Source organism: Syngnathus leptorhynchus, chromosome 5 (assembly GCF_054491065.1).
Source record: "Syngnathus leptorhynchus isolate UIUO chromosome 5, UIUO_Slep, whole genome shotgun sequence".
Lineage (NCBI taxonomy): Eukaryota > Metazoa > Chordata > Actinopteri > Syngnathiformes > Syngnathidae > Syngnathus > Syngnathus leptorhynchus.
The window spans coordinates 7028112-7099084 of record NC_141199.1 but is presented as its reverse complement, the minus strand read 5'-3'; the positions used below and the strand labels follow the sequence as shown (position 1 = coordinate 7099084).

Sequence of the window (70973 nt, the reverse complement as noted above, 5' to 3'; positions counted from 1 at the left end):
CCGGGCCTTGAGTCTAACACCTGTGCTGTAAGACATCAAGTTTATAAAACGAAATAAAGGTTGGCATAACAACAGGACAAAGCATATAAGGCAAATGGCAACTGCATAGCAACTGATACATGATGGAATCAGGCTTATGACACAATGAATGTATTACAAAAGGACAAAGCATAAAGGGTCAGCAACTTTATAATGGTTGGTTAGGAGAAGCTCCAAAGATCACGCATTTATTTATTCTACAAAGTGTACAAAGTTAACGGCTGTCATTTACACATTTACTGGCTTTAGAAAACAGAGTGGCACCAAAAGCAATGCATGTCCTTTGGAATCCAATAACATTGCATGTTTAATCCCACATTCAGCATATTTCAATATTTAGCATCAAATTACAGTGACATTCATTTAAATGTTTGCTCGAAATATTTGCAAATTAATTCGAAGTGTGCAGTATAGATTAATTTCATATGCTTTAGTTTTATTCATTGTAATTGTTTTTTTTAGAGATTTTTTTTGTAATATGATTAATGAAAAAGGATATATTCAATCCAATATATGACCGAGCAAGATTGACTTGTTTGACATTTGATGGCGACTCTACTTGATATTTCTCCCCCACAGTAAATTGAGACTTGAAGTATACAACTTGAGACTTACATGTGACTTGCTCCCATCTCTGACCTTTGAGAATGGTTACAATCCGATATAGCTCTTTACAGCTACGGAGTCGCAAAAGAGTCTTATTCAGAGTTGTTAACGGCAGCGCTTTGTGTGTGTGTGTATATATTTGGCCTTGAAAATGTTTCGAGGTCGATAAAAAAAAGCCTCAAACATTCATAGATGCGCACAAACAGCGTACGAGACATATACAAAACAAGATAGGTGACAAGCAACAGATGAGTGTTGTCCTTTCATGCCCACTTGACTGTCCGGGACATCCCTTTCACACACACCTACATTACCAGCTGCACAAGTGTGTGTCAAGTGTTTCTCATGAAAAACATTCCTTCTTTATGTGGAAGAACTTTGTCAAAATGCCACCAGTCTTACAGTGTGCTGTAAGGAACGCACACAGTAGCTTTTGGAGGCGCCAACTCCTCCTGTAAGTGTGTCGTATGCTGCATGGTGTAGGTGTCAGTTCCACACAGAATTGAAATGAAGTTCTATCACATCTACATGATCATCCTAGTTCGTCTGTCTTTTCTTGTCTGTCCATCTGCGGCCCACAGTGTAGCATGCATGCAAGCGCCGCTTTGCTTCGAACTACTGTCACTCGGAGTGAGGAGTGCGTCATAACACCTCACAGCAACAGCTTGTTCTTCCTCTTGCTCCCTGTGGTGCGAAACAGTGACACAAGTAATCACAGTTTCAATCAGCTTTTTTTTTTTTGCCTCCTTCACTTCTGAATGGATCATGGTTGTGTCATCTGACTCGCACCGCTAGCAGGTGGATATCGCTAATGGGATATTGAAGTCGAGGTGTGGTTGCTACCATGGTAACAGCACGCAGCCTTTGATTTCATTCATTCGTTCATCCAAGGAAACACCAACACTTATCTGAAAGAGAAACACACTGGTTACTTGCTCTTTGTTTCTCTATGTGTGCTATATCTTCTTGCTCCAACAATCATCTCAGGAAGTCGCCCCCACTGCCCAAAAACAGCGATGCACATGATGTAGGTACTGTAAGTTCTGCACGTTTCATTCTGGCACGATTTCTCTGTCACACTGCTACATCCACCGTGGCAGCATCTTTTTACCATCTGTCACATCGTCAACAACAAAGACACTCGTGCCAGTCTTCTCCCTCGCCTCCTCTCAACGTTTTCTTTGTTTTCGAAAAGGCCCCCGCCTTATTTCCTTCAATTGTCATCCGCCTTGCATCATCACTTCCGCATGCTGAAAATAAAGACATAGAGTTTGCAGCACAATACTTGCTAGAGTGACGTTCCATTTAAGGATGTATATTTTGAAAGTTGTGCATGCATGTATATGGCCTCCCCAGTGGGACAAGGCACATTCAAAAGAGACATTTTGTTAGGCTCTATGAGGGTTTGGAGGACCGATTTGGAGGGAAGCAGTGAGGAGAGGAAAGTGTTGTCAAAAAAGAATTTAAATACAACTGGGTTAAAAAAATGAAAAAATAAAAGTAATAATAATAATTAAATAAATAAATAATAATAAAAAAATAGTCTATATTTCGTTAAATTAACAACATAACAAGGTCTGTTCAAATGGAATTAGATTAAATGCATTTTGAAAGTAAGATGATGTTTATTTGATTTTTTTAATATGATATAATAATTAATCATTTAAATAGTAGGGACCCCCCCTCCAAAAAAAAAAACAACCAATGGCCCGCAATGCCATTGTCTGATTTTTTATTTTTTTTTGGGCCCACGTCCAAAAGTAATTGCCGACCCCTGGTATATAGTAATATAATAATAATAATAATATGATACTAATCATCACTGGGATGCAAACGTTCCTGCGTTGCGTAATGTCCCAGATGGGGGGGGAGACTTTGGAATCGTTAAGAGTCAAACAGATCAACCCTGTGGAAATACTGCTCAATCATTTATTGCAAGCAGAATATAAAAGCAATGATCAAATAATTCGTGTGGTGGTAGGTAGTGAGGAAGCACCCGGTGATTAGCGCTCGGAGGAAAGGTCTTTAGCTATCCAGCTTTTTTTTTAAGTGCCTCCCTGCAGTCACCACATGTGCTAACAATGTTTGCATGTGTATGTGTGGGCGGTACAAGGAAGCATGAGCAAGAAGAGTAGCAGGTTCAAAAGTAACGACTTGTTTCTTCCTATTAGCAGAGAATTCAAGTTACATGACTTTGCTTTTGTTTTGTTGGCACTACTTTTTATGTTGAGCAGGAAATAAAAAGCGGGGCCTCCCTGCACTTTGTGTGGTGAGCCAGTGCGGGGCAGTGTGAATGGCTGCCCGTGAAAGGACAAAATGTGTTGTGTATACGAAGTAGATTCATCTAAAAAGATGTCCACAGAGGTCTCAAATGCCTTCCGAGCGCTGAACGAAAGAACCGCTGCAGAGCGACTAACAGACTTGACTTGAATCAGACTTAAGTCACCAATTTTAGGACTTGAGACATGCTTGTATCATTAATGGATCCGACATTATCCAAGCTATAATCATGAGCAGTTATGAGTCTTCAAATATTAAGGTCTTACAGTTTTAGGATGTCTGATGTTAATCTAGTGAGTATGCTTAGCTTGATGACGCAATGGCTGTCCATGACACGACACTGCATTCACAAAGATTCCATAAAAGCCTAGGCTGTTTGACGCTGTATGACTGATGCATTCTGATGTTGACAGTTCCGCGCAATATTGTCTGTCACGAAACAAAAGCGTGGTGACGACATTGCAAATTCTGGGAAATCTGAATGAAGTTTTTATTTTTATTTTTTTAAAGCCCACACTGGCCGCGTTATATTTATGTCATGCAGCAGAGGCTTGGCACTCAATATTAAACACAATTAAAAACACTATATACTACAAAATAAAAATCTGGAATTATACAGTAGATAGCATTTACATCCATTGTGTGCCTAGGAATGGATTTAGTAGGGCGCCTCTGCCTATAGCTGGTACTTCCTCCTCTTGCTCTCTCCCTCCCTCCGTCCCTCCCTCCCCTTCCATCCATATTCCCAACCTCCCACCCCCCAATCACCATTTCCTCTGCTTGCAGCCCTCTGTCCCCCATTTATTTTTAACCCACAGCCATGCCTCATGCCTGACGCACATGAATACGTAATGCAAAAACACAGAAAGCAAAGGAACTCAACATCTGAGATTGAGGCAGACAGCGAACTTCGTAAAAACTGAAATATTTTTTATTTTATGAAACAACAAAATACGTACCTGCCAGCCTTTGTTTTTTTTCTTATTTTGGTATGAGTGATTACTTCTTCGTGCTTTATCTCTCAGCTATCTATCATGCTCACACCCACTCGCTAATGTGACCAGAGAGACGAGGCGGTACAAACATCAAGTCTTACATCACTCATCAGTCAGTCTCTGACTTTTCATGGAGCCACTAAGTAAACATAGACACCGATGCATGCCAACGACCAGACGTGAGAATGCCTTGGAAAATAATGCAAAATCTTGCAAAGACATTTGAACATTGATTAATATAGACTGGAGACAAGAATCAGATGAAGACAAAGTAAGGAAATGGTTTTCTCATATGGTCACACTTTTTGTTCAAATTGCGTTTGCACTTCACAGGATTGCTTGGATTTCTGGGTGAAAAGTATCTTCCAGGTCTGGCTCCAAAAGGGGACCACATCTGGGTGAGAGAAATGTGGATTGTTCATAATTGGTGTCTTTGAGCTATTATTTATTTTGTCCCATATCTAAGACCTGTTTCTCATAGGTGCCCCTGCCAGGGACATAAATCCCCAGAAATCTTGGGGCTCACAGAGGGGTGTAAAAATACCTGGCTTCAAAAAATGTTCAAGAAAATACAACCTGAGGTTGCAAGGCTAGTCTACTGCTGGAAGATACTAGACCATCCTAAGACGCCATGGGTTCATATTGATTTGTATTTCAAAACAAGTCTCCTGAAGTATGCATTATTTACTGTAATCTCCCCTGATTTATAAAATATATTATAAACAGTTGTATGCAAATGTTTGGGCACCTCTGATCATTTTTTAGATTTTCCTTTCTAAATCATTGGTTGTTCGGATCAGCAATTTCAGTTAAATATATCATATAGCAGACAAACACGGGAATATTTGAAATGAGGTTTACAGAAAAGTGTGCAATCATTACTTGAACAAAAGTCGGCAGGTGCATAAAATTGGGCACCGCAACAGAAAAATCCTCCTTTTGCAGAAATATATAATCAGGGTTGCCCAAACTTTTACATACTATTGTATATATGTATACATATTACAAATGTTTCACAAGATCTGTCCTTGCAAAACTGCAATTGAAAACACCCTGTGTTTTTATGAATGATGAATCTGATGAATGAATGAATGTTTATCAGCATTTACTGAAAAATTTTTTCGCACATACCATTAAACCATCGCCCCCTCAAAACATACGCACAAAATGCACTTCAATGGGTGTCAATTGCGCACACGGGGTGTCTCGATATCTATTCCATGCAAATAATGGGATTCATCTGTACTTTATTGTCCATATACCTCTCCAAAGTAATTGCATGCAACTGGTAATTACAGTATCAAAGAACTCACTATTTCCTTTATTTCTCTCAGTCCTTCTGTTTTAATTGATATCCTCTTTCCTGTGCTACATTTTTCTGACTTCATACATGCTCCAAGGAAAGCCCAAGTGACCCGATACCTCAGTGGAAATGTAATGAGCCTGAGGAAGGAGATGTTGAAAATTCTTTTCATTTCCTTGAGAAAGCTTTACTTGGGAATGACTGCGAATACACAGCCAAAGCGCAAAGATATGTATCAACAGATGGATGGAACACTGTGGAAGTGAAAGTGACACAGTGGACATTGGCTGTGTCTGTGTGTGCCCACATTAAGGCCTTGATGCGGCTCTCCTCTTCACTCATTTAGCAGCATTACTGCATACGTCAAAGGGCCATTAGCTATCCCAAATTGTTCAACACTTGAGACTTACCCAATTCTCAATGACATCAGAAGGAGGGCTGGAAATAAGAGTAGCCATGTGTGCGGTGTGATGCCTTTGACTGCAGTCCACTCATGTTTCATCCATATGAATGTGAGTGAGCTGTGTTTTGTGCGTGTATGTGTGCTTGGTACTGACGTCAATACTCCTCCATTGCTGATTTAACGGAATAGGGGAGGTCTCATAGCACCTTGTAGGAGTCAGTGAGCTCTATTTATAGATTGAAGTAAACTAGGTGTGAATCCAACAGGTGAAGTTTCACATTATCAATGCCGAGATGAGAGCATGAAGGTGTTTGGTGGTATATTTTTGGGGGTTTTCAAATTACACATATTCTTTTTGAGGTTTTTGTACCACACCAAGAGATAAAGCAAACAGTCACAAAGGGAAAATAATAAAATTGTATGATCCAAAGTCAGGTCGGTTTGGCCTCATGATGTTCAGTTGGACCCAGCGAGGCCTTCTCTGTTAGCCTAAACCCTATCAAGTGCATTGATCAACATTTAAATTAAATCTAAATTTCATAGCGTCTTGGCTAACGAGCTTCCAGTAGCGTGTACAGTATATTAAATATATTGATGCATCATAGCGTCTTGGCTAACGAGCTTCCAGTAGCGTGTACAGTATATTAAATATATTGATGCAGTTATATTTGTCTGATCAGATTTCATGTGCTGCCATGTCAATGTAACCTTCAGAATCAGAAGTGCACACACACATATACACACACACACACACACACACACACACACAGTCACACACAGTCCAATTCAAGGGTCATTGTTTTTTATCCAGGCCTTCCTGTGAGACGTATATTGTCATATTGTCCTCATACCTGTGTGGGTTCTCTGGTACTCCGATATCCTGCCACACTCTCAAATCACATTTGTCCGCCTGAGGATCATTACTTTAGAGGTATTGATTTTCGTCCTAACCATCCTCACATTCGGTTGCGAACAGCTCCAGTGAGAGTTGGAGATTGCCATTGAAACCACATCATGTGCAAAAAAAAAGCAATAATGAAGCCACCAAAGCTGACCCCTTCAATGCCTTGTAGCTGCACCTCGAAGGGTTCCGTACCCCAAACTCTCAGAGCACTCTCACAGAATTCTCCAAGGCACATGGTTCAACACAAGATCTGAGGTGAATTACCTCCTCACAGGTGCCATGGAGATTTCTGACTGACTTTGCCAGAACCCACCTCAGTGAAAGTGTCTTGAATGGATTTTACACAATTTTATTATATCATATCGTGTTAAATGTGTCCACTCAGCATCCATTGCAACTTTGTCGTCTTAGAAGGGGGGATTCCTCCATCTCCCTTCTCAAGGTTTCTTATTTTTCCCCAGTTGTTGTCTTTTTTTTTTTTTTTCCTTGCCCTCCTGGGGGTGAAGATCAGGGCGTGTTATTAATATTTGTTAACTGTGGGCACGTGAAACCCTTTGTGATTGCTTTCATGCTGAAACCACTACAAATAAAAAAAATCCGCCGAGATTCCAAAAGTAAAACCCCCTAAAAAGACCAACATGGTGTTGCCCTACTGGTAAGTGTTGGCAGACACCAAGACCAGATGGTCACCAGCTATCACCAGCTCCTGGCTGGAGCCCTAGTAACATTTTGATTCTGCTCTATGGCTATGGTTCAAATAATTGGGCGGGTGGCCCAGAGACCAACGGCTCAGCTGTTTGAATCTTGGGTGTTTTGTCTGACTCTTGTTCTTTCATTTTGCTTTTGCTATTGGCCTAGCAGTTTCAAAATCACGCTGGTCTATGTTTTTTCAATAGCAGGGAAGTAGCATTGTTTTTTTCAGGGACATCCCTTCTTATTTCAACAGGACAAAGCCAAGCCACATTCTGCACATCACAAATGTGTGGCTTCGTAGTTAGAGTCTGAGTATTAACTGGCCTACCACCAGTCCAGACCTGTCTTCCACTGAAAATTTGAGGTGTATTTGGAAAAAGAAAATTATGACAACGGACACCTCGGGCTGTTGAACAACTGAGATTGTACTGCACATCCAATAAGAATGGGCAATAATTCCACAGACAAAGTGTCAACAGTGGTAAACATGCCCCTGTCCCAATTTTTTTGGGGAATGCGTTGCAGGCATCAAATTAAAAATGAGGAATATTAACTGGCAGCACTGGTCAGCGCTTCCACCTCACGGTGCAGAGGCTGCAGGTTCGATTAAATTGCAGAGGTTTTGGGTTCGATTCCGGCTCCAGCCTTCCTGTGTGGAGTTTGCATGTTCTCCTCGAGCCTGCGTAGATTTCCTCTAGGTACTCTAGTTCCCTCCTACATCCCAAAAAACATGCATGTTAGGCCTATTGAGCGCGACAAATTGCCCGTAGATGTAAGAGTGAGTGCGGATGGTTGTTCATCCGATTCCGCCGATGACTGCTGGGATAGGCTCCAGCACCCCCGCGACCCTCATGAAGAGAAGCGGTTCAGAAAATGGATGGATGGATGGATGGATGGATGGATGGATGGATGGATGGATGGATGGATGGATGGATGGATGGATGGATGGATGGATGGATGGATGGATTTGGGGTGACACTTTACCAGGATAGCAACAACCTTGGGTTCTCATTATTTCTGTCAACAGAACAGCCAACTGAGATGCAGTCTACATCGTAAATGAAACAACCTCACCACAGACCTGCTGCAACTCACAGCAGCGACAGGATGCTGACATTCATTTCACTTCTTACAATCCTAACACTTAATGCAACACGTTGAGAATGACATCATCCATGTGTGAACAGGATCCAATGCGAACAAAGGTGTTTTAACGCAACACTAAAACTACTGCAGTAATATTACACACCCAATGGATTCTTCATAAGTACACCTGTACAGTCTATTGAAATGCAAGACAAGAGTTTTAGCAGAATGTCTGCTTGATAACAGACTTGTTTTGGGTTAATGTGCTTCATGCATTGTCTTTGTCCCAACACCTACATCCCCTTAATCTGCATCACAAAGGACAAAGACCATGATGCTTCCCAATCTTTCCGTGAAAAAGTAAGAAAACAAGTTGCGAACATCTGCACTCATGAGCTCTATTTTACGACCTTTGAACTCCCCAACCTCCAAATTTCACACCTGTCAGGATCGTTAAGAGTGAAAAGGGCTGCGTTCGAAAACAGATGGAAACTTTCCATTCAGCTTTCATCAATCCATTTTCTATAGCGCTTGTCTCCACGGGGGTCGCGGGCGAGCTGGAGCCTATCCCAGCCGTCATCGGACAGTAGGCAGGAACACCCTGAACCGGTTGTCAGCCAATTGTAGGGCACAAAGAGAGAAACAATCATCCGCACTTGCACTCACACCGAGAGGCAATTTGGAGTGCTCAATCAGCCTACCAAGCATGTTTTTGGGATATGGGAGGAAACCGGAGTGCCCGGAGAAAACCCACCTGGACACGGGGAAAACATGCAAACTCCACACAGGAAGGGCGGGAGGTGGAATTAAACCCGCACCCTCCTAATTGTGAGGCGGACGTGCTAACCAGTGCGTCACTGTGCCACCTTCAGCTTTCATAATTATTCATATTCATGCAGTTATACATTTTGTGCAGCCTTTTTCAAAGCTGACATGGGGCCAGAAGCCAGCTATAGGTCTACCTTAGAGCAGATGTCACAAGTAATTAATCTGTTTATTTATTTATTTATTTATTTATTTATTTATTTATTCTTTTGTCTTCCAAATGTTCGACATAGCGGTCATTGCACGACGCTGGACAAGACGTTTTCTTTAAATAGATTTAGTTTCTTTTTTCTGACAAATGTCTTATTCTATTCAAGAGCGAAAATTGCTTTCTGACAGTTTTAGCTGTCACTTCAGCCTTTGTCAGAGCTGTCACTGCTTCCTTTGGTGACAAGTCTAAAATTTGTCTGGAAAAGAAGAAATTCGAAAGCTATTTAAAAAAAAAAAAAAAGATGACATCACAGAGATAGGACGTATTGAGCTATTTGCCTGCTGACAGGTCGAACATTTGATCAATCGAAAGACAAAGTTGTTTTTATAGAAAGCAACACCATGTGGGAATTCAAAATGTTTGCCTGTAAGAACACAAAGGTTGATTTTTTTTGGTGTTGTTGCAGTTCGGTGTGCGATGGTCAATCACCAAATCAAATTTGACCACAACAGTCCTATTTTGTATAGATCAGCCATATTGCTTTCTGTAGTTGACTTAAGAACACATATGCACAATTTTGACCTCGGGCTCACAGGATACACAAGTCAGGTGTCACAAGTGCAACTTATAGTATGTTGCACACCTGCCTGCCCATTTTGTGCTTTGGCCAAGCATGCATCTTCCTCATCGGTCCTTGTTTAGTACACAACGGAATACAAGCAGACCAAGGAGGCACAGGTGAGATGGATTAATAGTTCATCAGTCTTTATATAATTCCAGAGTTCCAATGTGCTCTATGGATGAGGAAGAAGACGGTTGGCATCTTTCAATAACGCATACATGCATTTTGCACACAGGTACGACGTAATTTGTCACTCACAAAATTCGCAGGGTGACCTAAATTCCCTAAAAGAGACAGGGATTGAAAGTTATTCTGATATCAGTGCATTCATAGAAGAAAAAAATGAGGTTCATGTCATTTTCTGGTTTCTAACGTGAACGTGAGTTAATTTGCACTGCAACTCACGGTCCACTGACAACTTATGCTTTGTAAAGGCTCACCAGTGACCTCAGTCCAATGGCCCAACATTGGACCCTGTTGGTACAGACAGATCTGAATGGGCAGGAGAAGTAGAAACATTTAGAAAACAACAACAACCAAACACCTGATGAATATGACCGTGTTTTCTTCACAGCCCAAAAGACACAGCAGCTCCTCATGACATCTTGTCATTGACGGCTGCCTCTTTCAATAAGTATTAGCATGTTGAGTAATATTGACGTCAAGACAGAAGGTAAACGGCTGTGACGTGAGACCACATGCTTCACACTAACATGACACTGACATTTTGTTTCGCATTTATTTGCGCTGTACCTTAAAAGACATCATGGTTATCTCCGACATCTTGCACTTAGCTGTTTTCACATTGGTGATAAATTTGGATTTTTCTTCAGTCAGGATATCTGAGAAAGAAGAGAGATAAATACTTGTGAATGATATCCTTTTTTAAAACATTTATGTCACTGAGTTGCTCTGGGAATTGGTGGCAGATGTGGCGGATAAACTGCATTTCAGTTGTTATGGGAAAAAAGAGCATACTTTTTTTGTGGAAACTCTGAGTTTGCAAAGTACACAGGATGTGATGCACTCTGGCTGGTATTGCATATATAGAACCTTTTTGTGGATATCATTATTCCCACGTGCCTCGTGCTGATTCTCTGCACTCGTGCTCTCAAAGCTGTGACAAAATCGAATCATCACCTGTGCCATATGAATGTCATGTAAATCTCCAACTGACTTATCATTTGCACGTATACATATAGGGTATGTAAAAATAGCATTTCAATTACATACTGCAGAGAAAGGAATATTTTACAGACAGTGAGAGAAAGTTGCTGAGCTGAGCTCAGAAGAGAAATACCCCCGACATCAAAAAGGGAATCGAGGTGTATTAGTGCTAGAGCTTCAAATATGACCCTAAAGTTTCAAAAGCATTTTATCTTCATTTGTACATTTACAGCCTTCTGAGCAACTCTACAATCTTAAAACGGCATCAAAAACTCAGAGTTAATTGACCCATCTAAGTCTCGGTTGTCACTACCTGTCACGCGGGGGCATCTTCAGCACCCCGGCCAGTTCCGTTCCCCTCCACATCACCAGTACTATTCCAGGATGCACATCATTCACAGTCACTCCCACAGTAATCACTGCTGATTACCTGCCATCTACTCATCTACCCCGCTACTTAAACCCCGCATTCCCATCACCCCTTGTAATCTGACAAGGGGTCAATCTGGTCCCTTGATGCTCATTGCTTCTATCCTAGTTTCCAATCGATTTCTGTCGCTGATCCTGCTTGCTCGTCCGTCTGACCGAATTACCCTGAGTGCCACCTGACCTCTCACTTGTTCTCTTGACCACGATTCTGCCTCACATCATACCAATTGGTTGCCCCATCCAATGCTTGTCCTGTCAGGTCGGGAACCCTAAACAATTCAATAGTGTCCAGCGCCATTTAAACCCGCGAAATCCTTAGGATCCGCCAGGAAAACCGTCCCCTTGTCGACTATGCCTCGGACATCCGGACCGTGGCCCGATGAAGCTACTTAAAGTCTTTACGGCTGTCTGAGGATCTCTCAACCCTTGATGAAGCAATAGACCTGACTGCGCGGATTGATCGTCAAATCCAGGGGCGGAGAAAGGAACGAGGCAGGTCAGGGGCATTGGCCCTCCCAGGCCCCAAACAACAGGTGGACCACTCGATCCATGTCTTCTCCAATGGTAGGTTGCACGTGCCTCCCTGACACCAACATTGGTTGTCCTGCCTGTCCCATTACACCACCAAAGTGGTATTTATCATTAAATGTTTTCTTGGGGTTTGCAGTGAACTTGAACTGCATTCCATCATGTATTTTTTCTGAAACTTTATTTACCTCTTTTTGCTCCAGAAGCAAAGCCAAATATAACAAGCATCTTCTCTTGGGTGCTAATGTTGTAATTGGTCAGTGTATTTATTGCCTGCAATCACTTCTGCAGTGAGCTCTCCCATGCAAATTACTTTCAAAGATTCTCCCATGGTTACAATTTTAAATGATTACTTTCAGCCTCATATTGAAAAAGCTTGTCGTATGACTGTTTCACAACATTCGTGATACAGCTCTGCAGTCACCAAGACAAACATTAGCACGGAAAGCAATAAGTGAGGTGAAGCAATAATGTTAGACCTCTGGAGGTTCTTATTGAGTTAACCATCTTCCCATTATTAGTGGAAGGCAGCTGTTAAATAAAGTAAGTCTGTCTTTCTTTTTCTGGTGCTGTCTGTCTGGAAGAGATTATGTGCCATAGAAATGACCAGGAGCTATTCATTCAACAGCACGCTTGGGAGGCAACAAATTTTCAACAAGAATGCAGCTGCAGAGGTCAAGTCACGTGCCATGTCGAAGTATGGAAGAAAACAGAATTTACCCTGAACAACAATTTCATTTTTTTTCAGTCTTCATACTGTACTCATCTCAAATCCAAAATGACTTTTGAGTGCCCAGATGAAAGAATAGTGGTTGACAGGTCTGCTTGTCACATTTTGTAATGTTGCCAGTCACGGTTCAGAGCTCATTGATATATTTTATTTAATCCACTTCCACTTTGGTGTCCTGAAACGCCTCTGAGCTTGCCAGCTTATCAGATGATTAGATTTGGATAAAACGCAGATGTGTTGTCACCATCCACCCATTTTCACGAGTGGCATTCTTGTATGGCAACTCCATTGGAATTGGGATTTTTTATAGTATGATGTAGTCGGTTTAAATTATATTTTAAAAAAAAAAGAAAAAACAGCACAAGTTATAAACGTTTTGTTTTGCTTTCAAAGAAATTATTGAATTAATGACCTGACTTGACTTACATAAGACAAAATGACTGGACTTGTGGTTTAAAACTTGCATGTGACATGTGTGACTCTTCTCTGCTTGCACCTTTCCCACCACTGTTTGGTGAACTTCCTTAGCAGGCAGAGCTGAGGGTCACATAAATGAACCAAAAAAAGGGAAGCAGCCAAGAACAAGGGGAAGTGAGAAAAATGCAATCTTGTCACAATAATTTTTTTCATTACTCTCAAATAATGTACTGGCAAAATTGTGCAATGCAAATCCACTGTGTGAAAGAACAACTGAAAATGCATGTTAGAATGAATGAAGAATGTCAAAACTATCCCGCAAAAAGATTTTTAGTATCTGCAATCAAAGTTGAAAAGTACAAACCTCTTATGATTGCTTATTCTGAACCAATCTGTCTCATTATTCACATGAAAATGCAGTTAGAACGGTCGTAATCCTGCAACCAGCTCAATTCTGTGGGTACACCCTTAAAAATGTCTGTGTGTTTTCCTTTATTGTCTTTTTGTAGCATTTTTGCAAAACCTTATTCCAGAGGACAAACAACCATCAACAGGTGTTAAGAGGAAAGACACCACCCGATCGAGCTCCGCTCAATGTGGAAGAGCACCACAATTCTCACCCTTTCTCGAAGCGATAGGCGAGACAACCTGCAAAAGAAACCTATTCAATCACTTACCACCACACATGTCTATAGGTGAGACTACATATCGACCGGTAAGTGAGCCTGTTGGTCTCCAAGCTGCCTGGATGCATTACCATTGTTACGACAGTCTGCGTCATAGTGATTTTTTTTCTATATCTTCTGAACTTCTCCCCAATGTCACTCTATTTCCTACTCACTAAAAATTTTATGTAATGCATTAATCCAAATTCCAGCCCAACTCTTGTTCCCTTCATATCTGCTATTTATTTTTCTATTGGCACTTTTGTTGTTACATTATTATTTAAAACAACAATTGTGAGACTTAAAGTGAAAAGATCTGGTTCAGAACCAAACACCAGCAATAACCTTCCACTGAACCACAATTCCAAAATTCTTGAGAACCGTCACATGGCCACATAATGTTCCAAAGCACAGATATAACACAATTTCCATTTTCATTACATCAACAGATCCTGTACTATTACACCAAGAAGAACATTCTGCTAGCTGCAACGTCCTCCATTATGTGGATTAGGTCTCGGGTAGCATATTCTTGGAGGCCCACTGTGACTGCTGATTGCCATTAGGTGCCCAAGTGAGATCCTCAAACTTACAGTTCAACTCATACAGTAGGTCTTTCTGATGTATGACTGTGCTCAGCCTCATGTGGCTGAAGTATGCCTCCAGTTCTTGATCTCATGGACTTGTCTGCCTATTCACTGGAGGATTAAGGTCCAATCAAACCCTTTTTGGGGGATTTTGTTTGGTATTCAAGGCTTATTGCATCCACCGCCACCACATAGAACCAGTCATGGTTTTGTCCTGCCCTGATCCAGGTCTGGCAGGAGATCCCTTCTGGAGAACATTTTTCATCTCAACAGAAGTAATGCATATGAAACACATCAACACAGTCTAGGTTATGAAATAAAATAGAAATTTAAAAAAAAAAAGAAAAGCAACATGTAGAAAAAAAACAGACCTCCATGGGTTGATGATTTTGACTTCCATTGATCATTAAAATGACTAATATTTTATTCACTGGGATCCAAGCACGTGTTCCATCTATTTATTTTTAGCAGTGTATTATACAAATGGAAAAAAGTTCAACAAAAATCCCAACAGTCCCAATGACGTTAGCGGTAGCTATAAGACCGGATGGAGAAAAAAAAAGACGGCAATGTGTGTTGTGTGCTTTCATCTCCTCTCATCGCCTCCTCTGAGAGCAGTCAGCAGATGGACCACAGAGGCTTTTAAAGCAGTGCATCGGAAAAAAAACACCCATTGATCAATCCATTCACCCCTCTCGAGTTGTTCATCAATGAAACCTAATCCATTAATAGGACATAGAATGTGTCCAAACATGTCACGTGTCACATCTCCTCAATGAATGAGATGATGAGAAACATATGTGGTGTATATACGGAATGGGGAAAATTGTGAAGGGAAACTACTTGAAAGTCACTGAGCACATAATGATGCCATTTCTATGCACACCCACATGAAATGTAAATTGTGGAAGAGCAGTAGTTTTAAAGATATGAGCGAGGAAATTATGCTGGTCGTGACTTTTGCACCTCATGCCCACAAAATACAGTCTCAGAATTAAGACTAAATTATCAATTTCGGGGATTGTTGGAGTACCTATGGTGGATTTTCATTCCTACAACACTAAGGCAATCCATTTTGTATGCTGTAACCTTCTCAATGCAATTCAAGGCATTGTTGTGGAAATTCACTTTTGGTAGGCCTGCTGTAATTTAGAATGTACAAAATAGGAAAAGGAATCTAGTGCACATATGGACAACACTTAACTCTTAGCGGTTTTTTTTTTCCAAGCCATGAAACAGCTGAAACATGAGCCACGACACAGATTGTTGTTTTTTCACTTAATTCCAGATACGTGTGATCGAAGCTTTTACATACTAATCATTTCTTGATTTGGTGTTTCTAATTCTTGAATGTGATGAAAATAAAAATAGGAACCGTGTTTCTTTGCAGTCTCAGCTAATCAAAAGCTCTCCAGGTGACAGGGAATTTTCTATTTAGTCCAATCCAGCACATTACTGCCAAATTGGTAAGACAGAAAATACAACTAAGCCTCAACTGGTCAACTGGTCAATCAAGTTTTGGTCATATACAATTACATTGAAGAACTCTGGTAGAATATCTGTAACCACACTAAATTGTGTGACCTGTCAGATGCAAGAGATGCAGAGATGGTGCAAAATTGACTGTGTTTATTTTTGTATGTTCCTGAGAACGCATGAAACCTCTGTTGTCACTGCATCCCACATGAAAGGTTCATCCAACAAATGTCCGATGACCTTACACTGTGCAACTTTGCGTGGCTTATACAAAGCTCACCTGCCTACTCAGCACTTTGTAAGGGTCGGCAGTGGATGATAGAAAAAAAACACGACTATGCTACATTTTTCCTTCAAAACCTTTTTTTCCACCTCTTCCATACTTCCACTAAAATGGTGTACTTGCACAACAACATCCAAATGGTGTACAGTAATATACAGTATATATACAATTCAGATTCTCGGTAAATTGCAGTCGTTTGTTTTTGAGACAGAGTGGAGAATGTTTTGACTACATCAAAATTTAAACCAGCAGTTTTAAGGGTGTATTGTCTTGGCATTGAATGAAATTCAAAAGTGCAGACAATAAAACTACAAATGTTTTTAATCAGCCACAACGTTGCATACGACAGACATAATAAACAGTTACAGCATTGAAATGGATAGCAAAAAACCAAGAGCAGCTCAACTGCTCTAAATACATTCAAACTCAAACAAAGACAAGGCACAGCAGAGAACACGAGCGGTTCAGCTGAGGGACACAAGAAGAACAGCTGAAACTGGAAGATAAAATGCAACTGAAATTAGAAACCCCAAAACTGATAACTTAAAAGTTCAGCAGAAATTCTCAATTTCTGCAATACATCGGGACTGTGACACAAATCAAATCAAATTGTGGTCTATCTTTGGTTACTGAATCCCTTGAGCGTTAAGCAATAAATTTGGTTTATTATTACTTCAGGCATCGCTTATGATTTGAATGTCGAAGCCAAACGATCAGAATGAATATTTACAAGAAGAGGCTTCAACTCCAGTGCAGCTGCAGCTTCCACATTTGGCAAATTTCCATCAGATTCCATCTGCTCTCTAATTATTGCTTGAAAAATAATCAAATTCATTTGTCCTTAATGGAAAGCTTCAGACAATTTAAATGAATGATGAAACACCAACACGCTCAATCTCTTTCTTTTAATTTTGTTTTTTTCACCTCCGGCCTTCCATCGGCTGGGCGTCGTCCTCCCTGTGCTGGTGATTCTCTGGCCTCTTCCTCCTGGCTCGGAGTGAGTCAGAGCCCTGAGCTCCAGGATCCTGGCGTTCGGCCTCCATGTCCTCCTCTTCAGACTCATTCGTCAATTGTTCCTCTGCCTCTATCTCCCCTTCATCATTTTCGTCATCCTCCTCGCTTCTCTCCGAGTCTGACTCATCTGAGTTGCCATCTTCCAGGTAGCGATAACCTTTGACCTGTGGACACAAATTACATCATTTCTGCAGGGTGTGAGGAATTCCTTTTTGTTGGTAGGTTGAGTGTGACAACAGAAATTTCACCCAATAAAAAGCATGAGCTTTTCAAACACTTATAAAAAGTCTACACACCCCAATTGAAATGCCAGGTTTTGTGATATAAAAAATGAAGACCCCATTAGTCTAAACACAGCATTCTGATTGTTTGGTTTGAAGAATATGAATTAAACAGAAAAAATCCACCTCTTTTGTCCATCTCAAGAGGCAGCCATTTTGCCACTTGCTGTCGAATGAAAATGACATCATAGTTACTCAGGGCTTATGTCACAAACAATCAGAAATTGGTTCTGGGTTTGAATCTAAGCTCAGGCCTTCCTGCATGTTCTTCTCATGCTTGTGTGGGTCTTCTCCGGGAACTACTGGTCTCACTTTTGTCTTGTGGTTATAGTAACTTTACTTACTTGAGAATAATTGTTCATTTTTGGTATATGTGAAGCCCTTTGAGACTTGTGATTTAGGGCTATATAAATAAACTTGACTTGAATTATCTGATATTTTTATGAGACACTGCCATTTTTTGTAATCATTAAAAAAACTTAGTAGATGATGGTATAAGACATTTTTTTTGCCACTCGGATCACCTTGTGCCTGGGTCGAGGAATGCGGGGCAACCTATGGCGCTCGTTCTTGGCTAGGCGGCGTTCCATCAGCCAGTAGCAGTAGCAAGCTAGCAGTAAAGTTGCTAAGATGATGGCAAGTTTAGCCTCAATTGGAGAGATGTGGAAAGAAAGACAAAATTAAAATGGGACATTTTATTTTCAGCATCAGCGCCAATTCAATGCCTTTTCTCTTGGCTCTATTTACAACACACTACATCAAGCAGTTATCTTCAAAAGGTCCTTGATGGGGAAAACTCTTCAAAACTCTTGCTGTCATCATTTATGAGCTCTAGTTCGGATTCCCTTTTCTATGCCTTACCCAAATCCTGATAAATAATTTCATTCGTCAAGAACTGAACCACCTTACATCTCTCTATCTACATATTTGCCATGTCATCATCCGCAGTACATATTTCAAATATCTGGAGGAAAAAGTCATCAGAAAAATAAATAATCAAGTAAAGTACAAGACACATTTAAGTGCAGCAACAACGTATTCCTACTTTGTTACTTCACAGCACTAATTTACAGTTACTTACTCTCATCGGCATCTCTGACCAGAGGTAGACCACAAAGATGGCAATGGCCTGTAACCAGTGATAGATTGTGTAGACAAAGTCTAGACGTTCCTTCTCCTCAGCATATAAAATGCCAAGCAAGGCTGAAACAGACACACAAATATGGATGCTTTATGGTCAGACATGGCACCACCACTACATCTCAAGTGCTACTCACTGCTGACTCCAGTCTTGTTCAGGGCTGTCCCAAGTCCCCACAGCATAGTAATTATCAGAAGAGGGACTTCATAGGCCAAGTTTTGTGGAGTTGGCGAAAACACCATGAGAACCACTAACAGCACCAAATGCACGGTGGCTCCTCCTGCCAGACACACCCAACGCGGGAGACGTAGGAGGCATAGGGACAGGGAAGAGAAGATGGAGCACGAGAGTCCATAGACCACAATCAACAGCCACAGTTTTTGTAGACCCAAAGTACAAACACCATAAGACTGTATGGAGAGAAAAGATTCATAGATAAATACACTTGGCATGATCGTGTACTCTTTAAATAGTATCGGATTTATCTAGTACAGTGGTATCTTGACTTTCGAGTGTGCCAACCTACGGTTTTGTCTATTTGGGGGGAAATCTGATTTGTGAGGAAGCTTTAGAAACTCTGCAACTAGATGGCCACAAGATGGCAGCATTGGACTTCAAAACGTTCAGCCACAATCATTTCAAGTGGTTACATCCAGTGAGTTTTGAACATGCATTTTTTTTTGGGATGGTATTTTGTAAGTTGTTTTTTTTTAACCATGGATGCTAAAAAGTGAGTGCTGGTAAAAAGAAAAAAAAAAAGCTGATGTTCACTGAATTTTATCTTTAAATTCCAGAAAATCTCTGAGCAAGGGGTGGATGTGACTTGGTAAATCAATCCGAGCAAATTACTGCTACATCTACACTATGTACTACTTAATAAGTTGCAAGCGAGCAATAAAGGCGATAATGTCAACCAAGGCAATTAAAATAATTCCTATGTTGCACACCTTGCCAAAGCTACTGAAAGTTTCAAAAATGTGGCGCAAAATGGAGAAGCAAAAACCGTCAAGAATATATTCTGTGAAATTAAAGGGCAAAATTGAAAAACATGTCTAAGTATTATCAATTATTACTATTGTACCTTTTTATTATGTACAATACTGTACAGTGCTAATTTAAAAAAACAAGTGATAAATCAATGTTGATTTCAGGGGGGCTGAAACAGATTAATAGCATTTTCTTTATTTTAATAGCTATGAGGTCAATTCAAGATATAAGTGATTTTTATTTCGAAGCAAGGCACAAATTATACTCATAAGTCAAGGTACCACCGCATACCTTATATTAATGTTTGAATGACAGCAAAGTACCAGGATGAGTCCGGTGATGGCGAAGAGTATTTCAAATCCACTGTAGATGAAGAAAGGGCAGAGAAGGCGTAGGCGGTAGTCCCTCATATGTTTGAAAGGGAGCTGGAAGATGTTACCCCAGCCAATACTACGCAGATCGATTTCCTCTGTCGGGCGGTACGCAGCACCACACAGCACAAGGAACTGAATGAGGTAAAACAATTGAAGTTCACATTTGGAAACTGACAAAAATGGGGAAAGGGCACAGTAACTGAGATTATTCAAGCTAGATGGGAATAAAACAAAACTAAAAAATATTGCAACATCATTTACAGCCACATCATTTAACTTATCAGACATAGCGCTAGTAAGGAGCTAATTGTTACTCCAATGAAAAATTTGATTTTTTTACATTATGTCAACGTGTGTGTTGTAGCAAAATAATTAAATGGAAGAAATCATCCAAACACTATGAAATGCAGGGTCTTTTGGGTGTGCGTTACTTACAATGATCATGGAAAGGAAAGCGAAGCCCATAAGGACGCTCTCCCCGATGATCAGGTTCATGGACTGGGGTAGGAATTTCAGCACAGTGGTGTTGAATCCCGGAACCACACCACTAATTTCGGCCCCTGGTAGGAAAAAGACAAGACCGTTTTACCAAAACCACCTAGAATATCATCTTAGACAGTCACAGCTACAAAAGGGCACATTGTTTCAATTTCAATGAAAATGTACAACACTGTCACCATGACGTAAAATCAACCAAATCTTTGCTTTGAATACACACTAGACTGAAAAGTCAAAACTGGATGAGATGTGATTTTATTTATTTTTTTATGTCTGTGCTGTTTATTTTTTCATTTGGAAGCGTGGAGTTAAGGCTTTAGATTTATGTCAACAATATTCACACAAATACAGCCACGTTTTTCACGTATTTTTCGGATCCACAAATATCTTGATGATTTTCATGTGTTCTTCTTATCCACAAATTTGTTCATGATTATGATTATATTTGTGATTTTCATATGTTTTTTTTTAGAGCCACTAATATATGTACGAGTCGCACATGTTATTAATGTGTGTGCTATGCATTATATTGCAATAATATTGTGTGATTGTGTCGAATCTAACTGAAAAGTTACAGACAAAAAAAATGTATCAGCAACATTTATTATAAAGTGAAAACTTAAATAAACAAATAAATCAATAATTCCCTTCAGTTAACCCGGTTTTAAATTAATCTTTTATTTAAAAAAAAGACAGATTCCAATATTCGTCAAAATGCTGAATGTCTGCGTAAATAAGCGTCTATTCCAACCACACGCATGAACAAAAACTAGCATCACATCACAGTTCCAATAAGGGTGCAGTGACTTTACCACAGCTTTTGACACCGATGAGAACGTGACTGTTGTCAAGAATGCAGTCTTTGAGGATGATACTCATGGGGAGCTCAGCAAAGACAAAGCTCAGCTGGTGAAAGACACAAAAGACAGACAAATCAAAATTGAACCAATCTGCCAAAAAATATTTACAGTATTTTCCGCACTTAGATTTTTTTTTAATAATTAAGGTGTGTCTTTAATAAGGTATGCCTTTTGTATGGACCAAATTCCAAAATCTTGAAATGTTGCTGTGTGGCTGCTGTCACACAGGGACATAATATGTAGGCGTAACCCGATGAACCAATCATCAATATGTTGTACGTAAAATACGTAGACCTGGGATGTAAACCAATCAGAGAACTTTACGTAATGTGTGGAGTGGGGACAATTCACCTGTGAGGATAAGTGGTGATGAAAAGGGAGGATCCAATGTATAGTGCAACATGCCAAAGTGGGCTAAAGTCAATCACACCTCAATTTCTTCCCCAAAACACGTCATGTATAATATTATAGAAATATAGAGGCCTCAAATTCCTGGACATTTTCTGAATTGTGTCAAATGGGTGATACAAAGCTATGACGTCACCCTCAGGTTACGTGAAATTGGTTTAGTCTCCTCTTCATCTCGGAGTGAGTGACAGTGTTGGGGGGGATGAGAAAACTATCGACTGATGTTCTTGTCGAATGTTAAATAAGTGAGATGGACACAAAAAGGTCAAAGCCATCATTCTTAATTTTTCAAAAATGATTGTTGTTCTCCACCAATTTTATGTATAGTTTATACACACTAATAACGGTAATGTTCAGAATTGTCCCATTGTCTTTGTGCACTTTAGAAAGTGTTTGATTGCAATAGTGAAACTTGTGCAATTGAGAAAAGTAATTTCACTTTGTCACGTTACTAAAAAACATCTGTGTAATTTTTTTTTTCTACGGGGTGCTTGGAAGAACAGTAACCCCTCGTTTATTGTGGATAATTGGTTCCAAAACCACCCCGCGATAAGTGAACCGATCATCCTCTCATCTGTACATTTTCTGTGTCAATAAATGTATATGAAACCATTTAAGTGCATATGTTATTATTAGAACATCAAATAACAATTTCAAACATGTAAATAATACATTAATAGTATAAATAACATACAGAAAATATTGTATAAATATTGAAAATATAAATATACGTGTGTGACTGTAGCTGTGACGTTCTGTTGTTAACCTTGGTTAAACAGAGACCTCTAGTGGTCACAAGTTACCATAGCAGCGCTATGCGCATTTTGTAGATGTATATATAGATGTAGCTAAAGCATACCTACTGTAAATATGATTTTAGGACTCTTTTATTATTATAACAACTTTTTATAACAAGGTACAATACTGTAAATATGTTTTCAGAAGTCTTTTATCATAACAACTTCTTATATAACAAGTACAACACTGCAAATGTGTTTTTAGAACTCTTATTATAACCACTTTTTTTTTTTGCCTGGAAAAAATCCGCAAAGCAGTGAAGCCGCGATAAACGAATAAGTAATTTTGTAATAAGTGTTTCGTACTTGCCAAAATAAAAAAATCAAATCAACTAACTGTGCCATGCTCCCATTTCATTGTTTTGTTTTGTTTTTTATTTTGTTTGTTTACCGTAAGTCATGATATTTTAAATATTAAATATGATATTCGAACCTTATAAACATAACTTGGTGAAATAGCTTAAGTTTAAATGTAAAAACAAATCTTGTTTTTGGGGAACTGGTGTTATATTTTATGCACGTCCAAACGTGTCTTAATGTTTTGTGGAGGGACTCACATGAAAGATGATACTGAAGACTGACTGGAAGATGATGATATATTTGTGGCACGCTCCTTTTGGAATCTTCTTCTGCTCCTGTACATGCTCTTCCTTATAGTTGGCATATTCATAATACTGTTGTGCCATCCTGTGTGTGACAGCATGACTCGTCAGGAATATTAGTTTTTCGTAACTGTTCATCGCAAAGGTAGCATTTCTCAAATCTTATACAACACTGTGATCAATATAAAAGCATAGTACTATAGTAAGCCTACTTTTTTGCATGCATTAATACTTCACCTTAAATATAACACTGTCGATACTGCAGTACATAGTACAGTAGGATCTGATCAGCATGTGGCAGAAATTCAGATTATACATAGAAAATCTGAACTACCATGTACAGAATAGAAAAGTGAGAAATCTCTTTAGAGAAAAGTGTATATATATACTATTATACTATATATACTATATATACACTGTAGGCATTACAGTGCTGTCTTCTGAGTTTCTTTGGGCCCAAAATTCTCATTCACATCACAACAATTATATTCACTATTGAAAAAAAGTCCAGATTCGCCTGTAAGAAAAGTCTAATGAAAATGCATAGAAATATGCTTGATGTCCTCGAGTGACACAATGATGTGACAGTTGTGACAAGTAGTTTTGAGAAAGAAAAATGTAATCTGATTTTATGAGGTAATAATTTGCTGTGGAGTGCATTTTTCCATCTTTTCTAAAAAAAATGTCATCCTTTATGATCCTTGCACTCACCTTGTGATATAATTTCCAAGGGAGGCCCATAGTGGTACAATGGCCACGCCGATAGCAATGGCAGATGGAACCAAGGTGTAGTAACGCTCCCAGTAATTGGTCGAGACAAAAAATGCATAGATTCCTGAGGCCAGAAACATCATCCACTTGGTTCCTAGAAATCTTAGATCAATCAAAACATGAGGATTACATGGTTTAGGATAAGCAATGTTTGATTGAAGGAATCATTGTATGTGCTTGTCTACCTGATGAGAATGGGGGTATACAGCAGGCCTACAATGGGCGTGAGGTTGATTCCCCTCAGCATCTTCCGATCAATGTCTTGTAAACCCAAGTTGCTGTACTTTACTTCACGATAAGTCATATCGTAATGAAGAATAAGTTGCAGCTGAAGTAACCCTGGAAAATGCACATCACAGAATACACAAGTGAGTTTGTGGTCTGCGTCCCGACTCATATCAAACTATGACTGGCGACTTCTGACCCATGTACACGCTGTACGTAATCATGGCTCCAATGCTGGCTGCCAGAACATTCTTGATGACTCCGAATCGCTTCCTTCTGTAATATTTTCTTTCTTCCTCCTCCTCATTGTATTCTGCCTGTGGACCCAGAAACTCCTCCATCTTTGAGAAACAGTGGTTAAATGCGCACAAGATAGTCAGAAGAGAGTCATTTTATCTGCAATCAGGAAAGAGGTACTTAGACCTAAAGTCTGATTATCACATGGTCCAAACACTGAAGGCTTTGTATAATACTGCGCGTTCAAACACTCACCTGGCCCTCCATGTTGTCTTCTTGCTGCATTACAGCAGCAGCGCCATTGATAGGCGCTAAACCCTGATCATCTTCTTTCAACTCTTCCACCATATCCATGGTTGCAATCTGGTGACCAGAAGGAGTACAACACCAAAGTAATGAACATTTCATGAGTTGTAATCGTGTACTCATCAAATACATTTTTCTATTTAATTACAATGTATTCCATATTAGGAGGTACCAAACATTTTACTAACATTGGGGAACTACTTCTTAAATATGACCGATGAAAGATGGACAGGCCTGAGTCACATAAAATATTGTTGTATAGTACTATATTTTCTTTGGTTGCATGTTGGCCTTAATTTGAGTCACTGCTGACATGTTAACAGTAATTTATTTGGTAAAACCTCAAAGGCAAATGCAGTTCAACAAACATCACCAAATTGTGAGTTTCCTCCCCGGTGACACTTTGCCAGGGCTCGACTGCAGTCACCTTCATGTGCTTGTTTGAGCACACACAGACAAAGTACAAAGTACTCAACGGTATCAGAGTAGGCGTGTGTGTGTGTGTGTGTGTGTGTGTGGGGTGGGCAATTATTTGATGTCGTAAATAAAATATGTTCAATTTTTTTAAGGAACATTTGATTTTCACACATCCAATCACTCTGTCCACTTCTATATGACAGGCTCTTAAACACAATAGGGCACTGTTTAATTTTTTTAACACAGCATGCAGTCGATGCCATGTATGTGCGGTGCACCCTTATTTTTCGTTGAGTTATTGAAACAGGAACTGAAATTTTACATTTGAACAGTTTCACGGGAATCATAATGTAACTCACACGATTCTCGAGACTCAATGCCATAGACTGATTGATGAAATTATGCTCTTGCGTGTACACTGCTACATTCACGCAAACTGTTCCACTACCACACAATCATGAGTGTGCGTTTCGGTACCAACACATCACATAGTACCGTTTGAGTGTATGTACCATTCGGTTGGAACCAAAACAAGTACTGACTTTGTATGAGTCATTGAATGTTTTTCTTGATTAACGTGGGATAAACCCCTTGAGATGTAACATCTCGTTTGCGAGAGGGTCCCACACAAAAACATAACAGAGCAAGCATAACAGCACACCAATCAGAAGACACAAAAGAACAGAAAGAAACAAAATAAAACTATAGACAACCATCAACACAAGGAATCAAGTATAGTGTGATAATAAAATAAGAAATAGAAACACTGACAACAGGGTCATAAATAATTAAACATGATATTTTTATTGAAGGCATTCAAACTGTTCCCACAAAGAAAAAGCTGAACAACTGTCTAAAATAAGATAAAGGTGAACAACTGTCTAAAATAAGTCATGGTAAGATGAAGAGTTCAGATTCAATGGAAAATACAGGAACTAGTTCTGATGAATTTTCTATTTTGTGCATGCAGTATCACAAACTATATTAGTTGTACTATGTTCATCTTGTTTTCAATTGTGAATTACTTTTGTGGTTCTTTTATCACAAACTAATTATTTAGGTTTCATTACCTGACATGTTTCGGCAATCACTTACGCCTTCATCAGAGTGTCACCGGTGTCGTTGTGACGCGTCTTTATCAGCTGATCACATACTATATTGTTCCTCCTGTCCGTTCCTATTCATTTAACACATTATTCTTGCTTCTCTATGGCACTTCCCCATTTGTTAATTGCTTCAGTCACTTGTTTTACTAAAAACAACTATGTTGAATTTATCAAAATTGTTGACAGTCTTCTAGCTCATGTCCCTCAGGGGTATGTTGATATATATATATATATATATATATATATATATATATATATATATATATATATATATATATATATATATATATATATATATATATATATATATATATATATATATATATATATATATATATATATATATGTGTGTGTGTGTGTGTGTGTGTGTGCGTGCGTGCGTATATATATATATATATATATATATATATATATATATATATATATATATATATATATATATATATATATATATATATATGATCCTGATCATTTAAAACGCAGAAATCAAGGAGGACAGCGACCCATTAAGACTGAGTTTAACACCACTATAGACTACTAGAAAAATAAGAACCACTTATCTACTAAATATTTTATCCTCAAGATTATTGGCAAGGTTGTCCTTATTTTACCACAAATTGTACTTCGTTGTTAACCTAAATGTGATTGACATTAAGGTTAGCATTAAAAAAAAAGTTTTGTGTTTTCAAAAGTAGATTAAAAAAAACTGAAGCATCGCATTGACATCGTGCAAACTCACCTCAGTTCGAGAGCGTATTTGACGGTGGCCGCCCCTTTCAACTCTTTAAATGGGTCAGACGTGGCAAGATCTTCCAGAGTCCACCTGTGGTCAAGCACCATGCAGCACAAACGCTTCGAACAACGTCGTGGATTGGTAAAGCTTCCGCTTTCCAGTGTGTGGACTACAGGTATATAATAAAAGGAGTTTCGAGAGGAACTGAAAGTCGTTTCTCTTCACTTCCTCCCCATCTGCTACTGTTTGTCTTAAAGTGACAAGCACAAATTTGCCGGCCCCGGCTCCCTCAATGGTTGTAATAATAACAGCAATATCCGCCTCAGCGAGGGCATACGAAATTTGCTTTATTCACGTTAGGGGGAATAACATTGCAGTTCCGCCGATATGCAGTCGGACGACTGACTGACAGAATTACGGCATCACACAAAATAAAACGGATTTTAAAAAAAGAAAAAACATGGTCCACTTACGATACAATCTGCACAAGAATGATAAATGGTATACATGATATTTAAATGGTAACATTTATGAGATTATCTGAGGAGGCCAATGACGTACATAACTCAATGTCTTTAAACCGCGTGCGTGTGCGTGCGGGCCCGCGTCTTCACAATTCATCGCACAGAATAATTATTTCTCATCGTAATCATATATCCACCAATTATATTGATTTTTGCTGTAGTTTTTGCACAAACTCAAGGGCTCCACTGTAGTCCTTCAAGGGACCCAAGGTCGTTTGACAATGACCCGAGGGGGGTTGGCATAAAATCGGTCAGTATATTTAGTATCGCTCATTATTAATGTAGAAGCTTGAGTTGGCCTTAAAGTGTAGCAGGCAAGCTTGAAGACAGACAACAATATAATGGAAGGTTTCAGGAGAGTTCCAAGAGGCAGGTGACGTTCCTCGTGGGGTTAACGCCAAAGAAATCAGTTGGTAAACTTCTCATATTGATGCATAAAGGATCATGATTATTATTAGCAGTGGTTCAAGTTGACTATTGAATAAATTGTAACTGTGAGTGGATCAACAAAAAGGTACAGTATCCTGAACTGAAGACAGGAACAGTTATGACATACTGCATTTAAAAATCTATGTACATATGACTGAGTCAAAGTACAAAACATAAAAAAAAAAGAGAATATATGCATACATACTCCAGTAACCCAATCTGAAGGACCAGGCCTGATTGAATATATCAGTCCACATCTAAAGAAGTTGCTGAGACTGTTTCTCAAGTACTTTAAGGTGTCATAATGCAAGTGAACACAGTGCTCAGACCCTTTTATGTAACCCTCAAATGCAGCCAACGGTTTCTCCCACTGGACCCACATGAACTTAAATTCGGATGCATTCACCCACAAACACGTCTCAAATAAAACTCTCGCTTTTAAGAGTTCACCCAACCAAATTTTGTTTGGCATGATATTTTGTGGAAGTCTTAGGCATCTCTGCGTCACTATCCGCTGCCGACAGCTGCTTTCCTCATCAAGTCCTCATCTTGGACCGAGAGCTCTGTTAGCTTGCGTCCCAGCCTCTCGTGGAGGTCCAGGTATTTGGCCACGCAGCGGTCCAGGCACACAGACTCGCCCTTTGTCAGCTCTGCCTCTTTGTAATGTGGCGGCACACACTTTCGATGGCAGGCGTTGGTCATTCTGGAAATGCAATGTATTTAAGCCATTATTCATTTGAAGTAACGTTTCATTTTCCATGGCTAACTTTTTACTATTCTATGACAAGTAATATTTTGGAGAAATAGGCAAAGTACACAAACACCTCAATCAACTTTATATTCGACAGTTGTCATTACAGTTAAAAATGGGTGTTTTCTTCGCTATATTTAATATTGTTAATCTTTTTAAATTTGAATGACAGTTAAAACATTAAGAAGTTACTTAAACATCCAAGTTAAAGGTTTAATAAATCGACAGTTTGGTGAGTTAGTGCGCCATTGTCTACTAAATGTCTGTGAGTTAATCACAGGCATTTTAGAAAAAGCCATGGATTTAATGGAGAATGTTATGTTTCATGCACTTTCTGTTGGCCTCTTTAAAACATCAAACGATTTTATTGATACCAAATATGACACTACAACGGCTGTGGTTGGTGATGTCAGATTTGCTCCATGTGTTGCAGTGCTGTACAGGAGATGCACTGGAGAACGTCCTCAAAGTTTGCACTATTTGGTCAAATAACATCTGAGAACTTTCAGAAATTTATCTGCTGTGCAAGTCATGGTCAGGGTCTGATATTCCTGTCCATATTGTCTGCGAGGTCCAAAACGTTATTATCATGAAACATAAATGCTCATTGATAAATCCATAGCATTTCCTAAAATGTCTGCAATTACCTCAAGGCGGAGCTTGTGCTGAAACAAGCGATTTAATTGGTGTTGGATCAGCGCGAGTCCCACCCATTGAGCTTGATGGGACAGAATGACAGATCAAATTAATTCATGACAGAGGAACAAGAGTGGCACAATGAAATAAATTCTGAAATAAATAATTATTGAAATATAAACAAATATATTAAAATAAAACAAATACTGAAACTAATTCATACATACTATTTTAACTAATTATTTATATATATATATATATATTAATAGTGAATTCATTCTTTTATTTATTTTGGTACTCTTGGACCTTCATAGCACTGTCTAGTAAATAAATACAAAATTGAACATCTGTTGCAAAATACTCTATTTGTCAAACATCTGTTCTCATACATTCATATAGACATATTGCTCAATCTTGTCGTCGAATTTGATGAGTCGATTTAAAAAAATAAAATGAAAAAATTCTAAAAAAATCCCGATTGTGTAAATCCTGGTTCATTAAATTGGAGCCTATAATTTAGGGTTTTGTGACTAATACCGAACAATAAGTTTTCTTTATTGTGCTTGACGTGAACAAGTGAGGAGCCCTGAATGACAAGAACCACACTAGTTTAAATGCGACATCTAGTACGTATTTCGAACTAATTCCGAGCTCGCACACTGGTTTCGCGAGGAACTATAATTGATAGTATAATTGATTCAACTCAACGCTAAACGAGAGAACCGTAGTTGGATGAATGAAACGATGGTGCCACTGCAAAAGCTAGCTGAGGTTAGCTGATTCCAACTTTACCGGTTGTACATATCAGCCATCATCTCCACCTCCAACTCCGCCGCCAGTTGCTGCGCCTTCATGGGGTCCATGACGTGTTCCAGTGCAGTTTTTCTGAGCGTCTTATTGACCTGCTCTCTCTGACAATGAGGTTGCCGGTGAGGTTTGAGTAACCTTCAAGTTGTAAGCATACACGTGCATTCTGTTTCCGTCACCGCTTCCGCTGTCAATAAAGGTAAATTCCTAGTCATTGTGATAATAGCGCGCCCTCTGCTGCAATGTAGCGGTACTCTCAGTCTGGTGAAGCAATATACAGTATATACAATTTAAAAAAAGAGGGACACAGGATAAAATGTAAATTGACATGTTGAAATCAATAACAAATTTTATTGAAAGTGTTTTTTGTAAATACAGACTTGTTTACATTCAATGTTAATTTGCTAAATGATTTTTTAAATCATATTAGTAGCCATCCACTTTTGAAACAAAAAACGATTTAAACACAACATAAAAAAGCAACATTTTAAATTCTTTAGCCGGTTATAAAAATAAAGTAAGCGAGGTTCTTTTGTTGCCATCTTACACAAAAAAACAACTGGGGGAAAAAAGCAACATTTTATCTTCTTTAGCAGATTAGGAAAATCTGCAAATAAAATAAGTGCGTTTCTTTTGTTGCCATTTTACACAGACCGATCAACTGGTAAGGGAAACACAACAAGAAAGAATGTATTATACATAGATGGTCAATCAATTCAGACATCTGACATTGGCACGAAATCTAAGTAAAAGCCAGAGAGAAACAAAGAGAACATTAGGAATGACCACAACACCAAAAACGTACACACACATCAGTCTGACTCATCACCCGTCACGTCAATTTCTCCCTCCTCTTCACTTGGTGTAGTATCAGCATCAATGGGTATGCACTGGCCGATTAAAAGTATCTTTTCTGGGGAAGAGAGTATATCGTCTACCTCAACGATATCTTCTTTGTTACGTTCTGGGTTTACTGGTGACAGGTATGTGCTGATTTGGGGGTTCACGGTAGGCTCCGAAGATGCTTGATTTTCTGGGCATAGATGTCTGTCATTAGGAGAGCAACCTGGGTTGTTATTTTGAGGTGGCATCCCAACAGGCGTCAGTCCTGCAAATCCAAAGTGAACAAGTCGCCAACTTCTTGATATTTTTGGTTGATTAAACATAAAAACGCAAGCATTTATATATTCAATGGGAGTATGAAGTCGAAAAAAACATTCTTGTCCTAACACTTGTTCTCTTTTATTAGAAATTATGTTATATTAATACTTAAGTAGGTCATTTCTACCCAGAGTAAAAAAAAATAATGATAAAAAAAAACCTCTGTGTTAAAATAATTGAATTTATGAGTGACATATTGACACATTATTCAATATATACGTGATTAAAAAAAACAGAGAGAGAGAGAGAGAGAGAGAGAGAGAGAGAGAGAGAGAGAGAGAGAGAGAGAGAGAGAGAGAGAGAGAGAGAGAGAGAGAGAGAGAGAGAGAGAGAGAGAGAGAGAGAGAGAGAGAGAGAGAGAGAGAGAGAGAGAGAGAGAGAGAGAGAGAGAGAGAGAGAGAGAGAGAGAGAGAGAGAGAGAGAGAGAGAGAGAGAGAGAGAGAGAGAGAGAGAGAGAGAGAGAGAGAGAGAGAGAGAGAGAGAAATTTATCCATGCACATTTAGGAGTGGCACAACCAAGAAAAAAAGTTAGGTAAATCAGTACGAGTACAAAAAAGTTAATCGCAAGTCCTGTTGACACGTGTCCATTAAATATCGTGTCGCAAATCCTTGTATTCTGTTTTCATGCATGTTTCACACAGACTCCCAAATAGAATTGGGACTTGTAGATTCAAATTTCTTTCTTGTAAGTTTTCATCATCATGTTGACTTCCACTAAAATGAAATGAACCAAATGAAATAAATGCATAAATAAAAACATCAAGTACATGCACAGTCATACCTTGTATGGGGGTCTTCTGTGCTTGGTCCCTCTCAGCATGTTGAGTAAATGATTCTTTGGCCTCATCCAAAGAAGGATGCTCAGCAGTTAAGAAAGTGCTCCGCTTTCTAAAAGAGCTCTGGGAGTCTTGTTCTTGTAATTTGTCCTTATCTGTTGATGGCTTGAGAATTTGACAGTGATTCACATCATTGACCTTTGCACAGGTTTCTTCCTGAAGTGGAATTCTGCCAATGTCTTCATGATCATCTCCATTGAAGGACTTTTTACCAACTTCTTGGCTAACTGATTTCTTTTTGAAGTTGTGCCGTTTTTTACCAACTTCTTGGCTTACTGATTTCTTTTTGAAGTTGTGCCGTTGTTTACCAACTTCTTGGCTAACGGATTTCTTTTTGAAGTTGTGCCGTTTGCTGAAAGCAATCTTCTGTTTGGACGCATTGTTGTCAGCTTTGGCAGCGCTCATTGAAACCACCTGCTCCTTTCCCCTTCCTTTCCTATTTTTGGGGCCTTTTATTTTCATTTTATGACTCTTTTCCAGATCTATCTTGAAGAATTCCTCTCCAATTTTCTTCTTGTTTTTACTCTTGGATATGACTGGAGCAGAAGTGTTTGGAGAAATAAGTGCTTTTGTGTTTTTTGGTGCTCTGCCACTTTTGGGCTTGAAGAGACAGACTTGGTTGGATGCAATAGAAAATCTTGGGACCTTTGCGTTTGCATTGGTGAAGCTTTGTGTGCATGTGACACTTGGAGGCGATTGAATTGTTTTCCGTAAGCCCCTGGTCTTGATGCGGGTTTGCTTTGTATTTGTTGATTTTGGAGGTTCTGCCGTTATGGTTCTCTCTTTAACAAGGTTACTTGCGGTTGATAGTTGATTCTGTGTGACTGAAAGAACGGCTGGAGAACCTTTGGCCATGTTTCTTTCTTTTGCCAGGACATTGTTTCGTGACAAACTAACTGAGCAAACACTCAGGTTTTTTTCACTCAGAAGTGCATTACAATTTGAAGCAATGGCATCTTGAGGATAGTCCACACATTTTTTTCTTTTTTTAGGAGGTGCAATACCATCCAAAGCAACACTTTTTTTATGTACTAAAGTTCTCTTTATCTTCTTAGGGTAAGACTTTCTTTCAGCGGCAGTTGGACACGCCCCTACGGCGTTCCTAATGCAAGGTAGAGTTCTACAGCTTTGGCTTTGCTGTGATTCATACTCAAAGTGCTTCGGGAATGGCTTTGGCCAGCAGTTTCGACGTGTCTTCAATGAAGGGGGCTGTTCATCTTCTCTATGAGCAATTGGAAAAACAAGTAATCCAGAATGTTCTATGAGCAAGGGTATCGTACAGCGAGGCAATTGATAATTGCTAGCGGTTAGGTCATCAGTTTCTGCCGAAGTGAAGGGCTCAATCGGAGAGAGGCATCGAGGGAGCCGCATATGGTTCAAACAAGGTGACGAAAACGCAGACAAGGGATGCGGCTCCTGGACTGGTCGGTAATTTTGCTCCAATGATCTCACAGATGAGAGATCCAAATTAAACGGTTTCTCTGGGATTTTCATACTACTCAGATCAACAAGTGGCACACTTTTACAGTTGAGCTGTTTCTGATCTGTACACAAAGAAAAAAATACAAAAACAAACAGCATTGTGTTAAAAAAATCTTTGGATTGCTACTAACTGACAGCCCCTAAATAATGGCATTTTGCTCTTGAAATTCATTTTTTCATCAATTCATGCCTTACACCAACCATTGCCAACAATTCCTACATGAAAAATTCAACATTGAAATTCTCACCCAAAAAATACTCAAAATGATTAAAAAAAAAAATCTATAACTTCTACATTTTTGACCATTCCAACTTTAACTGTTCTGCTTATCCGTACTAATGCCAAAAATTCCCATGTACCAAAAAAATTACATTTTCAACATTACACTACCTACAAAATATTACAAATTGATATATTTTTTTTCATTTTCCTTTAGTAATTTCTACATTTTTAATCCATTTCAACTTTTCCATCTTAAAACTGTTCATCTTATCCAAATGTGACGTGATGACCATCGATCTATTTGCGGCTATGACATGTAACAAACCAAACATTTGACAGCGGCTAAGAAAATACACGTGTTAAGTAAAAACAAAAAAATACAAAAGCTTGCATGCACATACCTGTGTATGTTGGTATCTGCTCACTTCGTTCCACAACGTTCTGGAAATACTGACATTCAGCTGAAGGGGTGGCTGAAAGTATCTTACTTCTCCCCGTGTCACCCTCTGGACTTCCCAAGTCAGTCAGAATGTTCAGACCCATCATGATGTCCTCCAACAACTTCTCTACCTGCTCATCAGATTCTTCTGAAAGGTCGTGAGGCTGTGGAACAGATGCCGACTGAAGAGTTCCACTTTGGTGTGGAGCAGTGCAATCAATGACGTGATGTGACGCTTCAGATGTAGTACTGGGATGGGATGGAAGTCTATCGGAGTTGCTGGCTTCACCTTGTTTAACATGGTTATGGATGGAAGTCTGGGCTCCAGCTGGCAAGCCTTCCTACAAAGGCATGACCAATAAGACCAATATTTATATATATATATATAATATATATATTATATTATCTTTATTCTATCCACAAATACTAAACTGTATTGTTGCATCAAAGCTGCAAGCATTGTGTGTCTTCAATTGCAAAATTCTTGTAAATCAGAATCAAACCTTTCCATGAAATATTTGGAGGCTAAAGCAAAGTTAGTGAGTCTCTGACATAATGTATTTTACCTGAGGTAAAGGGGTGAACCCTGACATTGTCTCATCCTCGTCTGGAATAGTCACAACCTCCCATAGTCTTTCTTTTGACCTCCTTCTCCTCAGTTTCACCTGCAAAGCAGAATATCAACACGCTACTTTATTTTTCCTGACTAGGATATAAATGTAAAAAGTCACTACACACAATGAAAAAATTAAACATGATGTGACTGAAAAGCCACTTGTGGAACGCCTATCATAATAGGGGATCATTATGGGGTGTATGTTTGTAAGTTGTGCCCTTTTTCTAACACTCTGGATCGTGGAAAGGATGTGTTCCACAAATTTGGAAAAAATAAAGGAAAACTCTGTGTGTGGGTGATTATTTTAGCTATGGTCAGCAGAAACACTTATTCAACTAAACGTGTATTAAAGTAAATGTAATCAATGTCAATCCACGCACTTGGACCTGAATAATGAAAGGTGATGGAAAATTGACGATGAGCCCAAACTATTTACCTTGACAGATAATTGTGTTGACTCCATCATCTTGGTAAATACAGGCCTCCTTTCTGTTGAATTGGCATTTTCAACTTTTGACATCTTCTCAGCTTCATCTCTGCTAGTCTTGCTCTTGTCTTTTGTTTGAGTCAGCAAAAGAGTACTACCAGTAGAATCAGAACATTCATTCTGAGGCTTCTGGGAGAAGGACGTGTCATTGTTGGAACTGCAGCACCGATTGCTGGACACTTGGTTATTTGATGTTGGATTTGTAACAGATGCAGAGGGTTTATGTGAACATGACTTGCAAGTATCTAATGGGATGTTTCGAAGTTGACATGTGATGTGCTCTGGGGTTACAGGTTCACATAGATTTTCGAACGGAATTTGTGTCCCGTTGGATACACAACTTGTCTTCTCCACTGAATGATGAGTATCTTTCCCAATTCCGGCCATCTTAGAATCCACTTGTGAACAACATTTACTGCAACACCTGACCCGATTCTCCTGGGGCTCCATCTCCTTTGTTGCCTCATTTCTATGTTGTTCTACGAGGGGTGCAAACCCAAATTTCTGGACTGCGTTCATCACATCACTGTGTTCCACACTTCCTTTTACCTCCAACTCTCCTGAGTAAATAAGGCCAACCAGTTTCAACAGGGTGTGGGCCTTCAAAGGCTGAAGCTGGATCTGACGTTGTTGCCCATTTGGAGGAGAAGGCGTGGCTGACAGCTTCTGAGAGAAGTAAGGACTAAACGCCGCTAGAACACAGCTATGGATGGGCACCGAGATACCTTCACAAGAGAAAGATGGAAAGCAATCATGTCACATACTTTGGATTAACGCAAAAAAAATCATCATTAGAACTTTTTTTTTTTTTTAATTACAAACTAGGATTTTGGAGAAATGCATCATTTTCATCCATATATTTCATCATTAACATCATTTGAAAAAGTTTTGGGTTTTTTTTACACACTAGGCCTCACCCTCAGTTTGCAAAAGTGTATCACAGAATTGGGCGCTGTTTTGTTGTCTCCGGAGCTCTCCAAGAAGCTTCATCTCATAGTCCCACAATTGGTAGTGCTGCATGTTTCCAGTCGCATTGGGGAGCTTACAAACATAGTAAAAAGTACCCAAACAGTCAGTCTTGCAAATTTTTGGGCTCTATTCATACATTACAAACGTATGAATGTTGCCATTGGCCACTATTCTGAGCAGGTTGCCGCACTTCAAATGTCTCTCATTAATAGCCGTCCGCGTGGTCTTGGTGAAAATTTTCAAATTAAAAACTTATATTCACTTTCCTAACGCTATAAGTAACCATTAGCGGTAGATTGTATCTGCATAAAACGGCAGCTAATAGTCAAGTCGATGAAAGTATGGCGACGGTGCAGACTCGTTAATTACAAGCAGGTTAAATGGCATGCCAACACATGAGCATTACTTACCAAAATCTTATAGTCCCTCGTACTATTTTTCCCCCCATACAACAGAAATGCATCTAAAATGCAATGTTATCAAAAAATAGTCGTTTATGTTTAATCTCAGTTGCTAACGTTGGTTTTGAGTTTGGTGCTCCGTCCACAAAGTGGCCATGGCGCCATAGGCAGGGCCGGGCAAGTAGCGATGATGTCATAGCGAAGGACTACAGGCACATTTGGTCAGGGCTGCTCTAATCGTTTAAAATGTTATTTTTGTTCTCATTCGTTGTTTATATTGACAACATATGTTACAGCATTGTCAAATGCGTGGGAGGTCATTTGTGAGGGCTGAAGAACTATTTCCACGATTTCAAAATAATTATTCACAAAGTGTAAACCAACTCAGGTTGAAAATTCATTTCTTTTTATTAAAAACAATATTGCTAGTTACATAAGTCATTCATAAATGAGAATGTGCAACTTTATGAGAAAAGGCAGAAATGCTAAGGTGTAGATTATAATCAGTTTTCAACGAATGGCAGATGTATAAATTGGATTTTTTTTAAGATTATAATTAAGACAAATTTTCAAGCTAACAAAACTGATTGCATAAGTTTCACCCAGAACACCCAAAATAATTAAACCCAAATGAATATTAAAAAAAATATACACAAAGGCATAAAATTAACAAATATTCTCTTGTATAAATGTGCTTTTATTTCTCTGGTCTATGCCTTCTTAGACATAGCAAGCCCATGCAATTTGCTATTCTTTTAAGTCAGTCCAGTCAAGGCAACGTGAAAATTAGGCAGTTGGCATGAAAACTTAAAGCAAAGAGAAACAAAACATCACCTCGTGCTTCATTTTATTTCTTTTTTTTTTTCAATTATCTACATCTTACTTTGCATTAGTATGTGTTGTCCTCTACACAGAACTTGAGAATGTGGGCAAAAAGGACAATTTTCTTCTCCCATGTGCTGTTCTGTATACTTAAAGGCAGGTATTCCATGTGTTTGTGACACACATATGCAGAATACAAGAGTTATGTTTTTGAAGCACATAAAAAAAAATCAACGCCTATTAAAAAAACAGATGTATACCCTTAACTTGTGGAACACAAAGCCCCAGCATTCCATACGCTGAGACGGTGAGTGACAAGCCACGTTATGGTTTGTCACACCCATCATACCTGTCCTGAGTAATCAAGGCACTCCAGTTGGCCCACACAAGCACTGTTAAAAACAGTACGGTATTACACATTCAGATTATGGACTTGTAAAATAAGAAAATGCCTCTGCTGAATCAAAAATGTAAGGAGTTTGTCGTACGTAGCGCAATATATCAGATGCCACAGGTGAAGACTGATCTTAAGATACCCCCGAATTCAAAACCTACACCCCTTTATATTATCAAATACAGAAATGCAGCATGCCCATGCCTCTTAGTGATGGACTTTAACAGAGAAAAACATTGTACAAAAAGCTTCCTTTAAGTGGTTAATAGGTGAATTCAGTAATGGCAGTTGAGCGGCGGCATTGTCTTTTGGCACATGTACATGTCTTAGAGAACAAAGCAAAAACAGGAACAACCACTACAAAATACAAAGCCATGTATGAGAGTCAATCAATTAACAGTTTTTCTATCATAACAAATCTTTCTGTGGTTGTCACCCATTAAAAAAAAAAAAGGGGTGGTGATTACACAAGCCCTCAATTGTTTTTGTTTCAACAAATTCACGGAGATTTCCCCCCCCCAAACGTCATGTTCTTATCCATTCTGACCTGAAATAGAAGCATTAGTGTTTTCCAGGTAAGTCGTAGTGTAGTTAAGCAGAGATGTAAGGTAGAAGAACAATCTTGTTGTCATAGAACCACAGCACTTTTCCAGTTTTTAGAGTTTCATTGGGTTGTCAGCTGCAAAACCAGGACTGTCATTGAGAGGGAAGAGCTGATGCAAAAGCATGAGGAGCAAAGTGGAAAGTATGAATAAAAATCGTGGTGGTTTGTCCCATCGGTAGTGTTCTGGTCCCTCTGTCAGTTCAGCAAGGGCAGTGTGCGGGTAGATGTCGTTTAGTGATGCACACTATTAGTTTTTCTGAAAGTGGGGAGAGAAAAAAAAAATGCAAAAATGTAATCCTTTGCCACAAGCAATCATTACAATGACAGCAGACCTTTGACTAAACATAGATTCATCATGCAGCTGCTGACAACTAGATCACAAAAATTACAGACAACTATGAGGAACAGTTGTTACAATACAATGGAAGCTCACTCGTGACACTACAGGAAAACTAAGGCGATGCAAGTTGAGTTGAGCGCAGCCTCCTGTGAGACAAACATACCATGCACTGACATGCAGTTAGACAGTGGGTGTAGCCTAACCATCATAAGAATCCATGAGAGGCAAAGCGGCCTGCCTTTCACCAAACCTCATTCCCTGGGAGAACAAAAAAAGGAGAGGAGGAATGTGTGATAGAGAAAAACCCATCAAGAAAATTAGTGCCAGAAAGCAACAGATGGAACACAAGGAGCAAAAACATTGTCAATGTGTTAGTTGTTGGAAAAAAAACCATGAAAGTTTGAAACAAGCAGATTTAAGAAATAAGGGTGCCAAAGATGGGGGGGAGGGAAGAGGGGTAACAAAATGTTAGTTTTGTTCTTAATTCATAAAGCAGGTGGAACAGCAGCGGCTAGAAATGTGCCAGACAAATGTAAAGCAAATCCTCCATTGAGACATGAAGAGACATGCTTTCTGTGGGCGTGTGTGAGCACGTGTCTCTTCTCACAATAACATTCACCACTGCTAATAAGGGAATCGACTCGTGAAATGTGCAAGTTTGAAAGAAACGTTGCAATATTAATGTACACTTCTCTGAAACATGTCTTGCAGAATTTTGTCCAGTCCAAATATTTTTGTTTTTTTTAAATCAAGCCCTACTCTATGACACCCTGCCTCAAAGATTTATTCGAAATAACATTTACATATAACACAAATAACACTGACTAACTGTATAAGTTGGTGTAAAAATAATGAAACTCAAACAAATTGTGACACATCAGGTTTCAACCCTGCGCCAGCGATATACTGTACTGTGTATACCTGTACTGTATCTTTATCATCAGGTTCAATTGCGTTGTCCAAAGTGTTCCTTCTCCCTCGTTGGTCCAGTGTGGAGTAGGCATCTAATGGAAGGAGCATATTCAAAGTAGCACTGTGAGTGTGTTTGTAATGGAAAGTTGGAAAGGTAAAGCTGCAGATAAGGTTAATCTTTTATACTTGCAAGTATCTAATCAAATCTGTGATATACATTTGTTACACGTAAATGCTTTCAGTATTAATACTCGCCTGGTCCCATGTCATTCATTGGAATCATTTCTCGTTCACCTTTGACACCTGAACAAAGATACAAAAACGATAAGCATCGTAGGCTCTGGCTTTCAGTTCTTCTTGAGGTGGAATTCACAAATATATAAATGGTTGGATGAATCACGTGATTAGGTGCATAACCATATGCATTGGGTGTGACAATGATCGTATGGATAGTATGTGAATTCCAGATAGTTTCATTTGACTGCTAACACAAATGAAGACTGAGGGCCAATATGAAGCAGTACATTTGAAAAGTTTTAACGTTTTACTGTCTGACCTTTATCTATGAGGGGCAGAGTGCTGTCCTCATATCCTCCATTGGTCCGTGTGTTGTTGCTGGGAGGGTTTAGGTTCACCATGAAGTCTGTTTTTTTCCATCCATCCTTCTCCAAAGTACGCCGCAGTTCCTTGTAGGCCCATACAGTCTGCAGTACGAGACCAGCCCCACGCACTTCCCTCTCTGAACGATTACTGGTGATGCCAGAGAGAGACAGCAAAATGGGAGTTAAAACACACAAAGAAACAAAGAAACCGTGCTTCCTCCAATTTAGTCAAGATCCCTACCCGTCCTTGTTGATGAGAACTAGCCTCTCAATTCCTTGTGAGGCCCTGAGAGTCTTTGCAGCTTCCAAGCTAGAGCCCAGCACCTCATGGAGCGTGCTCAACACAGACACTACTGTTGCTTCGGATAGTGCTCGCACTGGCTGACTCTGACCGCCACCAGGAAGGTCGGCCACTAGGTGAGGCACTGCGTGTTTGCCTGATAACATACAAGGAATAAGCAGCAAAAACGTGTAAATAATGTGCCTTGTTTGAGGTCAACGAGAAAGTAAGCCTCACCCAGTAGGTCTCTGTTACGAGCATCTATCGCCAGATTACGCAGCGCTCCCGACATCGCTCGAACTACTCTGTCGTTGCCGTGCGCCAGGAGTTCAGTCATCATGGGCAGACCTTTCTCCTGGCGTAGCAAGGCACGGATGTAACGGCCATACTGGACAAACACAGAGATACGTATTTTCATTTGAAAAACAGGTTGGAAGATGTTAGTTACAATATGAGCGCAATAGTCATAATGGGAAGTGCACATTAGTTTAAAATGGAATTATGTAAAAAATTAGCGCTGGGGAATATGGAAAAAAAAAAGTATCGATATTCATGCAGGTTATTTCAATAAGGCTTTTAAAGAGAAAATATATAATCTAATATTATATATAATAATATATAATAACCAAAATATTAATCTAAAAGAATGCAGTAAGTGCATTTTTATGACAATTTATTGACAGTAATCAACATTAACAAACAGCAATAAAAACATTAACATTAAACATTAACACATTGTCTTTTAGATCACACATTTACCAAATGAGAACAAAGCTCTACATGAAATGAAACGCAGCGCTTATTAAAAGGAGGTACCGTCCAACGTCCAGCACACAAATTCTGAACAGCTCCTGCCGAGGCCTCCAGCACGGTGGGGTTCTTTGACTCCATCAGCAGAGAGGTATAGATGCGAACCACCTCTGGTTGGAACAAAAGCTCATAGCCTACGGTGCAGAAGAAGAAAACAGGCTAGCACAGCAGGTAAGGAGATAGGAAGCAACGCTACTCTAACCAGGGGATGAAGAGAGGAGGACACAACTTCTAAATACAACAAGCACAATCAACAATGTTGATTAAACGGGAGTTACCTTTAGCAGGTGCCGTTCTCTTTGGAATGTCTATTGTGTCTGCAGCTGCGTCCTCATCTTTCTTTCCTGGAACAGACATTGAAGTTGCAGAATTAGGGACATGAGTTACCTATAGTCATTGTTAGTAAATTGGTTAAGTGCTTTCAGAGAGACGATTTGCATGTTAGTACAAGGCGAACACTATAATCTGTTAACTACTACAGCTATTACTACGACTAGTAGAGAACGCAAAGTCACACCGCGGTCAGGAGCTTACCTTTGGAAAACCACTCATCTGAAGCCCAGTGCCGAAAGGGAGAGAAAAAGTGGAGAGGATCAGGGGGAGTAGAGAAGGACAGATGCACAGAAAGTATTTTGGCAAAAGGAAAAGATCTGTAATTTAGGATACCATGTTAACTAACACCTGCCCCAACACCAATGATTGCGCTCACAGGAATAAGAAGCACAACGAGCAAGGCACGAAAACGTAATGAAAGAATACTAAAATTGATGATGCACAACAATCTTTTATAATGATGTTGCTTATCAATGTGGAAACATACATCCCAAAAAAGAGGTGTACAAGGTGCACCAGCTGGCGTGGACGTGCACTTCATTCTAGTGATGTTTGTCTTTAAAAATAATGCCATTTTGTAACAAATGTGGCAGAAATAAGCAATATTAGCAGCAGTCGGCAGATTGAGTACATATATTCTGGCTAAAAGTATGCAATTCAATTAAGCATTATGTCAGTAAAATACATGATTTTAAAGAAATTACTGCATACAAATATGTTTGGGAACGGTACTGAAAGTCAATGATTCACACCACCGCTACTACTAAAAAGTAAATGCAATATTGCTGGAACATTATTATTTAACGTTATGTAATTTTATTTTGAAAATGCAAAAACAAAGAGTGCACTATAATACAGTAACTTGTGAAAGAGAATTTAAAAAGAGCAAAACAAAAGTTTAGTTTTTGAATCATTAAATGATAGCATAAATGTAGAAATAATTGGTTAATAAACTGTTAAACTAAATAAATAATTGGTTAATAAATTCATATTTTACTGCACTAACTCAAATTAAAAGGGTATTATTCCACGGATTGACCCCCCCCCCCCCTCCAAATACCCCTCACAGGGAGCTCTGTATCACTAGTGGCCCTCACTCCACACTGTGGATGACTAGCCTGTTGTAAACATTCGTATTCTGTAGTTTTTTTCCTTTGGTACAGGAATACTATGCCAAATCCCTAGCTCCAATGTTTATGCAAATTTACCAGAAAGCGAAGCCACTTTAAAAAAAAAAAGAAAAAGAAAAATCAATACTCTCAATGAAACACAAACAGAGCATCTGGAAAGGATGACCTCTCTCTCACACATTCTCAACATTCCTCTGCAAACTTGTTTTGTTTATGTGGGAGTGTGTCGCAATAGGCTGAAACTCAATCGTCAAGAGTGGCAATATTAAAGTTGGCCCTAAACTGACTGAATGGATTCATTTCTCCGTGAAGCATACCTTTACTCTTGCGTGAGCTGAAACAACCGCTCTTCTGGCTGGACGGGGCCGGGCCCTGGTTGATAGGCGCAGCTTCTTGGTACCGCTCACATCCGGGGATTTCACGATGCACGTGATAGGATAGGTTTCTCAGCAGACACACACTGTTCTCTATGAGCTATACGAACAGGAAGATGAAAATTCAAACTGAAGCTAAATATAGTCAAAATAACCTAAATACTCCTATATGAATGTCAATGGGACAACAAATGAGCAATCTTGCACATATGTACCTTATTGTCGACATCTTTACAGTCAATCTGGGACTGGACGATGTACATAAGAGAATCCACCAATCCTGTGCATTCCCTCAGCTTCCGTCTTGCTTCACTTCGCTCCGAACTCACATTTCTGTCATTGGGTAGAAATTTGACAAGTGTTGAAGAGCAAAAAAAAAAAAGAAAAGAGTGTAAAACTGAATGTGTAAACTGTAATTTCATGGAATTATTTTCATCACATTTTTAGTCATTTGTCTCTTTCAAGTTATTTCCGTAAACATTGTGGCATTAGTAGGTGGCATTTAAGGCTTTTTTTGTCAGAAGAAAAACCAAAAATTCTGCCTCTGCATATATTAACTTGCAGATGAACACCATATCATGCATTGAGCACAGAGTTCATACGTAGATAACTGTTAGACTAAACCTCATTGTTCACAACTTTACATTGTATTCAATGTCCTGCTGGAACATCTTAAATTCCCCATCCCTGATTTCTCCAAACAGGGCCCCATAGTTTAATCTGTTTGTATTCAATAATGAACAATTTATATTTGCGTAGCCAACTTCTCTAAATCCACCCTTTCATCCGCTCTGAGGAGCATGAAAACAGCTTTACAGCTTGATGTTCTTTATTTGTCTTCATACCTCAGGCAGCCTGCTGTATTGGTGAGAGCCGTCTCCCACTCCAGGTGTCTGGGCTTACAGTTTTCCTCCCCTCCACCACCATTGCTCCCACGCTCCCAGCCTGAACGAGGCACCATCACTTCATCCGATAGGGCGTGTAATGCATGGTCCACAATCTCCATTTTGACAGAGTCGTGGGATGACAGGTTCCAAAGTGTCCCTGAGATATTTTGTATTTCAATACAGATTTTGGATGAGAATCAAAACTTCTCAGGAATATAGAAATAAAAACTCAGTCACATGATGCACATTTGCTTGTATTGACCGTGTGTGTAGCTAACCTGTGATTAAGTCAGTAAGGTCCTGGTCATGGGTCTTTCTCAAAAGTCTAATTAAGGCAGGCACACCATCACAGTTCTTGATGGCAATTTTGTTGTCTGGATCTTTACCATACGAAATGTTCTTTAGAGCTCCACAAGCTGCATAGTGCACCTGTGAGAGACATCATTTTTATCACACAGATGATTCAGTTAGAAATTCTTAAAATGTGTATAGGCACCCATTTCACACTGCAACTTTACCATAATTTCTTTCAAACCAAGATGAATCAACTCAAAACATCAGTTTATGCTCTCTATATATTATGGGCACAGTATTATTCAAATCAGAAGAAATTCTTGCTTTAAAAGTGGAATTTAAGCAGTGTTGTGACTGGCATTACTCAAACTTGGATCAGAAATAGCAACACCACAGCTTGTACCAAATTTAAACACGAAAGTCCAAAGAATGTTTGGACAGGCTATTTGGAGAAAATGCTGACCTACCAGAATTTACCAGGGACATTCGAACACTGTACGCAACTGTTGAAACAAACATCTATTGCTGTTCTTCTTTCATTTAGTATTTGTGTTAGAACTTAGGAGCATAATACATACCAATAAACTGTTTCAGTGTTACATAATTAAAACAACCTCAACAGAGAAAAATCATTCCATCGAGAAACTGAACGTACCTCTTTGTTTGGGTTGTCAAGCATTGATACCAATGCCGGGATGCCTTTCATACGTCGAACCTCTGACTTCACCTAAAAGCAAAAGTCTTTAACTAAGTGATGATGAACATGGTAAACGTACATTGCTTGAGCAGAGGTACGCTTGAGAGAGAGAGAAAACCCTCATGTCCTAAACAATTAATTGGTGAAAATGACAAATAAGTGACTGTAAAAAAACAAATCCAGCAATTGCCTAAAAATAGCACTTTAACGACTCGATTGAAATTACTGTCTGAACACGGTATAAACAGGCTTGAAACAAGTCTGATTGTACATTCTCATCTTACCTTATCATTCTTGTAAGTGAGATGCTGCAGGTATGCAGCAGCATTGCTCCTGACTGGATCCAACCTATAGTTAAGCATGGCAACAACCTCTGGCAACTCTGGTTGACGCCAGCCACCTGGGCCTGGGCCTTTTCTCAGAGTGCTGTCCAATGAAGCCATGCTTCCTCTTTCGCCCTGTGCCATCGGGGCACCTCCTCCCCAATAGTACATGTCCCCGGGACCACTCATATCACCATCCAGAGTGCCCTCATAGCTCCTGAGGAGAAAGTACCAGAGCAAGAGAGATGAACTGACACGGAAACATACCCAAAATAAAGGATCACATTCTCTGGCATGAACACACACAGACAGCACATCAACACTAAATTATTCAGAAACGTAAAGATCCCCATGATATGTACAACTTACCCAGTTCGACGTGGTGGCCCTTGGGGAAAGCCATGGAGGTTACGGGGCACAGTGCTGTAGTGCATTGGATGTCCCATACCATAATCAGACTCATCATAGCCCATACTTCGCCGATCATCCTCCAGTCCGTACGAGTCTGGAACAAACCTTGGGATTGAAGAGAGCTCCAGTGCGCTTCCCATTCGTCCAACCTAAAAAGTAAAAAAATGTTGAACATGACAGACCCTTAACGTTAAATTTGTCTTGTTCCAAACGTCTTGTAAGTAGAATGTAGTAAAGAAAATGGGAAAAGTTTGCAATTAAACAAAAATTAGGCACTATAGCAGCAAGCAAATAGCAAAAAATTGTATGTAATTAACGGCTGTTGAAATGCAATTAAGGCAATGCATTTTTCAAAGAATTATTCAGCAATCGCTGGTTAACCTCCAAAATTAGTTTTGAATGAAAAACATCTTCACAACCCTCCATGAAAAAAAGTGTTATGGGAATTTTTTATTATTTTTTATTCATTCAATGTTTTGCCAGGTAAGCCAATTGAGAAGACTTTCTCATTTACAATGGCGACCTGGAGGCAAGGTGTGTGTGTGAAGTGTCTTGCCCAAGGGCACAACGACATGTGACAGAGCTGGGATTGAACCGCCGGTTCTAAACAACCCACTCTACTGCCTGAGCCACAGCCACCACACAATGATGTAACAAAATATACGTTCTTACAAATGTCGAGGGGAACATTTCGCCTGAGAATTCTTCCCTCCTACTTACCGGATGCCAAGTGTACATGTCGCCACTGTACTTTAAATCAATAATTTGGCTGAATTGACAATCATATTCAATTTACTATGGCGGAAAGCGACTAATTCTACCTGTGGTTGAGCAGCATAGGGATCTATCTGGTTCCTGCTGGGTGCTCTGTAGCTCGGATCCAGAGTTCGATAACCATCTGTATGTACTGGTCTAGAAAGACAGTTGGTAGAGGAATGGACATGTAACCGAATTAAGTTAAAATAACAAACTTAAGTGATGACCATAAGAGAGAGTTGGCGTGCTACCTATAGCGATCATCAATGCGAGCACCCCTGCTAAGGCTTGCGTATGCTTCAGATGGGGGTCCGGCACGGTAGTCCTCATAGCCACCTGGAGGTCCATATTGGTAGTTGCGAGGCACAGTTTGGGTGGGGTATTCCATAGGTGCACCTACTCCAGGTGCCTGCCTGTAGCCCCGGTCCATGGGTGGGATGTAAGCTCCCATACCAGTCATCGAACCACCACCATCCAAGGAAAGCGTGTCGGATATCGAGGGGATGACTGTACGAGTTGGAATGGGCTTTACCACTTTTTTTACCTAGAGTAAAAGAGGCAGGGTGGGATACAAGACATCAGGTTATGAAATAAAAATAAAGATTATTTCATACATAAACTTGTGCAATGAAGCGTTGGTTCGGAAGTCAAAAATCGGTTCGTAAGTCAACAATTGCTTTGTATGTAGATGCAAATAAAAATTGTGAGGCTCCAGTTTGTATCTCGAAATGTTCGTAAAAATAGAAGTTGGTAAGTAGAAGTACCACTGTACTCAAAATATTTAAAAATCATTGAAAACTAGTATCCTAATAATAATAATGCCCACCCTCTTTCGAGCGATCTACAAATCTTCATATTTTCAGTACACAAATAAAAATACATTCCATGATGCATCTAACTCATCTTAAAAACAATCTGTTGTACAGCTTTGTTATTTTCATTTATTGTCACTGCGATTTTTTTGTATTTATCCCATTACTATTTGTACAGTACAGATGGTCTGAGCTCGCAAATCGGAATGCGGATTTTACCTAGATTAATGCATTAGTCAATAGTCTTCACAGGATGAAGATTTTGCAGCCAATTATCAATCAGCGAGTTTTAAAATAGACAATAACAAATCTGGTCAGAAGATGGAGCAATCTCTCCAATCTATTTAAACAACTTATGTATTGTACAGTTGACCCCGTAGGGGATTGTGATTGGGCTGAACCGCAACGAGCCAAATTTCTCGTATGATGAACTAGCCATTGGAATGCATTGGAAAATGCCCCCTAGACCATAATAAGACCTTCATACTGAAATCACAGAAACCAATGACAGAAGAAAATTACGTTACATAAAGTCTGGCACATTTTGAGAAGCTTTGAAACAAGTCAATACAAAATCCAGCAATTGATTTGGATTAAAGAAAATGAATTACAAATGTGAAAACAACCTATTTATACTACACCACAGGGCACAAACATCCATCTACATTTTACCGTGGTTTCTGTGCGTCTTGTGGTGCCATCATCATTGGTCTCCACAGATACCATTGGGTTGGACTCCTGGGGGTCTTGCCCCGCTGTGTAGGTCTCATGCACCATCTGACCAGGCTCCATCCTGAACTGCACAAAGACATTCCAGAGTATAAAGAAAGTATAATGACATTATAGTTTTATATTCATCTTTAAAACGCATTTAAAAAAAAAAAAAAAAAAAGGCTCCCAGTTTATCTGTTGAATTAGAATGTTTCTTACGTGATGTGTCCCGTTGACGTAACCTTCGTTAAGTGTCAGTCTCTCTACGTCTGCATCACAAGGAAGGCGGCCGTTCTATGAGATGGAGGAAATATACTTAAAGCTTGTTCAAAGCATTTTTAACTAATATTCTTAGTAACAGTAAAGATCTTCAAGTACTGTAGCGAGGTCCTTCTTTGACCTCAAAGATGAATGATTTTGATAATTCAATTAATGCTTCTCTCATTATCAGATTAGTGTCAAATCATCAATAATTATAGCTAACAGTGCATTATGTTATTATAAGTCATTAATAACGACACCCTTAAACTCTCCATCAATCCATTTTTGAATATGCTTACAGGTCACAGGCGTGCTGGAGCCTATCCCAGCAATCTACAGGAGATATCACAGCGCACACAAACAACCTATTTCACTCACGTTCGTAACTATGGATTGATTAGGAGTGTTCAATCACATGAGGTAAATGAGTTTTAATGGTATCATGGAATGATGGAAACAGACAGCGTGCAATGAGTGAAAGAATGAATTAAAAAAAAGGGAAATCAAACATTCAACAATCTCAGCATCAATTTTGGTTGAACAGTCAATTCTAGTCCAATAGGTTGCCCCAGAGATGTAACTTAAACTGTCTTAACTATGAGAGTCTGTAAGACCACAAACAAGGCCAGATTTGTGTCACATTCGGAGATGAGCTGTTTCTCTCTGGTGATACAAATAAATGTAAAAGTAATAAAAACGGAGCCGTTCCATTTTAGATAATAGCCATAACATTGAAAACACAAAATTTGAAGATAATCATTTTAAAAATGACTAAAGACCGATCAGAGGCTTTGTTACTTTTCGTACAAGGGTAGAAAGTATTGGGCAAATGTGTCGGAACATGTCAGTAATGCGGGTGACAGAGAAATGCCGAAGCCTCTGGGGTATGCAAACAAACGCAGAGATAAGAACCAACAACAGGTTACATTTATCTTGCCTTCCTCACACACCAATTGTACATCTAATCCAACTCGTCGGGTTTCCATAGAACACTTGTATTTGATAGAAACTAATGACACAGAAGGGGGCTGTCCTTGTTGCCGTTAGCAGCCAACCGATAGGAGAAAAACATTGTGATTTAGAGCCATGTGTGTTTGTATTTGTCTACTTTTTATAGCAGCATCTGTTAGTCAAAAGAAAGAAGAGTGCAGAAGTAAATCTCAATTAAAAAAAAATTTTAGTTCAAGTACAACTGCCAAGTTCATCTATGAGTATGCTATTATCAGCTAAGCTGTAAAGCACCAACTCTGGAGAAAGGTCAACCATAAATCGGCACGATCTTCCTCAATCCTTTACCACATGAGGAAACAAACTCAAAATTGTAATTTTTCCAAAACAAATCAATAAACCGAATACAGCTAAGCATGCACAGTTTGATTCTTAAATCAAACTATAAATACAATAAATACTAAAATGAACAGGAATCTTAGAGAAATAACCATTTTCAACGTGTTTGGTTCGGCTGAATTGTTGAAAAAGGATGGGAAGAAATGAAACATGGATGGTTGCTGAGGAATGAAAAGGGGATGGGGAAGCTCTAAAGTGCAGCTGAGGGTCAAAATTATACACCGAGATCATTTTGCTGCAAAGTGCTTCACTTTAAATATTCACTGTGTTCTCAATGGTAAAACGCCTTTACTGCTAAAATGTGTTCAATTCTGATATTAAAGATCTAAACCATCTAAATCAAGAGGCACAATTTTTTCCCCCGCCCATCTTCTGCTGCCATTGTCTCCACACATACTGATTGAAGCTGACCATGTGCATGACAATGGAGGCACTTGACAATGGAGGTGCTTGAGGGTAGATGGTGGAAGAAGCACAGAATCATAATGTTACCTGCATGTTGGGGAGTGGGCGGGGCAAAGTGCCGGCGCACGACCTCCGCTCCTCCTCCAGAGCTCGGCTCAGCATCTCAAACTGCCTCTCCTGCTCCCGCACGGAAGCCAGCAGGGAGGCCGTACTTGCACACTGCTCCATTCACACGCTAAGAGCAAAGCAGAGGAAAGGGAAGGACAGGGTCAACACCAAAGAGAGAGAAGTGATTTAACCAACACCAGGAACCAAAGAACCAATAGAGCAGAACTGAATCACCCAGGTATAGGGGAGGTGGTCACAGGTAGCTACCATGCACAACTGAAAGTGCAACTACAGGAGTGCTGATAAAATTCTTTTTCTAGAGGCACAGGTTAATTAACACAGTGAGGAGGTAAGGAAGGAATTAAAATAGCGGTTAACTGCATGAAAAATAAAATGAGCGTTAAAAAAATAAAAAGGAGTGTCCAACCAGAGCTTCAGTCAATCACAATAATTACGACCTAGTTGGGGGCCTATACGTCACCCAGGAGTAGTGGAGTAAGGTTTGTCAGTGTGCGCTTCTGCTCAATGGATTAAAAATACAGTAATCCCTCGCAGTAATATCACAGTTTACCTTTCACAGCCTCACAATTTTTTTTTCACAGTGCATGATGTTATGGCTTCAGAAGAAAAAGACATTACAGAGCGGAGTGAGGCCGCAAAGTTATTATTTTACTGTAGTTATTTGTACGAAAGTGTTTACTTCTCTGTTAAACAATTGGTTGGTCCTGACAACAGGTTTTGTTCTTTGGTTTCAATCTTATACATGTATAATGGCTAAAAAAAAAAAAAAAAAAAAGTTTCTACTTTACAGATTTTGCCTATCATGGGTTCGTTACCCCAGCGAAAAACGAGGAATTGTGTGGAGAGAGAGAAAGCATCGAATCATTTTGGGTGGTAGCCATGCTGGACCACCATGATGCGGTGGCCCTGCCAGAACCGGCACTGGCCGTGTATACGTATATTCATGATAAGTTTCAATGATTATTTGCTATTCCATTATTTAAGCTTTAAAGTAAATATTAATTCTGTGTAGTTAGACATTTAAACAGCAAAAATAAAATAAAAAAACATACTCATGGGATATTTATCATTTAACATTTTCTGAATTTAGCTTGTTCAATCCACTCCTGATGAGAAGATTCAACCTGAAAATGGGTGCGATACAGTCATTTGTTAATTTGAATAAATTAATCTTCAAAGATTCATTTTTTTAAAAAGCAAACGTGAGCTGATTTCATCATCATTTCGTCTTGTGAATTTTGTACTGGCTTGACAGTCACGTAATGTAGAACCATGAGAATGTTTTCAGCCGCTATATGTTGCAACTGGTTTGTACTTGTTCATTCCAAGGCTGCAGTAAAAGTGCAAAGAAGTAAAAGGGCATGCAGAAAAGGTCCTCAGTTTATAGGAGACGACGTACTCTATCCTAGAGTCCAATTTAAAAAGCCTTAAAATTATTTAGAGTCCATTAACACTGAGCACAAGATACAGGGCACACATGGCAGAACATGATCTATGGGTGACAGATTTATTCATGTGTTCATTAATATTTGATTGGCAATTTGGTGTTCTATCTCATTTCAGCAGACAAACGGATACCTATGGGGAAGGTGTCATTTCTCGACATACAGAATTCAGCCGTGGTGTGAAGTCAAACAATTTTAACGGAGTCCGTCCATCCGTCCATCCGTCCATCCATCCATCCATGCATCCATGCATCCATTTTCAATGCTGAGTTGGAGCCCATCACAGCTGACTTTTGGGCAAGAGGTCGGGCACACCCTGGACTAATCGCCATTTAATCACAAGGCGCATACTGTAGACTCTAGATCAGAGATGGGCAACATTTAAAAAAAGACCGTCTCCCACAGGGGGGGAAACAAAAACACTGGGGGCCACAAAAACTTTGACATCTAAATGGAGGATAACACAGACAGTATATAAATAAAATTCAAAAACAATATGTTAATTCACTGATAAGTCCTTAAGGGTAAATTTACAGTTCTCTGGATATTATACATTTTTGGCCATATCATATGCCCACAACGGCAAGCATCCATCCATCCATCCATCCATCCATTTATTTTTCTGCCGGCCTGTTTTAAACTACACAAAACGCATTTTGTGTTAATAGCCCGGGCAGAATGTATAGTAAACATTTGTATGTGTTTTGTGGCACATGGTCTATATTTGACTTTTTTTTGTAGTTATTCATAATGTATTACTTTAAGAGCTTTGTAATGTACAAACATCAATCTGATGTTTGGACACTTTTCTGTACTGTCAATTTACTTTCTGAACAATAAGCCGCTATTTACTTCCTCATTCTTTGAACCCTACAGTCTATTCATGATTTTTTTTTTTTTTTTTTTTTTTTTTTACTCATGAGATTCAAACCACCACTAGATTTTCCCACAGTCTTGTCACATTTGAACAATAAAATTACCAACCATGTCACAGTGGACCAATAAAACCACCTGAACCTGTCCTCATACTAGATAATATATCAGTTATTTATGTTGAGAGTATAGAACAACGCTAAATTAAGCATCTTGAGTTGAGTTTAAAGATCATAGCGAATGAGTGCTATAAATACAGACACCTTATGGCACAGGTGTCAAACACAAGGCCCGAGGGCCAGATACGGCCCGCCACATCATTTTATGTGGCCCGCAAAGACAAATTGTGCATCAAATTCGTGTCATTACTAGAATTGCAAATTGTCTTCACTTTTAATAATATTTTTATTTTTTAATATTTGACCAGTTTTTACTGTTGAGTTTTATTTGGGTTGACAGTCATAATGGCCCTTCGAAAGAAGGTACGACTACAATGCGGCCCACAAAAAAAATTTGTTTGACACCCCTGCCTTATTGGGTCTACAGTGCGGCGCCCAATCTCTTTGTTGTTGAACAACAAATGTTGCATTTGTTGTTGTCTCTGTTGTTCGTTTGCCAACCAACTCCCACCTTTGCTGGCAACGGCCGACGGGACAGCAAGTGCGCAAGATCCCCTTACAAACTTATTATACCCCATGCCTTGTACCAGAAGTGAGAAGATTTATTGGACGTTACTGTATAACTCGCTGCCGTCAGCATAGTTTCTCCTTGTGTTTGAGGAAAACGCAAGCGTAAAAAAAAAAAAAACCATCCGTGTGACCTTTGCAAATATCCCACGCTATAACATGAGATGACCCGTGGCTATTAATAAGAAACAGCCAGTGAATGTAAAAAAAATTAATGGTTAAATTCAGCTGTTGTAGCCTTTAAATTAGGTGTGTTTTGTATTCCTGAAATTACAGAAACGTTCTCTTTGAACAAGGGGATGGAGATTTTTAATTTTTTCAAGTCTGATTAAAAAAAAAAAAAAAACTAAAGGATCAATCAACTTAAATCAAATCTTTAGTTGCTGATGTACATACGTCGTTGATTTATTTGAGTTTGAAATAAAAGGGCTACTTATCTTTGATATTTATTTGTGTCATGAATAAGATGAACACTTTATATTATATGTGGGAGTTGAAACGCTGCTAACATTGTGATTAGCAATCACTGTGCAGTCAACACAACAGTGGGTAAGAATTAACTTTGTATAGCCGGAAATAAGAGTCGAGTATTTCAGAAAACAAACAGGCCAAACTCCACTTCTGAATAAGTTTGGATATTAATGAATGTGCGTTTTAAGGCTAACATCAAACCACGAAAACACACACACACACCCTATTGTCATACATTCCACAGTAAGATTTAGCATGTCATATCCTGTCTCAGCTGTTGAAATCTGACCTAATGTGTCACTCTTTTCACCCCATGACCACCCTAACACCTATTTTGTAATTTTTATGAAAGATAAATCATTTCCTCACATCAAAGGAGAACGATGATTCTCAGTGAATAAGGCAATTTAAATGAAGGCATCCGCCAGTGCCATTTTATGACAGCAAGCAACAAAGAAGCTATTATGAAACTTGACTGCAACTTTTTACACTGGTGACGGAGCCAAACCATTCAAGTCTTAACATGACATATCAGATCTGCCGTCATACTATTCTGACCGTTATTTTGCCACAATGTTTAAAAGGAAAAATAAGTTAATTCCTGTAAAGAGCACAGAGATTGCCTCATATGCTTGAGTGCTACATAGAGCTACAAGTCTAACGCACGTCTCACCACTAACATTCTTGTGGTCGTGAGTTTCTTCGAAGAGTTTTAAATGGCTTTAGCTACTTAAAGAAGCATTATTGGACATTATATATTTTGCCATTAGCAGCAAGGCTAATGGCATAGTTTGGCAGGTACGCCGCAAACCCAGTCACTGGCCGGTCACCATATATCGTCCACGATAATGGAAGCACTGCAGATATCCATTGCCTACTGAAAACTTGGCACTGAAAGAACAAGTTTAACGTCCAACTGATTGTTGCATAGTCTTGTTTTTTTATATACCAACTTGCTATTTGAGAAAACACTGGAACATTGACACCACGCACACCTGCACGCACGCACAACAGAGGTCAAGCGATGATGAAATGCTGTCGTGGCTTGGCCGTGCATACTGCTGACACAGCCACATTTGAATTGTCATACAGAGATTGGCGTCTGTGCATTTCATGTGTTGTTGCTGGCACACATCCATCCATGACTGCCTTTGCCAACCTACGATCTCCTCCCTGCCTCTCTCGCCCTGTGAGAGCACACATACAAACATAGACTATCTATGTCACTCAATAGTTTTTTTTTTTTTAAACCAAATCACCAGCAGGGAAATATTCAAATAAGAATAAACTGTTGTTACAAATAAGCAACATTTAGTTAGTCATTTAACACGGACCGACATTGGGGAACTCATCAAGGTCAGATGACAGACCAACAACGTTACAGAAACTAGCACTATAGCCAATGCGTAACATCAATCTGTTTAAAAAAATAAAAATAAAAAAACCAGAATGTAATATGTTCTCAAAAATACAATGAATACGTGTTTAAAGGGGATCTCAAGTATAAAAAAAAATAATAATAATAATAATCTTCTTTCGTCTTTACAATATCCTCTATGCACCACCTACTTTTCAAAACACGTCATTCTGATCAAAAATGCCTTTGTCTAACAAGAAATAAGAAACAAAATCCACTCGTTTTTATTCATCAGGGGCCATTTGCCACTTGCAGTTGAACAAAAGTGACATCACAGCTGCTCACCTGCTTTATGAGATAAGTGATAGCACAGACTGAAGCTGTGGGGTCCTCAGCAAGTGTGCTTGTAGATCAGTCTAATTGATGGAACATCTTAAATTAATGTAACAAAGACCCATAAAGATTACTATATTGTTTTAATTCCCAGATGCCGAGAATTATCAGGAATTTAAATTCCTAGGTTGCCACACAGAGATTCCAAAATATGAGCAAGGGATGGTAATGGCATCTATTGCAGGGCTGCTTGATTATAGCTAAATTCATAGTCGCAACTATTTTGTTGCATGATTTTGTTTTTAAAATTGGAACAGCATTTATTGAACACGTTTGGAACAGTATTTACTGAACATGCTTAGAAAAAAAAAAATATATATATATATATATAAATAATAAAATATAGCCTGGCTCTCCACTTTCCACACATGCAGGGGCGTAGCGGGTGAGTTGAGCATAGAACGGAAACACCAAATCATCATTTTTCCTCGATTATATGAATTTTGAGATCGTCTGGAGCCAAAATTATATTCATCATTGAAATTTGATTAATTGAACAGCCCTAATCTATTGGATTAGATTTAACAATTTGCTCATCCCTCTGTGATTCAGATTTCCCTCCGGCCACTCATCATGCCATCCATCTAGGCAAAGTAAAAGCAAAGTAAAAGTAAAATATCCATCCATCCATTTTCTGAACCGCTTAGTCCCCACGGGGGTCGCGGGCGTGCTGGACCCTATCCCAGCCGTCATCGGGCAGTAGGCGGGGGACACCCTGAACAGGTTATTTATTGACAAAATCCTGCACATGTACACATCTATATTCCACAAACGCAATATAATTCAGAATTCAGTCTTTAGACGAGTGAAGCTGCATAGAGCATCAGGTAGTAACTAGCCACAAGGACGAGTTAATTGTGAAGACAATTTTTCATCAAATGATGCAAAACCCAAACAGGCTAAATGAGAAAACTACTACGTTCATCTCAAGGTTTGTCTGTCTGGGCTGGTGAGCATATTGCACGTCAGTGACATCACATTACATAGGAAGAGTGAGTGACCCCTTTGTTCTTGGTGTGATTTAATTGCTTTTTGATAAAATGGTGATGGGGCCTACTCCGATTCATTTCGCTTATCAATGCATGCATTTATCCTTGACAGTGACCCACTGCAAAACAATCGCACCAAAAAAACTAGCCACAAGGACGAGTCAAAGCAGGGCCAGAGAATCAGTCCTCAGTGTAGTTTAACAGTACAAAGAACAAAACTGACAGTGAAAGCAAACACTGCGAATGGATACACTTGCCAGCAGTTTATATATATAATAAAATTAAAAAAAAGTTGGTTAAAAAAATATCTCAACTTTCAAGTGCACTTTGCCATCTCACAGATTTTAAAATGTGCCTACTTTGTCCACGGTAGCTCATCACGTTGACCTCCCGCTTAGACAAAAAGATGACGTGATCGCTATTCAAATAAAAACACACATAGCGACCGTTGGGAGGAAGACAGGAAGGCAGATAACCTGCGACAGCAAATAGACGGGCGGAGGAGGAGCAAGCGACACACCCATGGTTTGCTATGAAAGGCCGTCATTACTGAGACTCCCAAATGATAGCCCTGCCTAAAACATAAGGCTGAGCAGCAGACTTCAGTCCTCGAAGACTACATAGATGAGAATGAATTCTTGAGAGTTTGCAACCTTGTGATACAAAAGAAACCATGTGGACGTACCTGAACAAAGGGCTTGTTCATACCTGCCCCACTTTTCGACAGCTCTGTCCCAGCAGGTAAAATCAGTTATACCTGTGGGCCATTGTGGAACGAATGAGGCGTGTTCATACCACACTGAGCAAAAACTAACCAATCACCTGAAATTCCTGTACATGTACTTTACTGTATATTCTGCAATGCTTTGAAGCACGCCTGGATTACTCCACTATTGATGCACTAAATGCCATGTTGGACCACATCCAGCATCCCCATTTGATCCCAGTGTAAGTTGAGAAGGTGAAAAGCTCTACAAAAAGGACACTGAATAAATGAAACGAAGCACGCATGTTGTCTTGCCACACCCAAACCAACGCAACTGGTTTTCCGGCGTTTATCACAACCACTCCCATTCTACCTGGCACACACCTTCAACTATAACATTTAACTTCCAAGTCCGACCGCAAATCGTGAAAGTACGCCGTGCCTTATGTCCGCCAAAACAGCGATGAGTCTTCATGAACCAGTAGTTCCTATGACATTTGTCTGGACTAATAAGGCAACCGAAACTGGACTTTGACCGCTAACTTTGCCGATGCTGACGTTCACTTCCGTGTCTACTTGATAATTCTATCGTCCGCAAACCTTACATTTTATCAATTCAAATTGACAAGCTTAGTGCAAGTTACCGTGTGTCAATCAATCGATGTGTCAAAAAATAACTAAACGAACGATTATTCGCGTAATTGACACAAATCACATTGGCCCTAAAGTAGCTACTTCAGAAAACTAATTTAAAGTAACCTTGCTAGAAAAAGAAAAAACCCCGCTTCTGCACAACTAGTGCTTATTCACTGTTTCAGGAAAAAAAAAAAAAACATGACTGGCGTGTCAAACAAAAACATAAATGATCGAAGCTAACCTAACTTCCCTTAGCTGCTGTGGCTAGCATGCTAATATTACGTTTCGAGGAAAACAACGTCACGAGATTAATAGACTATTTTCTTTCCCGCGCGTACACATTCCAAGCAGGCCTACTGGTCACGTATTACAAAAAGAAGCAACGTTACCGTTTGCAGGGAGTGTTAAGCATGTTTTTCGAAGTCCATAAGTGTTGGCGATGTGGTTTCAGGCCTAGCCCAGCCGACTGCACTCAATGCACAGTCCAAAATCTAGACCCGCAGTCTCTCGGGTAACAAGTGAGCTCCGGCGGTGCGCAGCGAAAACGCAAAAAAAACAAACCAAAAAACAAAACAAAAGGGGCTTGGGGGGTGCCGTCGAGCAATGGCGTTGAAAACACAGCAAAGAACGTGAGCAATACTGGGCGAGCGTTCAAAATCAGAACAGAGAAAACACCCACCTATACAATTTCCTCTGTGGCCAGGCTTGTCGTTCACTTGACTGGGCTGAAGGCTCTTCCTCCTCTGCTTGGGAGAGCAGGAGGCGGGCGGGAGGGGGCTAAACCAAGAGGAAGGCAACACGGATTTGCGGAAGCATTAAAAAACAAAAAAAAAGAAATATATATCAATTCAAGGAGGCTGCTCTCGGCAACGGCACACACCCAACACCGATCGCCTTCAGGCTAATATGGGAATACTTTCCTTGCATCCACAATGTCCCTTTGAACCCTCTTGTCTCTGTTGTTCTTCCATCTCAAAGTCATCACACACACACTTTAGACAAATCAAGTCGAATAACTTTTTTACATGCTTAGCTTCACTATCGCTACAGTATAATTCTACATAAATAGTTCACTATATTATACGCGCTACATGAAATGATTTTTGTTTCAGAATTGAATGTATGGCTCACTACAGTGTAATATAACGCTAAAAGTGTTCCGATACTGTCCTCGTGTGGCACTGCTCAAAAAGTGTCTGTGTAAGACAAAAAAATATTCGAAATAGGATAAGCGGTTCTGACAACTGATGGATAGGTAAATAAATACTAAATCAATTCGCATGTTTTAATGAATGTGTTCGACAGTATTTATTTTATATTTTCAATTTGAGACTGCTTGTGATTTAGGGCTTTACAAATAAACTTGACTTGACTTGACTTGACTTGACTTGACTTAAAATGAAGTTTACAGGAGCCAGATGAGGTGGCTCAGGGATATATGATTAAGATGCCTTCTGGGCGGGTGCTTTCTTGGTGAGGTGTGAGTGAATGGATGGACGGACGAGCTCGGCCGGGCAGGCGGATGGATGGACCGAAAATTGACGGCTCGTTGGATGGGCCGCTTATCTTCACGAGGGTTTGCAGGCGTGCTGAAGCATTTTCCAGCAGTCTTTGGGTAGTAGAGGGACATCTCCACCAATCACCTGGGATTTACACAATTTGAACAGGACATGAGGAGCCAGGCGATTTGGGGATTGTAATTGAAAGGATAGGAATGTTATGTGGTCAGTGCAGTGTACATGCATACATGAATTCAATGCAAACATTTTGTGTGATGCGTTCATATTTGCAACTGTTGTTCTCTGTTTGGCCACAAGATGACCTCAGAGTATTTTATTTCGTGTTTTCACACACGCACACACATCCATCCATCCATTCATCCATCATCGGTACTGCTTATCCCCACAGGGGGCGCGGGCGTGCTGGTGCCTAACCCGTGCTCCACTGTGCCATCCGACCTGATGCCTGTGATGTCATTTTCAGTCAATGGCAAGTAGCTAACTGGGCGCCCCCTGAGATGGAGAAAAAGAGGGGAATTTTGCTTCTTAGCTCATATTCTACAAAAGAAATATTCAAATTTTTTCAATTCAACTTTATTGGTCATGATAATGAACATGTGCTTTGATTCTACAAAATGTTAAGGGGGAATCTGGAAAGCATCTGACGTGATGATCTGGCCTGCATACCATACTTTGACGAACATCAGAAGATGCCGGAGTATGGAATGCAGGCCAGATCATCACGTATTAATCAGAATGCCGTGTTTAGTCTAGTGGGGGAACGTATAACATTATTGAAAAGAAAATGTGTGGTTGACTTCCTTTTCAATCTGAGCATGTATGGTTTGATGATTAATCTCCAAGTACCAAGTGAACAAGATATCACCAATAGCTTCACTTTGCCACATACAGCTGCAGCGTTGACTGGGCTCAACTTTCAAAATGTCATGTGCACTCTTTATTCTGAGGTCTCTGGTCAGTCTGTACGCACCACATGGTGAACAAAAGGGTGAATCAAAGCAAACCAAATTGAGGTTCTACTGCTTCTGGTACAGTAAATTACTCATGGACAGAATCAATGCAAGGACAAACATGTGATGAACACTGGTCCGTTTCAAGCATTTTGCCTAGACACACTTGTGGTGATGAGATCAGATATTGTTTTGTGTTGATGAGCGCTGTGACAAATTTAAAGTAGAGCAAGAGTCTACAAAATTGCAAATGACGGAAAGGCCCGGGTAGTCAAATACAAGTACTAAATCCAATCAGTAACATAGGTGTTTACACTATATGGTAACAAATGATACAAAAATAGTCATGTTTTTATTTGATATATTCCTCTCAGATTTGCATGTGCAATATAATTTCGATAAGAAATAGTCTCCAAATAAAACTTGATCAAAAAGAATGGAACCCCACATACCCATGGCTCAGCACCTGCAGATTTAAACTATTCATTATTGTTTAGGGAAATGTAGCATGCAGCATGAACCATTGCAAGAGTCCTCAAATATAATAACAGTTGTGTAGTGCTCTCTACTCTTTCTGTACTATTGAATCTAATCAATCGAATCCATCTGTTCTGATTTGGTATTGTGGTTCTCGTGTGTGAAGGCACTGGCAATAATGTACATGCTGCAGAATGATGTTCTATAAGGTTAACTGTGTGTGATATGTCTTGTCACCATGGGAAATGCAATTTCGATCTCTTAGTGTGTCTTGACATGTGAAGAAATTGACATTAAAGCAGACTTTGACTTGAAATGATCTTGAAACGCAACACTGAAGATTCTTTGTGAGCTTGTGACTAGCTGGATAATGTATCTGAAACACATAACACATTGGCCACTGCAGAATGAAAGTCACAGAATCAAAATATGATTAATATCCAATTGATTCAGTGGAACCATGGAACCAGCTATTGGAGCTCATTTTGACTCTCTTTCTTGTTTTACTTTTTGAAGACGCTCCAGAATGCAATCATTTTGGATTTCTTAGAATTCTTACATACAAACAAACTGAAACTTCTTGGTATGCGACAGCGCAACCCTAAATATCATCGTTTCGGTTCACGTTGACAGTATTCACTCACTGTATCGTCACACCATCTAAAATGATTTGTACAATGATTCGATCCACTTCGTTTTTTTTTAATTAAATAAATTATAAATAAATAAATTAAATTAACAAAAAAGTGGTTTTCTAATTACAGATGAATTTCAACATATCTAATTTAGCGGTGGAGCACTGGTTAGCACGTCCGCCTCACAGTTAGGAGGGTGCGTGTTCAATTCCACAACACCGGCACTCCCTGTGTGGAATTTGCATGTTCTCACCGTGCCCGCCCGCATAGGGTTTCTCCGGGCAGTCCGGTTTTCTCCCACATCCCAACATGCTTGGTAGGTACTCCAAAATATCCCTAGGTGTGAGTACGAGTGCGAATGGTTGTTCGTCTTTATGTGCCCTGCGATTGGCTGGCAACCAGTTCAGGGTGTCCCCCGCCTTCTGCCCGATGACGGCTGGGATAGGCTCCAGCACACCCGCGACCCCCGTGGAGACAAGCAGTATAGAAAATGGATGAATGGATGGATAATTAAACTAGGGTGACCAGATTTGGGTTTCTGAAAAAGAGGACACTTTTTTTTTTTTTTTTTTAGGGAGTTGGCGGGGGTCATTTTTGTGGAGGGGGGAGTCATTTTCTTTTGGGTTAATTGGTGTCATATGTGTACAGTGACATTTTTTCTTTTATAGTGGTACACTAAGTAAAAAAAAACCTGGCCAGCCCACCCTACTTCATAGCAAAGTGACGAGATTTGAGGAGAAGGGCACGATTTATTTGCAACCGTTACAGAAAAACCTGGAATTGAGTGAAATGGAACGGAGTGACAATACTATAAACAATGTACTGTACATGCATTACGTTTGATTTGAAGCAGTCCAACAAAATTCCGGACAATTTTGAAAATCCCTCCAGACATGTCCGGGAAAAAAGAGAACGTCTGGTCGCCCCTAAATTTAAACCGTGCAAGTGGTCAAAATCTTGTCAGTGTAGTTGCCAAACAAAAGGCAAACATTAAAACATTAATCGGACGTATATGATCAAAAAAAAATATTATTACATTGTGTTTAGTGCGTTATTGCATTGTTACGCTTTTTGCAATAGGAACACAGTCACTTGACAGCGATCGTTTATCAAAATACTCATACGTCACACACGTAAAACGGCACTTGGTCATGTTTATTCCCGCCCCCATGCTGCATTCGATTGAGCGCAGTTGCAGCTCTTAGACGCGGGTCGCGTCCCTGAGCTACTAATACAATGTTTGCGACTCCCGGACACTGTAAGGTAATTATGATTCACGTTAACGTCTAATAATCTCGCTAAATTCTGCTACACGGTTAAAGTGATGCGTGAAAACCGGTAATACAGGACATACTGACGTGTGATGACGACATCACACTTGTGTCAATATAGATTAATGCAATGGAGCTTAATCCGGGTTAACACCACAAGTCTGCGACAGTAAATCTGCACAATAGCGGCAATACAATTTTACACATCACTGTACAGCGTCGTAGTGACCGGCTAGTGATCTAGAAGTTTTGACAGATGTTTGATTTATGTATGATTTATTTGGAAAAAAAAAAGAAAAACGATTAATTTGATTTTTGATGAAATTTTCTTTTGAAAAGACTGCGCATCTAAAGAAATGGAAAATACTGTTTGTGGTGATTGGGCACTAATGCAAGTCTCTTTGTCTCCTTTCTGTGTTGTAGAAATTTGGAGTTATGTAAGGATTCCAAATCAGTTTGGCAACAATACACAGTTTAAAAGTGTGGGGGGAAAAATCAAATTCAAGAAGGCGCCCTTAAAAGAAAAAAAATACTCAACCTTGACTGATCATTGGAACTTTTGGAAGCAAAAAAAAAAAGTCAAGCATGCACAGTCACAAGATGGGTATGAGGCTGCTCTACAGACTGACCTTCCTCTCTGGGGTGCTTGAGTGTCTCTGCTTTGCTGGTGTTATGTTTGGGTATGCCTCCTTGGTGTTCGTGTTGAAGAAGGATGGCTACTTCAGCCAGCTGTGTGTCAGTGCTCCTGACAGCAATGTCACAACTGCTATTAAAGGTAAGAGACACAATAAATATATTGTTTAAGAAGCCGGTGGGCGTTTTGCATAGAAATGAAGGGAGAAATATCTCAGGCTCAGGAGGGAGTCTCCCCAACTACCCAACAGCAGTTTTATAATAGTATAAAAAGTCATTACATTTTGGGACAAATTTGCTAAATTGGCAAACCACAGTAGCCCCTCACTTCTACATACGCCCAAACTATGCCCTACTATTTATATACATAATAAACATATTTAGCATTTGCATGAGAAAGAATTGCCTTCCAAAACCAAATTCTTTGTCTTTTGTGTATTTTAATGGATAATTGTCTGACACATGGGAACTGTTCCCCACCGTGGAAAACAAAATCCACAACATGATTCCCTTCAATCACATCTTTGAGGACACAAATATCTTCCTGTAATGCAAGCGGTTGGTGCTATGGGGTTCAGAAGATATGAGCCACTTATTGCATCGACAAATAGATTGTCACATATCCTGGGGAGTGGGGGTAACGTGGTTGTCAAGATGGGCTTTGAGTATTGAGACTTGCAGCGGTTGCAGAGCAGTTGGAGTTCATGTCGATACTTGTGATGGAGGCCAAAACAGAGATTGTCAGTATGGGAGGCCAACAGATTATGGACCAGTTTAGCGGTTGGTTAGGTTGGGAGGAGGGGATGGAGTTTTTTGATGTTGCGTAGGTGGATTTTAGATGTCAAAAGTATTGAAACGTGTAATACATGAAGTATCAATGTCTCTTCTTGTTTGCTAATCTGTCAACCTCCATGTCCTCGTTAAAGTTTATACAAACATGTCATGCCACACCCTAAAAAAAAAAAGACTGCAGATTAAAAAAAAAAGTAATTCCCGACTGCACTGTGGAGCTTCAAACAACATGGGCACTGCACACACATGATTTTGCCCCTTTAAGACGGCAAAAATCTCTGTGCACGTTGGGGCAGGTATTGAGCCTGCATGGCATATGTTGTGTTCCAACTATTGTTGCGTTGAAGTTTCACAAGAATATCAGGAGTCTAATCACTCGTCTTCCTGAAGTTGGATCTCCAACCCGGCAAGACAGAGGATTCTTACAAGCCCAACATAAAATGCATGTCTTTCACCTGCTACTCATGGAAATACCCTAGTTACTTGTTTTGTTGCATGTTTGTAGGGCTGACAGCACACAACTCTGAATTTACAATGTTATGACCTTGAAATCCTCAGTGGATTTTGAAAACCGACACACTGGGCTCGCTCATCAAACTGTAAAACAGGAGGTGTTTGCACAATGTAAAAATAAAATAGTAACACTTTCCAAATATGTTGTAAGAATACTTTGCTCGAAGTTTTGTTGCATGCACTCAACAGAAGGTGAATTAAAATAGCTCAAAAACAACTAGGGAAATACAGTAATCCCTCGCTACATCACGGTTTGTTTATCGCGGTTTCACTTCTAGTGAAATCTAATATGTATGTGCTTTTGTTCCCTGTTTCATCTTTGCAGACTGCAGTCGTCAGGATGAGAAGTTTGCTCTGGTTTTTACCATTGCATCTTTCCTCAACAACTTTATGAATCTATTTTCTGGCTTCATCTTTGATCGCTTTGGCACAATGATATCCAGGCTGCTGGCAATGTGAGTTTTTCCTCTTTACCCTATACGGGTCTCATATTCTATTGAGACCAGGTTGGCCTTACATTTCACAGAATGAGCCATGCTGCCTTACCTAAAACAAAAAATAAACCCACAAACAAATTAATGAGGCAAGGTGTTTCTACAGTGCTGAAGTGCCGAACCAAATGAAATCAGTGATCCTTTTGTACTTGATATTTGTATCAGTTTAAATTGTCAGAATAAACAGGGCAATCCAAATTTAATAACACCTTAGACCAGGGGTGTCAAACTCATTTTTTTTCGCGGGCCGCATTGCAGTCATAGCTTCTTTCAGAGAGCCATTATGACTGTCAACCCAAATAAATGTATGAGCACCTCATATTATATACAGTAAAAGCTACAAAACAAACTGACAAATAACTTGTTTTCAAATCAGACGAGTAAAAACTGGTCAAATATTTTTTAAAAAGATATTAAAATTGAAGACAATTTGCAATTCTAGTTATGACACACGAATTTGATGCACAATTTGTCTTTGTGGGCCACATAAAATGATGTGGCAGGCCGTATCTGGCCCCCGGGCCTTGGGTTTGACACCTGTTCCTTAAACAGACAATCAATGAATTGTGCAGAAAACCCATCCAAGTGACACAGTGAATGGTTCACTGCATACCATCAATTTTGTATGGACTACTTATTATCCTCATTGGGGTTGTGGGTGAGCTAGATGTTATTTTGCTGTTTTCCTAAAACATTGAAAAATGACTTAAGTAGTTGCTATGTGGCCGATGATATGTTTTTCATTCATCTCCAGATCTCTATACACTACTGGAACCCTTCTTGTAACCTTTGGCAATTCAAGTAGGTGCAAACAAACACACACAAGTATGAACAATACTGTCAATGTTCTCCAAAAGCATGGGTGACTTCTTTTGCTATCGATGAGAAACTTTTGGATTTGACATCAAAGGATGAATATGAGACCAATTCTCAAAGGAAACCACAGTACTTATTCCCTGAAACGTCATGAGCCAAATTCTGTGACAATGCCTTGAAAGGTTAATTGACAAAGTTCTGTGACATTCCGAAACATTTTGCCTGACAAAAATACAACCAAAACAACAAAGAAGTTTATCAAGGGAAAGAAGTAAAATTTTCCGGACTGCCCAAGTCAATCTCAGAGTTAATTGAAACAGTGTGTGCATTTTTATTGAATAACCTTACGAACAACAATGTAAAGAATATGCTGCATTGAAAGCCTGGAAAAGCATCATAATATAAGAAAGATTTGTTCATGTCAATGGGTCACAGGTTAGTTTTACTTATATGAAATCATTGCCACTAAATTGGAGGTTTTATTCCATTTTGTTCCATCTTTTCTAATACGTTGACCCTATACTTTTGGAGCGGAGTGGAGATCAATGTACATGTGACTTGAATTGACATCTTAATCCCAAAACTAAAAGTACATGTATAAATCCTCACCCGTAATTCAGTTGAACACTTTTTTTATTTCAGCACTTTCAATCCTGCTTTATCCCGCTCTGTCCTGCATTGCTGTAGGGGGAATTCTGCTCCTTATGACAAACATGCAGGTAAGAAGCAGTACAGTAATGGGACCACAACTTGTATACTGTATTACATTAGTCCTTAACTCATTTACATGATGGATGGTGTTGGTTTGTGCAACCTAAATTATAAGATCAAATATGTAACTTCAAATATTTGTTGTATTAACTCAACTGCTCAGGGCCTTGCCTTCAATCAGTCACGGTGGCCTATGTTAAGTTAACAGATGTAACTGAACACAAGTACGCTGTTCCCTTCCCTCATCACTGTTCACTCAAAGACATCCGTCCTCTGATTGTTCAGTCAGAGCAAAATTAGTCTCTCATGATATACACATATTAATAATTGCCCATGCCTGGTATAAATTCATGACCTGATCCAGATGATTTACTTGACACAGTAATGTGCTGTTTTATTGTTGTGATGTGATGGTTTTTAGTCATGAATAAACTCCAAATCTCCCGAATGCAAATAAATTCTGGCTGACACAGATGTTTGTAATGTAACAAATGATACAAAGTGTCAATAAACATTCTCTGATTGTGTCTTTGTGCGTCATAAAAGGTGGGCAACCTGTTTGCAGCTCATCGCTCCACCATTATCACCCTCTACAATGGTGCCTATGACTCCTCATCGGCGGTGTTTCTTGTCATCAAGGTAAACCGGTGCACACACGAAAAGAACTAATAGCAGCATCAGAAATGATGTGTGTGTATGTCAAAGTCAAAGTCCGCTTTATTGTCAATTTCTTCACGTTAAGGCAAGCAAAGAGATCGAAATTACGTTTCTCACCGTCCCACGGTGACTAGACACAGTACACTCACAATCAAATAGCACAAAGAGTAAAAACGAACAGACAAGAGCAACGAATAAGTAATAAGCAAATAACCCAAATAAATAAACAATAAATAAATAAATAGACAAATAAGAGCAGCAAAATGGAGCAAGCGTGCTAATAGCAGACAGCCAGATCAGCACGCTTGCTCCATTTTGCTGCTCTTATTTGTCTATTTATTTATTGTTTATTTATTTGGGTTATTTGCTTATTACTTATTCGTTGCGTGTGTGTGTACGTGTGTATATATGTATATACAGGTGAGTCTCAATAAATACGGATGTAAAAAAAGTGCATTGAATTACAGTATATAATATTGCTTCAGTACAAATAGATTGGAAGGCATTAAGTAATCAACATTACTCACCTGCTCAAGAAATTATGATCCCAAAAACCAATTAAAATAAATTTTTAACATAGAATTATATATAGCATTAGTTCATTTTAGCAAAGTGGTTGAGATGGTTGAGCGATTGAGTCACTGTTCTGTGTTCAACCATTAGTTCTCGTCCACTGTGCAGGTCCTACATGAACAAGGCATCTCGTTGCGTTCCTCCTTCCTCTTTCTGTCCTTATGCTCCATTTTGCACGTTGTGCGGACAATCACTCTGATGCCCAAGACTCATATCCCTTACCCCGTGCCACAGGGCTACACCTATGGGTAAGATTGTGATTTCCTTCTCAGCTGTGCACGATACAGTTTAGACGTTACATGATCTTGTAGATTAAAATGTGGAAAAGGCAAGTCCTACAACGTGGAGCAGAAAATGAGAGATGAAGCCCTGCCAGTTTCAACTGAGTTAAGCTGCAGGATGAACACATCTGAAGACGTGACAGAACTCTGTAGACCTGGAAAAGGTAATATTTGTTAACCTTTTGGAAAACCATCATTTTTGAGTGTTAACTAAAACCACAACAGTACAGATATCAATAAATGAAGACCAGGAGTTCTATTTTATCACAGCCACGGTGTTATTATAAAACCGTTCTGACATTAGTTTTGAAATCCCCAGTACAAGCGGTTTAGAAAAGGGTTAGTACAAAATAGATCGACAATAAATAGTCTGTTTAATTCAGAACACTATTTGATCATTACGACTGTACCGCAGATTTAGTGCCAAGTTTCAGGAGTTGTGTGCTGTCCTGGTTCTTCATGTGTCACCTGGTATGGTTGTCCATCATGCAGCTGAGACATTACCTCTTCATTGGCACGCTCAATTCTATGCTCAGCCGCCTGGCCAAAAATGACGCCAACCTGGGTAAATCTGCTAGTTACACAGACTAACAGAACACACAGAACTGTATTTGGCTAACTTTGTGTGTATTCTAACTCCCTCAGTGAGTCAGTACACCAACGCCTTTGCCATGACGCAGTTGTTTGGCGTGTTGTGTGCACCCTGGAATGGACTCATACTGGACAGACACAAGGGAAAGCCTCTTGAGCCTGGTAAATCGAGGATTTTATTTCTCCATTACACTTTTTTGGGGCTGTGTAACGGAACCATCCCATAGAACCTCTTCCAACCAAATTCTAGAATGTGGGCTGACTGGGTGTCAGATGTTGCTTTAAGTGATTTTGCCAGGAACTCCCAGGACATGGCCATTTCCTGACAGCTGGCCACTGAAATTTATTCAGTACACATATTGTTTTAAAACAATACTTAACCACATTTAATACATACAGCCCCAATGGATGAAATTGTGAAAGTTGTGGTAAAGGTCCATTCACTTGAATGAGAGCGAGCTCTTCATTTAAATGAATGAGAGGTCTCCAGGTGTCCAAAAACAAGGCAAGGCGTATCATGGAACCTTTGAGTAGTCTTGATCCCGGTGAAAACGTTCTGCAGCCACAGCCTGTAGCCTCTGCGGTATCTCGGCTCGAAGGTCGCGGCCCCGCCTCAAGGGTCGTGGCTCAGTCCCGCCGCCAGAGGGTTTTGACAACCAGCTGCCACCGGTGGTAGCAACTCAGAGAGGCGACCAAGTGAATTAGTGCAACTCTCTATTCAAATGAGAGAGCTCGCATTCATGCAAATGGACCTTGTATTTTTTGCCTCGTCAATATTTCATCCATTGGTACATATGGAATTGATGAATGATGAATTATTATTGTAAAACAAAGTATGTGTTCTGTATGTACTATATTTTTATGGTTTGGGAGACGTCTCCCTAGTTTGAACCCGTAAATTGTTTTTTCCTCTGTGCATTTCATGGGCTGTAATTTTGCCACATCATTTAACAGTGATTAATATTTGTAAGGGTTTGTGGCCGAGACGTGCCACTCGTGAAATCTAACGGCCAAATAATGGAGGCTTGCACAGTTCAGTAGAACTCGCCGTAATTGATTGCTGCCTGTTGTGACTTAAACGCAACGACGGCCTGGCCAGACCAAGCGAGGTGTAGCGAAGAAAATGGAATAGTTCCTTCAGAAGAAAAGTTCAATGGTTTTGTATCACTTTTTAAAGTCAAATCTAGTGGCATTCCGAAGATTACATTTACTGCCTTCTTTCATGTGCACTTTTGTTGCTTAGTTCATCCGAAAATACATTGTAAATGCTGCACTGTTTCTGAACCAGAGTACAGTGTCCTATTCTAGTGTCTTCAGAATGTCAAGGTTATAAAAAGAGTAACTGCCAATTCAAGGTAAAAAAAAAAAAAAATTAATTTAGTGCAGGGTTCCTGACCATCCTGTGGGTAAAAATGTGTGTAGCTCTAACAACTTTTGTTTGTTTGTAGGCATAACAGAGAAGGAGGCAGACTTGCGTTCTGCCTTGCCGTCACTTTTGCTGACTGCCCTGCAGTGCCTGCTTTTTTCTTTGTGTGCCTCCATTCCCTCACTGCCTTTGCAGTACTTCACCTTTGTTTTGCAAGTCATCAACCGCTCCTTCATCTACGGGGGAAATGCAGTCTTCATTAGCATTGTGTGAGTGGAAAAAATCTTCTGGCAAATTCTCATGCTGATTATTCAGGTGTTAAATTGGTCATATAAATTGTTATTGTTTTTTTTCCTCAGCTTTCCAGCTTGTCACTTTGGGAAGCTTTATGGCCTTGTCATGTCTTTGTCGGCAGTATTTTCACTACTTCAGTACCCCTGCTTTGCACTCGTCAAAGGACCTCTTGGTGGAGATCCTTTTTATGTAAGTATTTGAACTTAAAAAAAGTTTTTTGTTGAATTTACTCAGTTTAATATCAGGAAGCCAACAAATTTGTGGGGGGGATTTTTTCCCTTCCAAAATTTACAATTCTAATTGTCGGAAAAACAAAGACAAACATTTGTTTTATATTTTGGGCGAAAATGGGGTTATAAAAACTTTAGTAAACCCCCCCCCAAAAAAATACAATATGTGAGTCTGTGGGTGCCGAATCAGTAATATGCAGTGGTCGACTGTACTCTTTATTGTCTGCAAAAATATTTGACTGCAGATTCCTGAGTCACCTCCAGTAACTTCA

At 39.5% G+C, this 70973-nt stretch overlaps 5 protein-coding genes across 14 annotated transcripts in view; 1 reads left to right on the top strand and 4 right to left on the bottom strand.

The window, feature by feature from the left end:
- Nucleotides 1-16492: 16492 nt before the first annotated feature.
- On the bottom strand, nucleotides 16493-27165 carry unc93b1 (unc-93 homolog B1, TLR signaling regulator). The gene is made up of 13 exons (XM_085913113.1): nucleotides 26953-27165; nucleotides 24640-24747; nucleotides 24347-24488; nucleotides 24108-24261; nucleotides 23863-24024; nucleotides 23107-23236; nucleotides 21297-21390; nucleotides 20422-20546; nucleotides 19936-20118; nucleotides 18762-19035; nucleotides 18566-18687; nucleotides 18009-18131; nucleotides 16493-17367 (listed from the first exon to the last, which is right to left on the bottom strand). The coding sequence occupies exons 2-13, from the start codon at nucleotides 24736-24738 to the stop codon at nucleotides 17110-17112; spliced, it is 1866 nt and encodes a 621-aa protein (XP_085769239.1). The 5' UTR covers nucleotides 24739-24747; nucleotides 26953-27165; the 3' UTR covers nucleotides 16493-17109.
- A 108-nt stretch (nucleotides 27166-27273) lies between these two features.
- Nucleotides 27274-30288, bottom strand: timm10 (translocase of inner mitochondrial membrane 10 homolog (yeast)). Its single transcript, XM_085912236.1, has 2 exons — nucleotides 30079-30288; nucleotides 27274-28602 (listed from the first exon to the last, which is right to left on the bottom strand). The coding sequence occupies exons 1-2, from the start codon at nucleotides 30147-30149 to the stop codon at nucleotides 28407-28409; spliced, it is 267 nt and encodes an 88-aa protein (XP_085768362.1). The 5' UTR covers nucleotides 30150-30288; the 3' UTR covers nucleotides 27274-28406.
- A 136-nt stretch (nucleotides 30289-30424) lies between these two features.
- On the bottom strand, nucleotides 30425-36943 carry LOC147056597 (uncharacterized). 2 transcript variants are annotated; one of them, XM_085913060.1, is made up of 7 exons: nucleotides 36717-36940; nucleotides 36255-36378; nucleotides 35287-36062; nucleotides 34801-34899; nucleotides 34197-34575; nucleotides 32036-33634; nucleotides 30425-31201 (listed from the first exon to the last, which is right to left on the bottom strand). In XM_085913060.1, exons 2-7 carry the CDS (start codon nucleotides 36355-36357, stop codon nucleotides 30906-30908), a joined length of 3252 nt encoding a protein of 1083 aa, XP_085769186.1. In that variant the 5' UTR covers nucleotides 36358-36378; nucleotides 36717-36940; the 3' UTR covers nucleotides 30425-30905. The 2 variants fall into 2 exon arrangements, with proteins under 2 accessions (XP_085769186.1, XP_085769187.1); XM_085913061.1 differs by lacking the exon at nucleotides 30425-31201 and adding an exon at nucleotides 31810-31968 and having other exon boundaries at nucleotides 36717-36943.
- A 153-nt stretch (nucleotides 36944-37096) lies between these two features.
- ctnnd1 (catenin (cadherin-associated protein), delta 1) lies at nucleotides 37097-58808 on the bottom strand. 9 transcript variants are annotated; one of them, XM_085911378.1, is made up of 24 exons: nucleotides 58577-58808; nucleotides 50300-50447; nucleotides 48419-48493; nucleotides 48161-48286; nucleotides 46928-47220; nucleotides 46742-46832; nucleotides 46026-46069; nucleotides 45879-45932; nucleotides 45471-45726; nucleotides 45145-45216; nucleotides 44474-44624; nucleotides 44154-44352; nucleotides 43524-43641; nucleotides 43252-43408; nucleotides 42006-42023; nucleotides 41750-41815; nucleotides 41478-41605; nucleotides 40899-41049; nucleotides 40623-40818; nucleotides 40336-40529; nucleotides 40035-40082; nucleotides 39789-39871; nucleotides 39031-39125; nucleotides 37097-38783 (listed from the first exon to the last, which is right to left on the bottom strand). In XM_085911378.1, the coding sequence occupies exons 2-23, from the start codon at nucleotides 50438-50440 to the stop codon at nucleotides 39066-39068; spliced, it is 2721 nt and encodes a 906-aa protein (XP_085767504.1). In that variant the 5' UTR covers nucleotides 50441-50447; nucleotides 58577-58808; the 3' UTR covers nucleotides 37097-38783; nucleotides 39031-39065. The 9 variants fall into 9 exon arrangements, with proteins under 9 accessions (XP_085767504.1, XP_085767500.1, XP_085767508.1 ...); XM_085911374.1 differs by having other exon boundaries at nucleotides 45879-46069; nucleotides 58577-58807; XM_085911382.1 differs by having other exon boundaries at nucleotides 39071-39125; nucleotides 45879-46069; nucleotides 58577-58807.
- A 3824-nt stretch (nucleotides 58809-62632) lies between these two features.
- The window catches only part of slc43a3a (solute carrier family 43 member 3a), a 9903-nt gene continuing 1562 nt past the window's right edge, over nucleotides 62633-70973 (top strand). Inside the window, exons 1-12 of the mRNA XM_085913006.1 lie at nucleotides 62633-62742; nucleotides 63174-63525; nucleotides 65014-65143; nucleotides 65937-65983; nucleotides 66641-66717; nucleotides 67256-67348; nucleotides 68048-68187; nucleotides 68251-68384; nucleotides 68636-68785; nucleotides 68866-68973; nucleotides 70260-70446; nucleotides 70537-70660. Of these exons, the coding sequence (XP_085769132.1) occupies nucleotides 63336-63525; nucleotides 65014-65143; nucleotides 65937-65983; nucleotides 66641-66717; nucleotides 67256-67348; nucleotides 68048-68187; nucleotides 68251-68384; nucleotides 68636-68785; nucleotides 68866-68973; nucleotides 70260-70446; nucleotides 70537-70660 (1380 nt within the window). The 5' untranslated portion in view covers nucleotides 62633-62742; nucleotides 63174-63335. The remainder of the gene's footprint in view (nucleotides 62743-63173; nucleotides 63526-65013; nucleotides 65144-65936; nucleotides 65984-66640; nucleotides 66718-67255; nucleotides 67349-68047; nucleotides 68188-68250; nucleotides 68385-68635; nucleotides 68786-68865; nucleotides 68974-70259; nucleotides 70447-70536; nucleotides 70661-70973) is intronic.

What these genes read in the sequence shown, in the direction of transcription:
- LOC147056597 (XM_085913060.1), bottom strand. Translation starts at nt 36,357, where the DNA reads ATGCAGCACTACCAATTGTGGGACTATGAGATGAAGCTTCTTGGAGAG. An exon ending in GCAGATACCAACATACACAG is followed by an intron (nt 33,635 to 34,196) that starts GTATGTGCATGC and finishes CTTTGTGTACAG; the next exon opens with ATCAGAAACAGCTCAACTGT. An exon ending in ACAGAAGACCCCCATACAAG is followed by an intron (nt 31,202 to 32,035) that starts GTATGACTGTGC and finishes TTGGATTTGCAG; the next exon opens with GACTGACGCCTGTTGGGATG.
- unc93b1 (XM_085913113.1), bottom strand. Translation starts at nt 24,738, where the DNA reads ATGGATATGGTGGAAGAGTTGAAAGAAGATGATCAGGGTTTAGCGCCT. An exon ending in TATACCCCCATTCTCATCAG is followed by an intron (nt 24,025 to 24,107) that starts GTAGACAAGCAC and finishes GATTGATCTAAG; the next exon opens with ATTTCTAGGAACCAAGTGGA. An exon ending in CTTTCCTTTCCATGATCATT is followed by an intron (nt 20,119 to 20,421) that starts GTAAGTAACGCA and finishes TACCTCATTCAG; the next exon opens with TTCCTTGTGCTGTGTGGTGC.
- ctnnd1 (XM_085911382.1), bottom strand. Translation starts at nt 50,440, where the DNA reads ATGGAGCAGTGTGCAAGTACGGCCTCCCTGCTGGCTTCCGTGCGGGAG. An exon ending in CCTATGCTGCTCAACCACAG is followed by an intron (nt 46,070 to 46,741) that starts GTAGAATTAGTC and finishes TTTACTTTTTAG; the next exon opens with GTTGGACGAATGGGAAGCGC. An exon ending in TTGACAACCCAAACAAAGAG is followed by an intron (nt 44,625 to 45,144) that starts GTACGTTCAGTT and finishes TGTCTCTCACAG; the next exon opens with GTGCACTATGCAGCTTGTGG.
- timm10 (XM_085912236.1), bottom strand. Translation starts at nt 30,149, where the DNA reads ATGGACCCCATGAAGGCGCAGCAACTGGCGGCGGAGTTGGAGGTGGAG. An exon ending in ATGGCTGATATGTACAACCG is followed by an intron (nt 28,603 to 30,078) that starts GTAAAGTTGGAA and finishes TTGCATTTCCAG; the next exon opens with AATGACCAACGCCTGCCATC.